At 44.1% G+C, this 59,368-nt stretch overlaps 3 protein-coding genes and 1 long non-coding RNA gene across 5 annotated transcripts; 1 reads left to right on the top strand and 3 right to left on the bottom strand.

Annotated features, from left to right (window-relative positions):
- Positions 1-14,763: 14,763 nt before the first annotated feature.
- On the top strand, positions 14,764-18,354 carry LOC115102776 (NEDD8-like). The gene is made up of 4 exons (XM_029623058.2): positions 14,764-14,918; positions 15,219-15,266; positions 15,417-15,499; positions 18,091-18,354. Exons 1-4 carry the CDS (start codon positions 14,901-14,903, stop codon positions 18,206-18,208), a joined length of 267 nt encoding a protein of 88 aa, XP_029478918.2. The 5' UTR covers positions 14,764-14,900; the 3' UTR covers positions 18,209-18,354.
- A 123-nt stretch (positions 18,355-18,477) lies between these two features.
- LOC115102775 (AP-1 complex subunit gamma-1-like) lies at positions 18,478-30,246 on the bottom strand. Its single transcript, XM_029623057.2, has 22 exons — positions 30,042-30,246; positions 29,324-29,529; positions 29,107-29,231; positions 26,934-27,075; positions 26,586-26,682; positions 26,287-26,363; positions 25,968-26,063; positions 24,597-24,677; positions 23,666-23,764; positions 23,452-23,507; positions 22,554-22,667; positions 22,301-22,441; positions 21,964-22,018; positions 21,609-21,731; positions 21,377-21,466; positions 21,128-21,255; positions 20,832-20,936; positions 20,502-20,646; positions 20,211-20,355; positions 19,838-19,992; positions 19,563-19,661; positions 18,478-19,489 (listed from the first exon to the last, which is right to left on the bottom strand). The coding sequence occupies exons 2-22, from the start codon at positions 29,522-29,524 to the stop codon at positions 19,391-19,393; spliced, it is 2,373 nt and encodes a 790-aa protein (XP_029478917.2). The 5' UTR covers positions 29,525-29,529; positions 30,042-30,246; the 3' UTR covers positions 18,478-19,390.
- A 9,787-nt stretch (positions 30,247-40,033) lies between these two features.
- On the bottom strand, positions 40,034-45,191 carry LOC115102774 (uncharacterized). The gene is made up of 2 exons (XR_003859482.2): positions 44,734-45,191; positions 40,034-43,736 (listed from the first exon to the last, which is right to left on the bottom strand). It is a non-coding gene; the product is annotated as an uncharacterized LOC115102774 (long non-coding RNA).
- A 1,988-nt stretch (positions 45,192-47,179) lies between these two features.
- On the bottom strand, positions 47,180-58,246 carry prmt5 (protein arginine methyltransferase 5). Of its 2 annotated transcripts, none has more exons than XM_029623054.2 (16): positions 58,058-58,246; positions 52,495-52,613; positions 52,235-52,320; positions 51,835-51,969; positions 51,586-51,698; positions 51,454-51,503; positions 51,185-51,348; positions 50,920-51,081; positions 50,060-50,137; positions 49,882-49,940; positions 49,649-49,771; positions 49,223-49,398; positions 48,672-48,875; positions 48,416-48,526; positions 48,263-48,333; positions 47,180-48,166 (listed from the first exon to the last, which is right to left on the bottom strand). In XM_029623054.2, the coding sequence occupies exons 1-16, from the start codon at positions 58,153-58,155 to the stop codon at positions 48,014-48,016; spliced, it is 1,902 nt and encodes a 633-aa protein (XP_029478914.1). In that variant the 5' UTR covers positions 58,156-58,246; the 3' UTR covers positions 47,180-48,013. The 2 variants fall into 2 exon arrangements, with proteins under 2 accessions (XP_029478914.1, XP_029478915.1); XM_029623055.2 differs by having other exon boundaries at positions 48,263-48,327; positions 58,058-58,244.
- Between the last annotated feature and the right edge of the window lie 1,122 nt (positions 58,247-59,368).

Raw genomic sequence — 59,368 nt, 5'->3', positions numbered from 1 at the left:
TAGCCCCTTTTTTACATCAGCTGATATCTCAAAGTGCTGTACAGAAACCCAGCCTAAAACCCCAAACAGCAAGCAATGCAGGTGTAGAAGCACGGTGGCTCGGAAATACTCTCTAGAAAGGCCAAAACCTAGGAAGAAACCAAGACAGGAACCAGGCTATGAGGGGTGGCCAGTCCTCTTCTGGCTGTGCCGGGTGGAGATTATAACAGAACATGGCCAAGATGTTCAAATGTTCATAAATGACCAGCATGGTCAAATAATAATAATCACAATAGTTGTCGAGGATGCAGCAAGTCAGCACCTCAGGAGTAAATGTCAGTTGGCTTTTCATAGCCGATCATTCAGAGTATCTATACCGCTCCTGCTGTCTCTAAAGAGTTGAAAACAGCAGGTCTGGGACAGGTAGCACGTCCGGTGAACAGGTCAGGGTTCCATAGCCGCAGGCAGAACAGTTGAAACTGGAGCAGCAGCATGGCCAGGTGGACTGGGGACAGCAAGGAGTCATCATGCCAGGTAGGCCTGAGGCATAGTCCTAGGGCTCAAGTCCTCCGAGAGAGAGAAAGAAAGAGAGAAAGAGAGAATTAGAATTAGAGAATTCACACAGGACACCGGATAAGACAGGAGACATACTCCAGATATAACAAACTGACCCTAGCCCCCCGACACAGTGACTCAACCCACTCAAGTGACGCACCCCTCCTAGGGACGGCATGAAAGAGCACCAGTAAGCCAGTGACTCAGCCCCTGTAATAGGGTTAGAGGCAGAGAATCCCAGTGGAAAGAGGGGAACCGGCCAGGCAGAAACAGCAAGGGCGGTTTGTTGCTCCAGACCCTTTCTGTTCACATTCACACTCCTGGGCCAGACTACACTCAATCATATGACCCACTGAAGAAATTAGTCTTCAGTAAAGACAAAGGTTGAGACCGAGTCTGCGTCTCTCACATGGGTAGGCAGACCATTCCATAAAAATTGGGCTTTATAGGACAAAGCCCTGCCTCCAGCTGTTTGCTTAGAAATTCTAGGGACAATTAGGAGGCCTGCGTCTTGTGACCGTAGCGTACGTGTAGGTATGTACTGCAGGACCAAATCAGAAAGATAAGTAGGAGCAAGCCCATGTAATGCTTTGTAGGTTAGCAGTAAAACCTTGAAATCAGCCCTTGCCTTAACAGGAAGCCAGTGTAGGGAGGCTAGCACTGGAGTAATATGATCAAATGTTTTGGTTCTAGTCAGGATTCTAGCAGCCGTATTTAGCACTAACTGAAGTTTATTTAGTGCTTTATCCGGGTAGCCGGAGAGTAAAGCATTGCAGTAGTCTAACCTAGAAGTAACAAAAGCATGGATTAATTTTTCTGCATCGTTTTTGGTCAGAAAGTTTAAGATTTTTGCAATGTTACGTAGATGGAAAAAAGCTGTCCTTGAAAAAGTCTTGATATGTTTGTCAAAAGAGAGATTAGGGTCTTGAGGAGGATAAACGAGGTGTGTTATAGGTTACGGCTTCCTTCTTACTACCGTATTAACCCCTCGTTTCATGTGTCTCTCCTCAGGCCAGTGGTTGCTGGTCCCCTGCAGGAAGGTGAGGTGCCGGAGGTCCCTCCACCGCCTCGAGGGGTCCCCGACGTACACTGTACGTTCCATTCTGGACTCTAGACGCCGGGTGAGGGGCCTACAGTACCTCGTGGACTGGGAGGGGTACGGTCCGGAGGAGAGGTGCTGGGAACCGGTGGAGGACATCTTGGATCCATCACTACTGAGGGAGTTCCACCGCCTCCATCCGAATCGCCCTTCGCGCGTTGGGGGGGTACTGTCACAACTCCCACCGAAGGTGGCTCCCCTGCCTGTTCGGGTGGCACTCGGCGGTCGTCGTCGCCGGTCTACTAGCTGCCACCGATCCCCTTTTCCTTTTCTGTTTGTTATGTCTTATTGGTTGCACCTGTTTCGTGTTTGAGTTTTTGATTCAGGACTATTTAAGCCTGTTAGGCCCGCCTGCTTTTGTGTGGGCTTGTTTTCTTTTAGTCAAGGTTTGTTGCGTGTTGTGTTCCCTGTCTGTTTGTGCCCAGTTTTGGGTTGGACACTTTTAATCATTTGCCTGTTATTTTGGGACTTAATATTGGAGGCCAAAATCAAGTCCGGTTTCCCCATTATCCTCTGCTCTCTGTGCTTGACTCCGCACCCACCACTCCTGGCTGTGTGACAGTTGGATTACTTCACAGAGCCAAACATTAATTTAATTTAATAATGTAGCATTTATGTCAGGAACTGAGTAAGTGTATCGGCAAGTAAAAGTTGGTCAAATTGTTGTGCTATGCTTTACACCCCTCAAACTAAACGCTGGACCTCGAAGCCAGTTCCACTAAGTTTTTTATTGTTTAGAGACCTGGGACACCAGGTGGGTGCATTTAATTATCAGGTAGAACAAAAAACGAGCAGGTTTCAGACCTCAAATGGTAAGAGTTGAATAGCCATGCTTTACACTACCAAAGTAACGGCTATCAGCCAGCTGGAACAGTAGTAATGGTCTCACTAGCCCAGGGTTTCCCAACAGGCGGCCCGCAGTTGATTTTATGTTGCCCCCCAAGTTTTCTGTGCAAAATAAATAGATTTTTAAAAATTATTTTCTATTTTTGTTGGACATAAAATACATAAAAGTCTGTAAAAACACCTGAAAATCAGCTCCAAATGATTTTAATTTTGGAAATCTGTTACAAAGTATTCTCACACATAATAGAGAAATATACAGTATGTGAGTGTATACAAATGTAAGCAAGGTTTGGAATTATTCTGTTTTAGTTAAATATTTTATCTGTATGTGCTTCTTGCTGTCAATTTGCAGTTTGCAAATGATTTGTAATTATGTTAGAGTTTAGAGTGCAGTATGACTGCAATATGTTGCAAATTACCATCCACTCAAGAAAAATTGTCTTGAGGCTGAATCTAGTTAATGATCCCTGCACTAGACGATGTTTTGATCCCTGCACTAGACGATGTTTTGATCCCTGCACTAGACGATGTTTTGATCCCTGCACTAGACGATCCAGAAGGCGAAGTCAGTACAGGTGCATCAAAGCTAGGACTGAGAGACTGAAAAACAGCTTCTATCTCAATGCCATCAGACTGTTAAATAGCCATCACTAGCACATTAGAGGGTGCTGCCTATATACACAGACTTGAAATCATTGGCCACTTTAATAAATGGAACACTAGTCACTTTAATAATGTTCACACATCTTGCATTACTCATCTCATCTCATATGCATATACTGTATTGTTTTCCATTCTACTGTATGTGACCAATACAATTTGATTTGAGTTAATTAATCAATTAACATCTTATCATGCTTAGGGTCATGTATAAAAATGCTGAGCAGGCCATTATTTTGGCTCCTATGGCTATGCTCCCATAGGATGAAGATGCCCCCATTCACAGGGCACGCGTGGTCACTGAATGGTTTGATGAGCATGAAAACGATGTAAACCATAAGCAATGGCCATCTTAGTCACCAGCTCTCAACCCAATTGAACACTTGGTTTCTGGAGTGGCGCATGGGACTGTGTTTTCCGACACAGTCAATTAACATAAAATCATGGAATTTCTAGGATAGGGTCTGTTTGGCATAGCACCGAATTTACGACCAACCTTAACTTGGCGATACTATCTTTGTTCTCGATACAGCCAAACATGTATCTTCTAAAATGTCAGTGTCCAGTTGCAAGTGGTTTGTTTGAATTTTGAAAATGCTCCAGTATTAAAATACTGTAAATTATTGTTTTGTTCCATGAAGGAATCCAACAATGTGTATGCCTCCATTTCCGCCATTCAAATCTTCTGTCATTGATCGAGACAGGCGAGAGTCATCATGACATGAGGCACTTTGGGGTGGACTCACCTGTCTTAATTAATAAGACAAGATTTGAAAAAGACAAGATGGGGGCGTACACATTGTCTGATTACTTCATGGAGCAATGAAAAAATATAGATTTTCATAACATGCATCTTCTAAAATGTCCGTGTCCACATTTTAGAAGATGCATGTTTGGCCGAATCGAGAACGAAGATAGTATCGCTTAAATAATCTTGGTCAAAAATTCTCAGTGCTACGCCAAACAGTACCTATCCTGTAATTACTAATGGAGCATCAATCTGCTATCTAGATTTGAACCAGCTGTGAGCAGCATCTCCTTTTCTAGGGTATCTGAGTCACACTCACCATTAAGGATTGCAATGTGGACAACCAATCCTCCATGAGCCTCGGCACTACCAGATGCAGGGATAGGTAGCAAGAGCATCCACCCCTCTGGTCTACAAACAAGGGGGAATGTTTGGATGAATTATTTGAGTTGAAAAGGTGACAAATGCTAAACTGGATCAACACTGCACCCCATACATAGTTACCTTTTGTAAACACACAATTGGGTGATTCAATAGCAGCATGTTTAGGCCTTAAGTCAGGTCTGTTAGTCAGGTTGGTTGAATATATATGTTTATTTCCAGTCATCTGGGGAATAGGAGGAACAGTCTTTGAGGGATCCAAGATAGCATACATTGGGTCAATATACAATGCCCTTGACTTTTTCCACATGTTGTTAGGTTACAGCCTTTTTCTAAAACTGAGTAAATCGTTTTTTTCCCCTCATTAATTTACACACAATACCCCATATTGACAAAGTAAAAATGGGTTTAAAGACATTTTAAAAATGTACAGAAATGTACATAAGTATTCAGGCCCTCGAGTCTTCTTGGGTATGACTCTACAAGCTTGGCACACCTGTACTTGGGGAGTTTCTCCCATTCTTCTCTGCAGATCCTCTCAAGCTCTGTCAAGTTGGATGGGGAGCGTTGCTGCACAGCTATTTTCAGGTCACTCCAGAGATGTTCGATTGGGTTCAAGTCTGGGCTCTGGCTGGGCCACTCAAGGACATTTAGAGACTTGTCCCCAATCATAGACAGGTGTGTGCCTTTCCAAAATAATGTCCAATCAATTGAATTTACCACACATGGACTCAAATCAAGTTGTAGAAACATCTCAAGGATGATCAATGGAAACAGGATGCACCTGAGCTCAATTTCGAGTCTCACAGCAAAGGGTCTGAATACTTATGTAAATAAGGTATTTCTGTTTTTAATACATTTGCAAAAATGTCCAAAAATTCTGTTTTCGCTTTTTCAGTATGGGGTATTGTGTGTAGATTGCTGAGGAAATTGTTTTATTTAATATATGTTAGAATAAGGCTGTAATGTAACAAAATGTGGAAAAAGTCAGGGGGTCTGAATAGTTTCCAAAGGCACTGTAGAGTTGGGGACACAAACTTCCCGTTTCTGGATGGTGCGGTCATGGAGGTTGTAGTGTAATGTTGACTCCCCTTCGCTATTGGGCAGAACATTAAAGAGTAACTGAAGGCAAAAACAACTTATCTTGTAGATAACGGCCTATGTGGCATCGATATTAGTCAGAAACATTCTAGTGTCAAAATTGACTACAAAGTGTAAATAAGATTATTTTGGTGATAAAGTCAGTCTCGTCCAAAATGGAGATTTGAGAGATAATTAGGGGGGAAAATGGTATGTCATGGAATGAAGGGTACCGTAAAATGTTCATTTTAATCCTGCCCACATGCCCACAGCTGACAGCACCAAAGTAATCATCAATTTGGAGCGTCGCTGCACGCCACCCGATGGTAATGCCCATGGTAAATTTGGTTTGACATTCAATATCCCGAATGGGCTAGTTAGGGATCATTAGTAAATAACACAATGTACATGGGGCATTATTTTAAAATGTCTAAAGAAAAAATTTCTATGACTTAACATCAAATGATAAATTGTAGAAATTCATATACACATATTTAAAGCATTTAATGAGGCATCAAAAATATGTGCAACATGTAAATATAGTCAAATTTACATTCTATAATTTATTGACAGTCCCTAACTGGCATAGGCTATCCAGAGTCAAACCAATTTTGCCACCATTGCACACTGGACGGCTGAAGCTAATTGGTGAAAGAAGTTGGCTAACTTGCTAGCTAGTCTAGACTACTTCCAGACACAAGACCTAGTTAGATTGTTTCAAGTTATCTAGAAGGGTATGTGAATAATGTCCACACTGCCCTACCCTGTGCTCTGACCTCTTTCTCCCCTCTCTCTCCAGATGAAATCTCGCGTCTTGTGACGGCCGGCCGCCCTACAACCTGCCCGCTTGACCCTATCCCCTCCTCTCTTCTCCAGACCATTTCCGGAGACCTCCTCCCTTACCTCACCTCGCTCATCAACTCATCCCTGACCGCTGGCTACTTCCCTTCCGTCTTCAAGAGAGCGAGAGTTGCACCCCTTCTGAAAAACCTACACTCGATCCCTCCGATGTCAACAACTACAGACCAGTATCCCTTCTTTCTTTTCTCTCCAAAACTCTTGAACGTGCCGTCCTTGGCCAGCTCTCCCGCTATCTCTCCCAGAATGACCTTCTTGATCCAAATCAGTCAGGTTTCAAGACTAGTCATTCAACTGAGACTGCTCTTCTCTGTATCACGGAGGCGCTCCGCACTGCTAAAGCTAACTCTCTCTCCTCTGCTCTCATCCTTCTAGACCTATCGGCTGCCTTCGATACTGTGAACCATCAGATCCTCCTCTCCACCCTCTCCGAGTTGGGCATCTCCGGCGCGGCCCACGCTTGATTGCGTCCTACCTGACAGGTCGCTCCTACCAGGTGGCGTGGCGAGAATCCGTCTCCACACCACGTGCTCTCACCACTGGTGTCCCCCAGGGCTCTGTTCTAGGCCCTCTCCTATTCTCGCTATACACCAAGTCACTTGGCTCTGTCATAACCTCACATGGTCTCTCCTATCATTGCTATGCAGACGACACACAATTAATCTTCCTTTCCCCTTCTGATGACCAGGTGGCGAATCGCATCTCTGCATGTCTGGCAGACATATCAGTGTGGATGACGGATCACCACCTCAAGCTGAACTCGGCAAGACGGAACTGCTCTTCCTCCCGGGAAGGACTGCCCGTCCATGATCTCGCCATCACGGTTGACAACTCCATTGTGTCCTCCTCCCAGAGCGCTAAGAACCTTGGCGTGATCCTGACAACACCCTGTCGTTCTCAACTAACATCAAGGCGGTGGCCCGTTCCTGTAGGTTCATGCTCTACAACATCCGCAGAGTACGACCCTGCCTCACACAGGAAGCGGCGCAGGTCCTAATCCAGGCACTTGTCATCTCCCGTCTGGATTACTGCAACTCGCTGTTGGCTGGGCTCCCTGCCTGTGCCATTAAACCCCTACAACTCATCCAGAACGCCGCAGCCCGTCTGGTGTTCAACCTTCCCAAGTTCTCTCACGTCACCCCGCTCCTCCGCTCCCTCCACTGGCTTCCAGTTGAAGCTCGCATCCGCTACAAGACCATGGTGCTTGCCTACGGAGCTGTGAGGGGAACGGCACCTCAGTACCTCCAGGCTCTGATCAGGCCCTACACCCAAACAAGGGCACTGCGTTCATCCACCTCTGGCCTGCTCGCCTCCCTACCACTGAGGAAGTACAGTTCCCGCTCAGCCCAGTCAAAACTGTTCGCTGCTCTGGCCCCCCAATGGTGGAACAAACTCCCTCACGACGCCAGGACAGCGGAGTCAATCACCACCTTCCGGAGACACCTGAAACCCCACCTCTTTAAGGAATACCTAGGATAGGATAAAGTAATCCCTCTCACCCCCCCTCCCCCTGAAAAGATTTAGATGCACTACTGTTCCACTGGAGGTCATAAGGTGAATGCACCAATTTGTAAGTCGCTCTGGATAAGAGCGTCTGCTAAATGACTTAAATGTAAATGTAAATGTAATAACTGTGTACTGTTTTAGCAAAGTACAAACGCTTCCCACATTCAAACACACACACAAAAGACACTCACATCAAAGCACGTCTCCAAGACCCAAATCTTGTTCTCAGTCGCATTTCCTAATGAGGAGAATTGAAACCAAAGCTAAATCAGGAAGTTCAGCCTCCCTTTAAATGTGGATGGAACGCAGTTTCCAAGGAAGAGACGGCTGCGTTTTCAACCAACTCTGGACTGACCTTCCATGTCACTTTAATGGAGCATGTCTCACAATCTACATTCAAATCTGAAAATGAAATTTGACAACGTCATCATTCACATCTCAATAGCCAACATCAACCATTTTAGCTGTTAGCTGTTGACCGTAGTGGTTGGCTGACAGGCTAAAATAACTCATTTTAGCTGGCTGGCTTGCTGGCTAGGATAACTGCATATACCAGTAACATTATTTGATAACTGGTTAGATTGCGTATTTCCAAAACTTTAGTTTACATTAATGTAGCTGTAAGCTATTGTGTTGATAGCAACTGGCTAACTCACGCAGTGCTAACATAACATTATCGGGCTGGTAGGGCTAACTTCAGCAGGCTTGTAGGGCTAACACTAGCAGGCTAGTTGGCTAGCAACCTTGCAAGGAGATTTGTAATAATAAATTCATTAAGTATTTACTTGTATGTTGGCTGAAAATGTAATTGAAACAAGTAGTCACGAGTGCAAATGATTTGGTTTAATTTGAAGTTATTTCTGTTGGAGTTTACATTATAGGGAATAGGCTGGCTTGCCAGGTACTCCATATTACGTCACACCCCCCAAATGTTTTTTTTGGAATTCTGATCTGTTTTATGTAATAACTAAAAAAATATAGAAGTGAAGTGTAACTTTGCATTGGGACTTTTGATTTTCATGAAAATCCATATGTTGTTACATGTGGTTAAGTTTATTAAATATATTTTGTTTATCATCACTGTATGTCTAATGAATCAATGTGTGTGTTTATTTCATGAAAGTAATTCAAAATACATTTGTAATAATTCATTTCCCTGAGCCTCCTTTTGTCATTGAAATGCTCAGTCTGATCGTGTGGGCGTGTTGATAAAAATGTTTATATATTTACATAAATAGCCCTGATTGGCGGATAGGATCATCTAGACTCTAGCGAGCCTACCCCATTTCCCATTTAAAGTAGAAGAATACATATGCAAATAAAAATGACTGGTTCTTGGTCAGAATAATCAGATCAGATTGTGGGCCAAAAACTCCATCCCATCTGAAGAGGCTGAAATTCCAGGCACTTTTTTCCAAAAAGATCTGACACTGAAAGGCCATTTATCTTCATTCTCACAGTTTCACAGTGTTATTTTGATTTCATAGTATGGAAATATCTCTTTTCTTCTTTTTTTTTTTACAAGAAAATCACGTTTATGACTGCACTGCCCCTGTAACAAAAAGCACATCTCAATAGGTGGTCCAGGTCAGACATGACATGGCACAAGTGGTGGGGTGGGCCTTTCCTCTTTTGTTCTCCTCAAGGGCGAGGCTGATGATATCACATTCGACCATCAGATCAACTCCTTGAATGCCTACTTCTTGAAGTTTGGAGTTGTTTTAAAAAAACACTATTTGGCTCAAAACATTTGTGTGTGTGTGTGTGTGTGTACTTTACTGTATTTATGCCAGCATTGGGCTCAATTAGAATTAGGCAGTCAATTCAGGAAATAATCTAAAATTCGAATTAAATAATAAAAAAAGGACATTCATTTTCAATGACTTCTCAATAAACTGAAAAGTATAAGCTATTTATTTCAAAACAGGGCCGGCTCCAGGCATAAGCGACATAATCGGTCACTTGGGGCCCCATAAAAACCCCATAAATGGAACTCAGTCGGGGTCTCAATTTACTGTTGTGAGTTCAAATAGTAGAATACACAAGGTGCAAGTTCGAAATTTGGTTCTGCATCAGCAGTTTTTCGCTTGTTTTGTCCATCACTGACAGTCACTCAATTAGCCATGTTAGCTAACAATTTGTAGATTGATAAGTTAGTCTAGCTGGTTATCTAAACTTGGGGCAGGGGCCCTGATCTCCAGGGTGACCCTATTGATTTTGTTAGTCACTCTCACTCAGATATCCTTATCGTGGCATACTGTAAGTCATGGCAAAATTTGTAAAATTACAGAAAACTTTCTTTAAAACTGCACACATTTCTCTCTGCCCCATGGCAAAATGAGTAGAATTGCAGGCAATTTGCTTTAAATGACCAAGAACCCGATGGTCACTCTGACAGAGCTCCAGAGTTCCTCTGTGGAGATGGGAGAACCTTCAAGAAGGACAACCATCTCTGCAGCACTCCACCAATCAGCCCTTTAAAGTAGAGTGGCCAGACGGAAGCCACTCCTCAGTAAAAGGCACATGACAGCCCTCTTAAAGTTTGCAAAAAGGCACCGTAAGACTCTCAGACTATGAGAAACAAGATTCTCTGGTCTGTTGAAAGATTGAACTCTTTGGCCTGAATGCCAAGCATCACATCTGAAGGACATGGTGAAGCATGGTGGTAGCAGCATCATGCCGTGGGGATGTTTTTCAGTGGCAGGGACTGGGAGACTAGTCAGGATCGAGGGAAAGATGAACGGAGCAAAGTACAGAGAGATCCTTGATGACAACCTACTCCAGAGCACTCAGGACCTCAGACTGTGGCGAATGTTCACCTTCCAAAGGGACAACGACCCTAAGCACACAGCCAAAACAATGCAGGAGTGGCTTCAGGACAAGTCTTTGAATGTCCTTGAGTGGCCCAGCCAGAGCCCGGACTTGAACCCGATCGAACATCTGTAGAGAGACCTAAAAATAGCAGCGACGGTCCCCATCCAACCTGACAGAGCTTGAGAAGATTTGCAGAGAAAAATGGGAGAAACTCCCCAAATACAGGTGTGCCAAGCTTGTAGCATCATACCCAAGAAGACTCGAGTATGTAATCACTGCCAAAGGTGCTTCAACAAAGTACTGAGTAAAGGGTCTGAATACTTATGTATATGTGATATTTATATATATATATATATATATATACACTGCTCAAAAAAATAAAAGGAACACTTAAACAACATAATGTAACTCCAAGTCAATCACACTTCTGTGAAATCAAACTGTCCACTTAGGAAGCAACACTGATTGACAATAAATTTCACATGCTGTTGTGCAAATGGAATAGACAACAGTTGGAAATTATAGGCAATTAGCAAGACAACCCCAATAAAGGAGTGGTTCTGCAGGTGGTGACAACAGACCACTTCTCAGTTCCTATGCTTCCTGGCTGATGTTTTGGTCACTTTTGAATGCTGGCGGTGCTTTCACTCTAATGGTAGCATGAGACGGAGTCTACAACCCACACAAGTGGCTCAGGTAGTGCAGCTCATCCAGGATGGAACATCAATGCGAGCTGTGGCAAGAAGGTTTGCTGTGTCTGTCAGCGTAGTGTCCAGAGCATGGAGGTGCTACCAGGAGACAGGCCAGTACATCAGGAGATGTGGAGGAGGCCGTAGGAGGGCAACAACCCAGCAGCAGGACCGCTACCTCCGCCTTTGTGCAAGGAGGAGCAGGAGGAGCACTGCCAGAGCCCTGCAAAAGGACCTCCAGCAGGCCACAAATGTGCATGTGTCTACTCAAACGGTCAGAAACAGACTCCATGAGGGTGGTATGAGGGCCCGACGTCCACAGGTGGGGGTTGTGCTTACAGCCCAACACCGTGCAGGACGTTTGGCATTTTCCAGAGAACACCAACATTGGCAAATTCGCTACTGGCGCCCTGTGCTCTTCACAGATTAAAGCAGGTTCACACTGAGCACATGTGACAGACGTGACAGAGTCTGGAGATGCCGTGGAGAACGTTCTGCTGTCTGCAACATCCTCCAGCATGACCGGTTTGGCGGTGGCTCAGTCATGGTGTGGGGTGGCATTTCTTTGGCCGCAAAGCCCTCCATGTGCTCGCCAGAGGTAGCCTGACTGCCATTAGGTATCGAGATGAGATCCTCAGACCCCTTGTGAGACCATATGCTGGTGCGGTTGGCCCTGGGTTCCTCCTAAAGCAAGACAATGCTAGACCTCATGTGGCTGGAGTGTGTCAGCAGTTCCTGCAAGAGGAAGGCATTGATGCTATGGACTGGCCCGCCCGTTCCCCAGACCTGAATCCAATTGAGCACATCATGTCTCGCTCCATCCACCAACGCCACGTTGCACCACAGACTGTCCAGGAGTTGGCGGATGCTTTAGTCCAGGTCTGGGAGGAGATCCCTCAGGAGACCATCCGCCACCTCATCAGGAGCATGCCCAGGCATTGTAGGGAGGTCATACAGGCACGTGGAGGCCACACACACTACTGAGCCTCATTTTGACTTGTTTTAAGGACATTACATAAAAGTTGGATCAGCCTGTAGTGGGGTTTTCCACTTTAATTTTGAGTGTGACTCCAAATCCAGACCTCCATGGGTTGATAAATTTGATTTCCATTGATAATTTTTGTGTGATTTTGTTGTCAGCACATTCAACTATGTAAAGAAAAAAGTATTTAATAAGAATATTTCATTCATTCAGATCTAGGATGTGTTATTTTAGTGTACCCTTTATTTTTTTGAGCAGTGTATTTTTTTTACATTTGCAAAATTATTTTTGCTTTGTCATTATGACATATTGTGCGTAGATTGATGAGGAAAACATTTTTACATTTACTCCATTTTAGAATAAGGCTGTAAAGTAACAAAATGTTGAAAAGGTCAAGGGGTCTGAATACTTTCCGAATGCACTGTATGTAAAACGACAAAAGTTTTGAAGAAATAAATACAAAGTTAAAAAGTTCTAACCAATGAAGGTCTAGAAACTTGTTACAGGTTTTGAAAATCACTGTTTTTTATTTTAATCCAACCAAGTGATGTTACAAAGAAGCATTGTTTTAGGACCATACCTTTTTTAACCATAGATCATAGAAATGTCTCTGCCTGGCCGATTCCCCTCTCTCCACTGGGATTCTCTGCCTCTAACCCTATCACGGGGGTGAGTCACTGGCTTACTGGTGCTCTTCCATGCCGTCCCTAGGAGGGGTGCGTCACTTGAGTGGGTTGAGTCAATGACGTGATCTTCCTGTCTGGGTTGGCACCCCCCTTGGGTTGTGCCGAGGCAGAGATCTTTGTGGGCTATACTCGGCCTTGTCTCAGGACGGTAGGTTGGTGGTTGAAGATATCCCTCTAGTGGTGTGGGGGCTGTGCTTTGGCAAAGTGGGTGGGGTTATATTCTGCCTGTTGGGCCTGTCCGGGGGTATCGTCGGATGGGGCCACAGTGTCTCCCGACCCCTCCTGTCTCAGCCTCCAGTATTTATGCTGCAGTAGTTTATGTGTCGGGGGGCTAGTGTCAGTCTGTTATATCTGGAGTATTTCTCCTGTCTTATCCGGTGTCCTGTGTGCATTTAAGTATGCTCTCTCTAATTCTATCTCTTTCTCTCTCTCATTCTTTCTTTCTTTCTTTCTCTCGGAGGACCTGAACCCTAGGACCATGCCTCAGGACTACCTGGCCTGATGACTCCTTGCTGTCCCCAGTCCACCTGGCTGTGGTGCTGCTCCAGTTTCAACTGTTCTGCCTGCGGCTATGGAACCCTGACATGTTCACCGGACTTGCTATCTGTCCCAGACCTGCTGTTTTCAACTCTCTAGAGACAGCAGGAGTGGTAGAGATACTCTGAATGATCGTCTATGCAAAGCCAACTGACATTTACTCCTGAGGTGCTGATCTATTGCACCCTTGACAACCACTGTGATTATTATTATTTGACCCTTTTGGTCATCTATGAACATTTGAACATCTTGGCCATGTTCTGTTATAATCTCCAGCCGGCACAGCTAGAAGAGGACTGGCCACCCCTCATAGCCTGGTTCCTCTCTAGATTTCTTCCTAGGTTCTGGCCTTTCTAAGGAGTTTTTCCTAGCCACCGTACTTCTACACCTGCATTGCTTGCTGTTTGGGGTTATAGGCTGGGTTTCTGTACAGCACTTTGAGATATCAGCTGATGTAAGAAGGGTTTTATAAATACATTTGATTTGATTTGATAGAAATGCAATGTTTTTACGTATGTAGACGCTGGTTTGGTGCGGAAGATGATGAATATGAGGTTGAAAAGTGGTGGAATTGCCCTTTAAAACTGCAATAATTACTCTACACCCCATGGCAAAAAGTGTAGAACTGCATGAAAACATTTTTTAAAACTGCAAAAAATTCTCTCCACCCTATGGCAAAATTAGGAGAATTGCATGAAATGTGTTATAGAATTTCTAAATGTTCTCTCCGCCGCATGGCAAACTGTGTAGAACTGCAGAAATGTGCTTTAAAACTGAAAATGTTTCTCCCTGCCCCATGTCAAAATGAGTAGAATTGCTTGAAATTTGTTATAAAACTGCAAAATTATCTCTCCGCCCCATGGCAAAATTAGTAGAATTGCAAATTCCCTTTAAAACGTAAATATTTCTCTCCGACATCAAGATGGGGCCACAAAAAATGTTTGCCTGCTTGGTGGAGGGGGGGCCCCTGTCCTCGGTTGCAACACTCACTACCGAGTTCCAAACTGCCTCTGGAAGTAACGTCAGCACAAGAAAGGTTAGTCGGGAGCTCCATGAAATGGGTTTCCAAGGTCGAGCAGCCACACACAAGCCTAAGATCACCATGCGCAATGCCAGTGGTGTAAAGTTCACCGCAATTGGACTCTGGAGCAGTGGAAACGGGTTCTCTGGAGTGATGAATTGTGGCAATAGTTTGGGGAAGGCCCTTTCCTGTAACAACATGACAATGCCCCCATGCACAACGTTTTTTAAAGTTAACTTTGTAACAGTCACATACAGTATTTTCCCATAAAGTAATTATTTGCAAAGCGGAACCTATGTCTCACAAAATACGGTAGATGGACAACGGACAAAACAGTGACTCACACAGGAAGCAAAGTTTAATCCGAAGGTTTGCTCAGTTTGACAACAATACCACAACACTATACTTGTGGATTAGATATTTAATCTTAAATTGATTGATAACGTATTTAAAGTCAAAATGCTGATCAAGGTTAAGGTAAGACCAGCCATTTAATTTGTGGCCGTGCCCTCTAATTTACAGACTGTATGGTCGTATTTCACCATCGTCGAGCTAACGTTAGTTGGATTGTAATATTAGACGTAATTTACATGTTATTTATACATATATTTGAGAAATGTATTGATCTGAACAGCGCTAGTTATATAGTGGACATTACAGGTTTTGAACCGTCATCCACGTATAGCTACAATGTAACAACAGCCATGCTAGCTAGCTAACTAGCTAGCTACCTAACATAACGTTAGTTAACTAGTTAACGTACTTTTTCTGTTTCAGACTCTCACTGGCAAAGAAATAGAGATCGACATTGAGCCCACAGACAAGGTATGAAACATCATTACTCTGAAGGTTGATTTTAATCTAATGCATTTTATTTCTATGTGTAATATAAGGATCAAGTTGCTCATGTCAGTAATACATTGGAGAGTCATGTCCAGTAGTGATGTGCCTATATCCTCTCTTGTACGTATGAAGGTGGAGAGAATTAAAGAAAGGGTGGAGGAGAAAGAGGGGATTCCACCTCAACAACAAAGACTAATCTACAGTGGAAAACAGATGTAAGTGATAAACCCTCCCATCACAATCTTGTCATGAAACATCTGCTCCCTTTAACACCAGAAGCGCCTGGCCTTTCTGCCTATAAGTAGAGCAGTTGTTCCCAAACTTTTGATAGTCCCGTACCCCTTCAAACATTCAACCTCCAGCTGCGTACCCCCTCTAGCACCAGGGTCAGCGCACTCTCAAATGTTGTTTATTGCCAGCATTGTAAGCCTGACACACACACTATACGATACATTTATTAAACATAAGAATGAGTGTGAGTTTTTGTCACAATCTGGCTCGTGGGAAGTGACAAAGAGCATATAAAACCTTTTGTTCATAAAAAATTGTGAATAACTCACCACAGGTTATTAATGAGAAGGGTGTGCTTGAAAGGATGCACATAACTCTGCAATGTTGTATTGGAGAGAGTCTTAGTCTTAAATCATTTTCCACACACAGTCTGTGCCTGTATTTAGTTTTCATGCTAGTGAGGGTCGAGAATCCACTCTGACATAGGTACGTGGTTGCAAAGGGCATCGGTGTCTGAACAGGGTGATTGCCAAGGCAGGATACTCTGAGCGCAGCCCAATCCAGAAATCTTGGAGTGGCTTCTGATTATATTCAATTTCCACAGAACCGCTTGTTGCAATTTCGACGAGGCTCTCTTGTTCAGATGTCAGTAAGTGGACTGGAGGCAGGGCATGAAATGGATAACGAATCCAGTTGTTTGTGTCATCCGTTTTGGGAAAGTACCTGCGTAATTGCTCACACAACTCACTCAGGTGCTTCACTATATCACATTTGACATTGTCCGTAAGCATTTGCACACACAAAAATCTTAAAATGATGGAAAGACCTGTGTGTTGTCCTTTTTGATGCAGACAGAGAAGAGCTCCAACTTCTTAGTCAAAGCCTCAATATCCATGTGTAAATATAACATCAATAGTTATTTGTTAGTCATGGATATGTTTTAAATGATTCTACGACGTCCTCGTGAAAAACGTAGGCCTAAAGACAATTTGACACTTCCAGCCAATGAACCATCAGCATTATAACAGTCTAAGAAATACATTTAATATATGCAATCTGAAGAATAATCATTTGGTTGTGTTTATAAAGGTCTTAGCTAACATTAGAATACTAAACAATTATTTCAAAGAGCATAATAGCATTTTCATTAGTTTGTCAAAACTAAAAACACTAGTTCAAGTCCATCACAAATAAGTCCTTTTATAATTTAGTTTTGGCAGGTCTACAGAAACATTGTGGAAATAAGAAAAGGTATTTAAACTTAAACAGAATACCATATTTTAAGTTTATTATGTTACTAATCTTGTCTTAGTAGCCAGAGAAATGCTGCCTCCGAGTGGGCATGTGCTGAGTGCATGGACAACAGATATTCTTTTAAAAAGTGAAATTTGGAAATAGAGCTGCACCTCTTGAATTTGGAGTTATTTGACAAATGTAAGCGTCATAGAAACTGCACAATATGATCTTTCTGATACTATATAGAAATCAAATCGTTTTACCTGCATGTGATGATTTGATGAAGTAATGCTTCTTTCCTTGCATCTGTCAATTACAAAATCTCTTGTCTCTTCATGTGCAATTCGACAACTGATAATATTGTCACTCAGACTGTCAATTTAATCGTGTCTATAGGCTGTGTGAAATTAGTTTAGGTGTAGTTTCGATGGGCCGGCTGCGTAGGCTGACTGGCATCGTTTCTTTCCCCTCGCTCATCATCTTGGATAGAGTCAAGGATGTGTTTTGCATTATTCTAAAGGCCTAATGCAACACGTAGCATGTTTTAGTTGCCCTTACAATAAATATGATTTAATAATAGTTATAGTAAATAAAACAGTCCCGTATCAACCAGCAAAGCACGCGGTCAAATTATTAACATGAGAGCCAACGCTGATTAAATAGGCATAACACAAACTCATCATTACACTGTTGTTCTAAATTAAATCAACCTGTTCACCCTCCTTATCATTTAGTTAGGCCTATTTTAAATTAGATTGTGAAGGGACTGCAATTATCACCCATTCATTCAGGCTGGCATCGTTTGAGTCCCTTGGCTCAACAACTTGGATATTCAAGGATATGTTTGGCATTATTCTAAAGGCCCTCCTGCAACACGTAGCATGTTTTCCGTTCTAGTAAATAAATCAGTACTGTAACAGCTTCTTTTTTACAGTAAAATGTGAAAGAATGATATACCCGCAAGGAGCACAGTCAATTTAAATTCAGTTGTGAAGTGCACAGTTATTGTCCATTCATTGTTAATTTAGTCAGGAGAGTGACACGTTTCAGCACCTGGCTGGGTACCAATGTCTTACAGAGCATTGTCTTGGCAGGTTAAGTTGGGAATACGTGTGGAAAGAAATGGATGTTTGTGATAAAAACAGACATGAGTAATGTAAAATACAACAGGAAAATGTCAGGGAAGGAGCAGGACATAGCTAGGGGGGGGCTGATTTATTTTATTTACAATATCAAACACTGTTGGTTTAGGGTGGTTCTAGTGTTAATCAAGTGGCAGCATTACATCTTGGATGCAACACTTGTTTTATCTGCTCTGACTTAATCCCATCTCTCTCAGGAACGATGAGAAGACAGCTGCGGACTACAAGATCCAGGGAGGCTCAGTGCTGCATCTGGTCCTGGCGCTAAGAGGGGGGCTAGTCTGCCACTGGTCCAGCATACACCTCATCTCCTAGTGGGCAGTTTGTCATCGTCACACCATGTTGCAACACAGAGCAGCAATGTGGACGGCTGTAATTCCTCTGTTTTTGTAACCACTGTTGGAATTTAAGCAAGTGGGACACTGAGTTTTTTTTGGCTTGTGAATAAAAGGTGAAATGTACTGTTTTCCTTTCGAAGTACATGCATGGCTGCTATTGCACGAGTGTGTCATTTTAGCAGTGCCTTGTGTAAAAACAACTTTCCATATAGGCAGTTATGAAGTCTGAACATAATGCATTCACAATTCAATTTGATAACCTTTAATTACAAATGTCAAAGGCAATGCACACAAACTGAATTCTCTTTCCCGGTACTACACGTCGTTAACAGATAAAACAGCAACTCCCACCTCAAAATAAAGTCTATATACACATAGGTGATAATACCTCAGCTCCAAAAGGGGTTCTGAGTGACAGGCACAGGGGAAGAGAGGAGCAGTTGGTAAATAGAGGTAGGGAGGAGGAGAGTACACCAATGGAAGGCATGTACCTTTACGTATGGATAAGGCTTAGTGTTAGTGGATGCTAAATCACACGGCTCAGATTGACGAGAGGGAACTGTAACAGTGAGCCACAACAGTAGGTAAGTAAGTCCTGGAGTGAAAGAAAAGTTGTCGCGGTTGCACGGGTCAAGACTTCAAGGGACTCTCTTAAACGACTATCCCGACAAGACGCCTTTCAGGGGGACAGTCTCGGTTGCACAGTTCTCAGGATAGATTTATCTTCTGATTGGACAAGTCCCACGGGGCCAGGCAGACAGCTGCATATTACTATTGTTGGTTGATGTGACACCAAATACACACCAAAGATACTGTTGGTTATGCTATGGGAAATGTAATACCAGTAGTCCAATCAGAAGCTGAAAAGGTCACGGTGACGATGGCTTTTAGGGTGACAGTATCAAGAGTTTATCTACATAAATCCCTGCCAACTGTAGGGGGACATTTTACACAGTTCTTTATTTAGAAAAATAAAGAAGAGTCATTTGGAAAAACATCAGGTTGTACTGTAGAATGGTTGATTGACAGAGGATACCCTCTGTGTATGATTGACAGGCAGCTGTCAGGTAGAATGGATCCCCACTCCTGGGCCTGGTCGGTTGTCGATCCTTCCATGGTCTGATGTAAGTGTTGATGGACAGGTTGATTTCAGATGTCATTAACAGGCGGGGCTGGGAAATGAGTCGATCTGCACCGTGTCCTGGCAGACAAAGTCCTGGCTGGTGTAGCACACACGCACCCTCATTTTCAGACTCACCTGGTTGGGAAGGAAGTGAATGTTTAGCTCATTGTGAGTGTGGCAACCACGGACTGACTGAACGAAGACCCACCTTGTTGGGGTTGTTGAGGAGCACAGTCTGGGTCACCTGACCTAAGCCATGTGCGGGGATGACGTCACCACTCGGAGCCTTCATCTGTAACTGGACACTCTGAGGCGGATGGGAGTGAGAGACAAAGGTCATGAATAGCCTATAATTAGGGCCCAGGGTTTTTCCTGGTCTGGTCACATGGTCTAGAGGGGTCTACTCATAACGTACAAGTTTGGAATACCAAATAAGGTAAGTAAGGTAGCCTGACAGGCGGACCCAAAGACAGACGGACAGACCTTGGGTACTGCTGCTTGCAGGGTGAGGCTGGTGATCTCCCTGTCAGTAGAGTTGGTGGCAGTAAGGGTAATGGTCATGCCCGTGTCTGTCTGTCTGTCAGTCTGTAGTTTCAGTGTCACGCCGTTCTTCTCATACACTATAACACTAGGTGGCACTATGGAAACAAAGAAACATCGGTCACACCGGGGGCCCATGAAATTCAGCACCACAAAACAGACCATCAACTAAATACATTATGAAGATGTGGTGCATCTTTCGCATGTGTTCATTCAAGTACATCTTCATAATGTATTTCTGATGGCTTTGTCCATCTCTCTGAAAAGCCCCATCTCTGTTTCTCGTCCACTCTCACTCAGCAGCTCCGTGTCTCACCAGGTGTGACGTCCAGGCCTCCCAGCAGGTCCAGTAAGTCTCCCCCAGCCGTGCTGCTAACAGGGCCTAGCGCTGTGGTGGACAGGGCGGGGCTGGGCTGGGGAGGCTCCCCAGAACCACCTAGCAGGTCCAACAGATCACACACCTTGACAAGGGAAAATGAGGGAAATATTCAAAATTGAGTTACTTTTGAGAGGTTTCGCTTGAGAAAGGACACTATACGTCAAGTCTATACTTCATATCCAGATAGCTGAACTACCAAAGTTTATTGCAGTCATTTTCATCCCTTACCTGGTTAGCAGGTTCCTGGGGTAATACTACTTCCTGTGTCCGTTTGGTTGGCTCCATCTCTTTGATAGACCCCCCTGCTGATTCTCCATTGGTATGTCCTGGTGAGCTCTTGTCAATCACTGGCATTCTCTCCAAAACGGCAGCCCTGCGAACACAGCTCTCTTAGCAGTGTAATGGGCAAAGCAAAAGTGGCTACCATGACGAAGACCATAATTGAGTCACCGAGGGGCTGCCATTTCCCCTCAGCGTTGTATTCATAGATATAACAATATATGTATACATCATTGGCTATCACTGACAATACACTGTATGCATATGCATATGGACTACCTCATGTGGTCGTATTTCTTAAACAGAGCGTTGTATTCCACTGCCCTCTGCTGGAGTTCCACGTCGATGCAGCTGCCGTAGATGCTGACGATGCTCCTAATGCGACTGCCGGACAGGGCCGAGGAGAGGAAAAGCAGCAGCAAACAAGAGCTATTTTAGTATTCTCTACGTCAGCAATGAGAGTCACAAGTCCCAAGACCCCCACGCAGTGGGCAAAACTGACATATGCAGTTTTCAGTGGCTGCTGTCTAGCGGTTGAAGCTGTGTTCTGAGGGGTGCGAGATAATGATGCTTACTCCACGTTGTGTGTTATGCGTGTGCTGAGTTTCATTGTCGCTGTGAGAGCGAAGCCCCTGGTTGCCGGCGACGACATATGCGACTGTAGAACCGTTTCCAAGGCGTCCAGGACGTCATCCTCTGCCACCTAATGGCAGGACAGAGGACACAACAAGAACCGTCTCGGTTTTATGACAGTTAATATTGTATCGTCAATGGGTATTAACCATGCCGCTGTTAAAACGACCACAGCATCCTCCCTCATGTACCTGAACAGGTTCTGTCTCCTCACACTCGCCTCTCAGAAGCAGGTCTCCATACTCCCCAATACACCAGCATGCCACCTGTACCAGGGATTGCTGCACACACAAACCAACAATGTTGCACAGTTCCACAGCTGAGAATAGAGGTGAACCAGGGCATTGAGGTCTTCCGGACTGATAACACAAATCCCATTTCGACAGAGCGTGGCACACAAACACATTCACACTAAAGCCATACCACTGAGATGTCTGTAATCAGGGCTCTGTACAGCTTGTGGACCGTGTAGCAGTGGAGTTCTGTCGCTGTGGTGATGAGCTGGATCAGGTTGGGAACAGTCTCGTCCCTCACGTCGCCCCCTGCCTAAACGAGATGGTACTACTGTCAAACACAGGAAAGGTCTCGACTAGTCCAGACGGGGCAAAAAGTGGCAATGTGTGCGTGGCCACCCAGACAGCTTGACGTACAGCGGGGTGATATAAGTGGGATGCATCTTGGGGGTTATTTACAATAGCTGGTCATAGTTAGAACAAGTCGTACGCTTGTTCAAACCAGTCACCAGGTGATTGTGGTGCAGTAGAGTGTCAGTATTTACCGTGGTGAGGACATGCAGGATGGTGTCAATGTGCCAGCGCTGAGAGGGAGCATACCTGACAGAGACACGGAGACAAGAGACTCAGTGGTGTTGAGTGCTGCGGCTCAGACACAAACACAGACAGTGACACGCAGCGAGGGCAGGCTACTGGCTAGTGAGTAGAACAGCCCGATGGCAGTGAGATACATACAGACACAGAGAGCAAGACAGAAACACAGTACCACAACCTGACACAGGGACAGGGAAACATTCACATAGACAGAGATACAAAATGAGACATCCAGATACACAGAGACATTTAAAGCCCCCTAGACAGGTGACGGGGCCAGCCCAGTACCTCTCTGCAGCGTTGAAGATGCCCGAGGTGGTGTGTGCTCTGAGCTCTGGGGGACAGCTGGAGAGGAAGAGGAGCAGCTCTTTCATCAGAGAGCGGATGTTGACGGCTGACACCAGGGCCAGAGAAAGCTCCAGTGCCCGGCTGAGGGATAAACACAAAGAAGATGGTAACTAGATACTGTTACTCTCTACAGTCATATGCCACCGTCCATTGTGGCTAACTGGCAGTGCACGCTCAGAAATCAACACAGTACCGTTTGACAGAAGCATCCTGGTCTTTCAGGCAGTCCACTATGGTCCCTCTGTGACGCTGCACTGCATTGTGGTCCGTCTGAATAATCTTCTGTAGGGAAGTCATTGAGATGTACCTGTGCACGAACAAAAAGGTTTTACACATAGAAAGAGAAAAGACGCGTTACATTTGTGTGTGTTTCTGGACGCGTAGAAGGGCTGTGATATCAACACAACTGGTGCATTGGACACATTTCACGGAACAAACTTTCCTTCTGCAACTATCATTTCCAAGGTCTCCCTCAATCACGCATCTTCTGCAAAACATTTTAGCTGTGTGCTGCCTGACCGCTCTCCTCTTAAGTTTAAGGTCTTTGAAATGCATATCTGGTGTAGCGATCTGCGATCACTCTGCATGCGGAGAGAACGGTCACATCTGCGCTGATCCAGTCTAGCAGCGTTCCACCAGCCACAGGGAGGACGCGCTTTAAGCCTGGGACCAAGACCAGAATAACCTGCTGGGCCAGACAGGCCCCTACGGGAACAATCCCAACAGGAACAGACAGACAAAAAGGAAACTTATATGTGATCGTTAGCCCACACAGCGTACAGACAGGCCCCTACGGGAACAATCCCAACAGGAACCTTATATGTGATCGTTAGCCCACACAGCGTACAGACAGCCCCACAACCCTGTCTGTCACTGTCAGGCCTCTAGCTCAACAATCACAGGAATAGACATTACTGACTGTGTTTAGATGCATTAGAACGCACAGGTTTGTCTGCCTCGGGCAACAATGAGCTTCTAAGCAACAATAAGCTTCTAAGCAATGGGTTAGAAACCATGAAGAAGGACCAAATCAGGACCAGATGAGATAAAAGGGAGAGACAGAGGGAAGGAGGGGGGAGGGGGGCACTAACCGGATGTTCCTATCGTTGTTCAGAAGAAATCGCCCCAGGATGTTCACAGCTAGGACCTGTCGCACACACACAACAAAACTCAACCTAGACATACGGCCTCTGATGTACATCCATGTTAGCTGCATTGGCCTCTACCACCTGTAGCACATTCAAAACGATGTGAACACATACAAACAACAACTGACTTGATGATGGTGTCACACGCGGCACTTACCCTCAAGCCACTTTCCGATTTGATGTCCATGACCGTGAGAACGGTTTCATACAACACAGCACTGCCTGCGGTCTTACTGCTGTCTGTGTTCGTGGCCACCTGTATAAAGAAGCAGTATATATGGGTTCGCGCCCAGGCTCTGTCCTAACCGGCTGCGACCGGGAGTTCTGTGGGGCGACGCACATTTTGGCCTAGCGTCGTCCGGGTTAGAGGAGGGGTTGGCCGGTAGGGATATCCTTGTCTCATCGCGCACCAGCGACTCCTGTGGCGGGCCCGGGCGCAGTGCGCGCTAACCAAGGTTTCCAGGTACACGGTGTTTCCTCCGACACATTGGTGCGGCTGGCTTCCGGGTTGGATGCGCGCTGTGTTAAGAAGCAGTGTGGCTTGGTTGGGTTGTGTATCGGAGGACGCATGACTTTCAACCTTCGTCTCTCCCGAGCCCGTATGGGAGTTGTAGCGATGAGACAAGATAGTAGCTAACAATTGGATACCACAAAATTGGGGAGAAAAAGGGGTAAAATTCAACAACAAAAAAGAAAGGAAAAAAATAAATATTGAATCATAAACTGGGAGGATTGAGCCCTGAATGCTGATTGGCTGACAGACGGTGCTATATCAGATTGCATACCACGGGTATGAAAAAATAATTATATTTTTTACTGCTCTAATTACATTAGTTTATAATAGCAATAAGGCACCTCTGGGGTTTGTGGTATATGGCCAACATACCACGGCTGAGGGCTGTGTCTAGGCACTCCGCGTTGCGTCGTACATAAGAGCAGCCCTTAGCCGTGGTATATTGGCGATATACCACACCACCCCGGGCCTTTATTGCTTAAATAGAATAATTTCAACAACAACAACCCTGCAAGACTATTTACTGGTGAAAATCCTGCCGTGTGAATCCTTGTGTGTGGTTTCATTACTGTACCTGGGCCAGCAGGTCATTCACGGCATCACTAGCTGTTTCGTTATTACGACCCAGGATCCTCAGCAACCGAAGAATGCGCACCTAGAGATGGATAGGCAGAAAGAGAAATACACTATATATACGCAAAAGTATGTGGGTGCCACTTCAAATAGTGGATTCGGCCATTTCAGCGGTTGCTGACAGGTGAATAAAATCTAGCACACAGCCATGCAATCTCCAATAGACAAACATTGGCAGTAGAATGGCCTCGCTGAAGAGCTCAGTGACTTTCAACGTGGCAGCGTCATAGGATGCCACCTTTCCAACAAGTCAGTTCGTCAAATGTCTGCCCAGGTCAAGTGCTGTTATTGTGAAGTGGAAACATAGAGGAGCAACAACAGCTAAGCCGCAAAGTGGTAGGTCACACAAGCTCACAGAACATGACCGCCGAGTGCTGAAGCGCCTAGCGTGTAAAACCCATCTGTCCTCGGTTGCAACCCTCCCTACCGAGTCCCAAACTGCCTCTGGAAACTATGTCAGCACAATAACCGTTTGTCGGGAGCTTCATGAAATGGGTTTCCATGGCCGAGCAGCCACAAACAATCCTAAGAGCACCAATGCGCAGCAATGCCAAGTGTCGGCTGGAGTGGTGTAAAGCTCGCTGCCATTGGACTCTGGAAACGCATTCTCGGGAGTGATGAATCACACTTCACCATCTGGCAGTGCGATGGACGAATGTGGGTTTGGTGGATGCCAGGAGAAATCTACCTGCCCAAATACATGGTGCTAAAGTTTGGTGGAGGAGGAATAATGGTTTGGGGAAGTTTTTCATAGTTCAGACTCGGCCCCTTAGTTCCAGTGAAGGGAAATAATAACACTACAGCATACAATGACATTCTAGACGATTCTGTGCTTCCAAATTTGTGGCAACAGTTTGGGGAAGGCCTTTTCCTGTAACAACATGACAATGTCCTTGTGCACAAAGCAAGGTCCATCCAGAAATGGTTTGTCGAGATCGGCTGTGGAAGAACTTGACTGGCCTGCACAGAGCCCTGACCTCAACCCCATTGAACACCTTTGGGATGAATTGGAAAGCCGACTGCGAGCCAGGCCTAATCGACCAACATCAGTTACTGACCTCACTAATGCTCATGGCTGAATGGAAGCAAGTCCCAGCAGCAATGTTCCAACATCTAGTGGAAAGCCTTCCCAGAAGAGTGGAGGCTGTTATAGCAGCAAAGAGGGGACCAACTCCATATTAATCCCCATGATTTTGGAACGAGATGTTTGAAGAGCAGGTGTCCACATACATTTGGTCATGTAGTGTATGCATGTTCAGTCACAAAAGTGACTCCAATTCACCTGGTAAAATAAATGATTTAAAACACTGACCTGTAGGAAGGGGTCACTGATACCAGCCACGTTGTGTTCTGGAGAGTAACCAGACATCACCAGGCCTTTCATTATCTGGACCAGCTCCGGCACCGCCTAGACCAAACACACACACGGGGTCAAAATCACAGATCATCATCTAAGGATGTGGGAGAATGTGCAACCGTGTACCATTTTTCACAAGTATCGATTTGGCATTTGTTACAGCGTATAACCAAATCTATCATTTTCAAGGGGCTGAAATGTAATGTCTCAAGTTGAGTGGATGTACTGGAATGGGGTGAGATGAGCTGTGTGAGTGTGTGTATGTGCATTTTACCTTGCGAAACTGCTCTAGTGTTTCTGGGTTGCGCTCACACAGCTCAGTGATCAGAACCACAGCTCCATGTAACACCCCTGCAATCAGACCAAACCACGAGGGGAATAATTGCCACACGGACACTGTTTACTAAGCTAAAACATACATAGTAATGGCTAATCTGTCAAAATACAAGACTACATACTGTACTCAAACGTAACAGACTGTGAAACAGTTAGGCACAGGAAGATTGACAGAAAGGAGCAGACAGTGAACAGCCGGTAATATAAGAAGAGCAAAACAAATGACGACAGACTCACCGTGGTTCTTTTCAGAGAGCAGGGATCGAGATGCAGGGGTAAACAGCTCTCCTAGTTCTGGTACTTTCCTCACAATGTGCACCGCACAAAGAGCGGCCTGAAATGTCAGTGCCATCGCGATCAGCTTCATAACAAAGATAACCTTCAATGTCAGCGCATCACTTTACGTCTCACCCTCAGCTCAGTCTGCATGACGGTTTCCCTTAGTCTGTTGCAATGCAGTGTTTTACAGTAGTGCTCAAGATGGATTGGTTTGGGTTTCTGCATTACCAAGGTCAGCCATGAAGGCGTGATGAAAGGAGTGGCATTGTGTGTGTGTGTGTGTGTGTGTCTACAGAGACTGCTCACCTTCTTTTTGATGTAGGAGTTAGAGGCTCTGAGGAGGCGGTCGATCTCTGGGGCCAGGTCTCGACACATCTCAGCTGAGCCCATACAGCCCAGAGTACACAGAGCCAGAGACTGGACATACTGACTGCTGTGGGACAGGTCACTGAGATGGGGGTTTAATGAGAATTCATCAATTGCTTTGTGCTCAGGTAGAGGTTACTAGACCACTAGTTCAATGTTTATGTATGGCAACATTGATCGTACACAGACTAGACATGATCATGGAACTGTATGAGAATGCTGTCTGACTGTCTCAGCGTTTCGTCCGTCTGTCCGTCTGTGTCAGCATTCCGTCCGTCTGTCTGACTATGTTAGCGGTCCGGCCGACCGTCTCAGCGTTCCGTCCGACCGGCCGACCGTCTCAGCTTTCCGTCCGTCCGGCCGACCGTCTCAGCGTTCCGTCCGTCCGGCCGACCGTCTCAGCGTTCCGTCCGTCCGTCCGACCGTCTCAGCGTTCCGTCCGTCCGGCCGACCGTCTCAGCGTTCCGTCCGTCCGGCCGACCGTCTCAGCGTTCCGTCCGTCCGTCTCAGCGTTCCGTCCGTCCGGCCGACCGTCTCAGCGTTCCGTCCGTCCGGCCGACCGTCTCAGCGTTCCGTCCATCCGTCTCAGCGTTCCGTCCGTCCGGCCGACCGTCTCAGCGTTCCGTCCGTCCGGCCGACCGTCTCAGCGTTCCGCCCGTCCGACTCAGCGTTCCGTCCCCGGCCGTCTCAGCGTTCCGTCCGACCGTCTCAGCGTTCCGTCCGTCCGACTCAGCGTTCCGTCCGTCCGACTCAGCGTTCCGTCCGTCCGACTCAGCGTTCCGTCCGTCCGACTCAGCGTTCCGTCCGACCGTCTCAGCGTTCCGTCCGACCGTTCCGTCCGTCCGACCGTCTCAGCGTTCCGTCCGTCCGGCCGACCGTCTCAGCGTTCCGTCAGTCTATCCGTCTCAGCGTTCCGTCAGTCTATCCGTCTCAGCGTTCCGTCAGTCTATCCGTCTCAGCGTTCCGTCAGTCTATCCGTCTCAGCGTTCCGTCAGTCTATCCGTCTCAGCGTTCCGTCAGTCTATCCGTCTCAGCGTTCAGTCCTTCCGACCGTCTCAGCGTTCCGTCCTTCCGACCGTCTCAGCGTTCCGTCCTTCCGACCGTCTCAGCGTTCCGTCCTTCCGACCGTCTCAGCGTTCCGTCCTTCCGACCGTCTCAGCGCTCCGTCCGTCTGTCCGACCGTGTCAGCGCTCCGTCCGTCTGTCCGACCGTGTCAGCGTTCCGTCCGTGTCAGCGTTCCGTCCGTCTATCCGTCTCAGCGTTCCGTCCTTCCGACCGTCTCAGCGTTCCGTCCTTCCGACCGTCTCAGCGTTCCGTCCTTCCGACCGTCTCAGCGTTCCGTCCTTCCGACCGTCTCAGCGTTCCGTCCTTCCGACCGTCTCAGCGCTCCGTCCTTCCGACCGTCTCAGCGCTCCGTCCGTCTGTCTGACTATGTTAGCGTTCCGTCCGTCTGTCTCAGCGTTCCGTCCGTTTGTCTCAGCGTTCCGTCCTTCTATCCGTGTCAGCATTCCGTCCGTCTGTCTGACTATGTTAGCGTCCCGTCCGCCCGACTCAGCGTCCCGCCCGCCCGACCGCCCGACCGACTCAGCGTCCCGCCCGACCGACTCAGCGTCCCGCCCGCCCGCCCGTCCCCAGCGCCCGCCCGTCCCAGCGTCCCAGCGTCCGCCCCCGCCCGTCCCAGCGTCCGTTCCGTCCGCCCGTCCCAGCGTCCGTTCCGTCCGCCCGTCCCAGCGTCCGTTCCGTCCGCCCGTCCCAGCGTCCGTTCCGTCCGCCCGTCCCAGCGTCCGTTCCGTCCGCCCGTCCCAGCGTCCGTTCCGTCCGCCCGTCTCAGCGTTCGTTCCGTCCGCCCGTCTCAGCGTTCGTTCCGTCCGCCCGTCTCAGCGTTCGTTCCGTCTGCCCGTCTCAGCGTTCGTTCCGTCTGACTTTTTCAGTCATGTCTCTCTGATTGTCATAGTTACGTCTGTCTGTCTTATACAAGTTTCAAGATTTGTTTTCACGTTCACAAGTACAGTGAAATGCCTTTCTTGCTAGCTCTTTCCCAACAATGCAGTAATCACTTCAAATTTTCATACTTCCAATTTCATGGTAAAATTGCTGATAAAACTGTCCTTACTTCTTGATGGAGTTAGTGATGAGAAGGCTAGCATCCTGCTTCTCGTCTAGAAGCATCATGGCACCCAGGTACCCAACACGCTTCTCATTGTACCGAGGGCTGGCAATCAGACGCACACACTCCATCTGAGATCAGAGAGGGAGTTGGGGAGTTGTTGGGATACAAATATAGTAAATATACCAACACTACAGACATCTTAAGAGACACTTTTCATTACCTGACCGAAGTGGGCGGGGTAACCCAGCATGTGCACATACAGCAGCTTTGCCAGATTGTGAGAGCGCGTCCCATTGTCAGCCTGTCTGAACTGCGCCCGGATTGCAGCACACTCCCTCTGGATCACACCACGCTCCTCTCCCTGTGTACGGGCTCCTCTGATCACCCTGATCATCTCCTGCAGGCGCACAGACGGAGACATGGCTCCTGTGTGTATGTGTTTGTGTGGGACAGAAAGAGGGAGGTTGCAGAATTAGAGATGTTCAACAGACATACTAACCTGAATAAGAAAATGCATTGACTATCGGTGCACGTAGGACAACAAAGCAGGTAAAACAACTAATAAGTTATTCATGAGCACCTGTAAAATCATTAACATTTACTGTACAGTCATTTGAATAGAGAGATAATACTCCTGAAGTGCAGGGGTTGTTAATAAATTACAATGAAATGTGAAACACGAAACAACCATAAACCTTACAAGATACAGGCAGCCGTGACGTCAATATTATCTTGATACAATGTATCGAATGAATTCACCTAGCATTGCTAGCCACAACACACCGCAGCAATTGCCTTGAAATGCAGTTCATTAGGCGATCTACTTTTACAACATGTTTAGGGTAAACCCTACCAAAGCGATGTCAACTATGCATTTATTTAGCCAATTAATGCTCGATAACCTCGGATTACATGGGAGCTCGATGCTATTCGCTTACCTTCAGAAAGTGAAAACGCCCCTAGAAAAAAACCAAGCCGTTTCTGTGCTCAATTAACAGCGATGTTGTCAACATTAATTAAACTCTTCCCTCAGAAATGAATGGGCAACTAAAACTACTCGGCGGCTATCTTGGATGGACGCCTAACTGTACGGTCCCCGAGCTTCATGTGAAACCATAATGGCAGCATCACTTCCGCCATCTGATCTCTGACTAGGCTTGAACTCCGCCCCTTAGGAAAACTGTAGGCGATCTACGTGGAGGTCGGTGTCCTTGACAACAGGTGGAAGATGGATGAGGTGGGGGTGCAGTTACTGATGGTGCATGGTCAGATAGAGAAGTGAAGGTAAATGGTCAGTCTCCTTTACAATTATTTTCATACAGAAAATGTGTGTGCCGTGTGTATATATATTTCAGCGTGTGCAAGAGCAGTGAGATGATTTTGTGATTTTTAAAAAAAGTTTAAAAGCATGCAAGCACGGACTTTTCCCGTCTGCTTCCCTGCCACTGCAGACATGTCAGAATATTCAATAAACACATTTATGTGGTGTGGGCCAAGAGCTCGATGACATCATGTTGTTTCAAAACAGTGGTGACACATCATATATTGCATAGTGTGATAACATGAAAGTGGTGCTGATTATCTAGGGCCTGTCCTGACTGTTCTGCAGCCCTAGGCAAGACAGAAGAAATGCCTTCTATGATTGGTTCGGACGGGACAACAACAAACAAACATCTGTGGATGTGGAAATCAAGGCAAGTCTGGACAGGACCAAATAAAGACGTCGGCGTCGGGCCATGCTTACTGAGGTGTAGTCTACAGTGTCGCCTGAAAAACAAGCGGTTGGCTCTATTAGTCCTGATTCCTGTGACTATTCAATTTGGCTATTTAAGCTCTGCATATCAGCTACCCAACTTTATCAGGAGTTATCCTGAACCTATTTGCAATGTGTACACAGTGGGAAATCAGAAGATTTTTCCTTTTTGACCATGATCAGCTCATAAAAAAATGGACAGATACAAACTTGAACCCACTGATCATGACAATTTACCCCACAGGGTGAAACTCCTGGACAGCAGTTGGGAGCAGCCTCTTTAGGATACGTTGTTTGCTAACATGTCAGCACATTTTTTTATTTGATTGGGCGCCATTTAAGTTCGGCTATTTGATCTGAGAAACATGCACGATGTAAAAAGTGTCATTATTGTCATACATTTTATCTCCAGCCTGTAGGCTACAAAAAGGCCACATACTCTTTCTACCATATGGTACACCCAGTGGGGAATGTAGAATTAATTTCTTCCCAGTACGGAACCAAGCGCATGCACCAACATTTACATACACAATCCCTATTAATTCAATAGGATCCATGTGGGCCTAGTCGTACATCCATCCACTTGCAACATATGAGGTGAATGGAAAAAGACATCTGTTACACAAAATGCCAAATTTGGCTGATGTTTCAGGTCAGAATTTATGCAATCCACTGGCGCATTTCAGTGTCGGCCATTCATCTCTGCCTTTTGCAAAATTGGACTGTTCTCGTAGAACCACATCGCATTGGAGAGTAGTCTATACCACCCATTTTCAAGTCCATTCGCTCATTTTTCATGACTCTGACATGCAGTAATGATAAAAGGTGATGTAATGGCCTGAAGTTCTTGACATTTTGCTATAACTATTGTGAATGTTTTACCCTGGCTATATCTGCGACATGCTTTTTGATAGATTATTTTTGGGACTCTCCAACATCACCCTGGAGAGGAGCACTGGGAATGGACAAGCACAATATTTTGCTCATCTGCCTTTGACCAAGTGGGCACTGCTTATTACAGGGTGGCATCAGTGCTCACCTAAAAAGCCCATATGCCACTGGTTGAGAGAAATTGTAATTGTTTTGGGGCACAATTATGAGAGGTTTTATGTGTTGTTGGGAGGTGCATCTTGGTCAGTTTAGCTCAGAAAATGCTGCCCTCGTTAATCATCTTGGTCAGTTTAGCAACAGGCGGGAACCTACTCCTGCCTAATGAGCAGGCCGGCCCTGTGAATATCATATGGAAAGTTAAGAAATGTCCTCTGGAGCATATATGTGACCACATAAATGGAGCAGAGGTCATTGTGTTTGTGGGAGGATTCTAATGTGAACTAAACTATCAGTATGGGGTTTCCCAGCATCACAAGGAGGCTGTGTGATTGGGCATGTTCATTTTCACATCGAGAGGTAATATTGTCATGGAGCGAGCTGCCTGTTTGTTGTTGCATTGCAAACTGGGTAACAAAGCATGTGAGTTTCAGTGGCAGTTCACAGTGAGGGATTACTTCTATTTTAAATGACTGTGTGTTTCAGTGCAGGTTTGTATTGATATTGTAGAATACAAGAGGGTAATGAAATTCGAAAGTAAGTGTCAGGAAATAGCTAGAGCTCAGCACCACTGTAATACCAAAAATGCCAATCAATGCTAAATGTGTACAACCAAACAAAAATACATGATTATTAATCAATTATTTTCATTATTACATTCAGTGCATGGGTCATGCTCGCTCTCGAAAACTAGGCAGCATTCTGACTTCTCACTACAGTTCTCAGACATTAACGTCATCCGCGACTGCCTTATGTGAACTATAATTCCGACGCGGAGTTATAACGTCAAGGTCAAATAATCATCTCTTGCGCTACAGCTTTTGAAACATGGCATTATCGTTCATCAGCGAGATGCAGTTTTGCACAGATCCATACATCAATGGGTGCTTCCATCCAACGAAACTTCTGCTACACTTCCCGAGTTAAGTTTACACACAGGTGTTCTGAGCATGCTGAATAGCTACTAGACGAGGTCGACCTCGTCTTCCATTTTCCGTAAACAAGCGCTGTAACATGGATATAGGGCCGTGTGGGAACCCTAACAAGGTGTATCAATTTAACCCTTTTTGTATGATTATTTCTCGCTGATATGAAAGAGATACATCCTTGTGCTTCCAAAACCATACCGCAAGTGATGCATATTAATGTTCAGACTGAGCGTCGGGGATCTTAACAAAACTCCCCCTCCAGAAGAATCCTTCGTCCAATGACTCTTATGTGTAATGTAATGGAACTGAGCGTCATGATCAAGGGCTAGTGGGTCATGCTAGTTCTTTTGCAAGAGTGAAAAATAAATTATTGAACATCAATGCATAATGACAAGTTGTGGGAGAGAGAACTTTAAAGTGGCTTTATCATCACATAAAACAATGTGATCATTCAGGAGTTTTCCCATACACCTGCCCTCTACAATACAGTATGTTGAAGAAGACTCCATAAAATATATTACACTCATGTATAACCATAACATAAGCCAATGAAAAGGGGTGATAACAAAATAAATACAGTAAAACCAAAACATTTAGGGAATTACAATGTCTTTGGTGTCTTGTGGTAGACATTTTAATACCACTCTTAAACGTAAGAACAACTTTGCCACAACTAACAACAGATACCAAAATAAAAAATAAGACAAAACAAAATTTACCCCCAAAAAATAATCGATTGGGACCACAAGGGGAGCATGTTTTGATTTCTGCCCTACACAGCTGATTCAAATTATCAAAAAAAACTTGGTGATAAGTTTATTATTTGAATCAGCTGTGTAGTGCTAGGGCAAAAAACAAAATGTGCACACCTTGGGTTCTTGAGGACTGAGTTAGGGAAACCTGTCCTACGGGAAGTGATCGTTACATCTGAATATCTAAAAAAAAAAAAAAATGTATCTGTCCAATATTGACATTTGCACCTCAGATTCCTGGGAATGGGAGGTAGAGTTGCACTGAGGCAGATGTGTAAAGTCTTAACGCCAGTCAACATTTAAGAGAGAGCCCAGTGCTATAGCATATAGTGTATCTGTCCATCTTTTGAAATCTCCCCCTCTCTCTCGGTACCCCATTACTAAATGTCTGTGTTTCGGTCTGTGCCATTGTTCATTCAGATGGGGTCCAATGCCTTCCCCAGTAGTAGTAGTACTTCTTCCCCCTGTTCCGATCCCTCATTCTGTACGTTTCTGCTTTCACCCATGTCTGGGTGCACCACCACACAGAACTTTTGGCACACGTGGGTTATCTTTCTTGGGTGGGATAAGGAAGTGAGGAGATACAAAGAGAGCGAAAGAGCAGTGGTGTGTATTCATGGATGCCAAGGGAAGCCAGGCTTCCTCCAAAAATTTACAACAAAAAAAATGAATAAAATACTTCCAATAATATTTTCTTTCATCTCTGTGTTTCATAATTGTCCTTCAATTCGCAAGAGGCTGAATGTATCTCACCGGAGAAAGCATCTGAACGAACAAACTCTGTCTCTGTATGTGTAGGCCATTTATCGGATGCTGTCTGGTCCAAAAGAGTATGACATTGTTGCTGCCCATAGCATTGAATGCAAAGGAAGCCAGCGAGCATTTGGCCTCCCTTGATAGAAAAAAAGTATAAAATAATTAAGTGAGCTCAACTGTGAATGGTCCTGGTGCACCAAAAAAAAAAAAAGTTTCAAGGGAAGCCCGTTTGGATTTGGCGTCACTCCTATCAAATCGCAATCGAGAGCATACGTCATTGACAGAAACAACTTGAATTATTGCATCTCATTGTGTTGTTGTCCTCAAGGGGCTAGCTAGCTAGCTAGCAAAAATTTGCCCTCTCCTAAATTAGCCATGGATGGAGATAGGGATTTGGACTCATGGTTTTACTTAATTCTCTGTACTGGCCAATGATTATAATGGCAATTCTTATCCAACCATTGCATCCCTGGCCCGAGAGGATGGATGTTCAATATGTAGCTAGATGTAGAAGGTTAATGTTAACTAGCTAACGTTGCCCATGAACGGAAGTTAGGATACCTGGCTAAAATGCTTGCTCGCTAGCCTAAGACAACAAAAAATAAAATTGTGTACTGTATGACAGAGTGATAAAACGCTTCGTCAACATGAAAGAGAGGAGGATGGCATTGGCATTTCTCTACAAGTCAGGCAAGTCAGAAACATGGACAGTCACATCATATTTAGCGTACATAGATTGGACTAAATCGTTTTTTTGGTGTCTTTTAGTTGTCACTGTATTAGATTAAGCATTGGTGATTTGATGATGTGGAGATGTTGAAGTTGAAATGGTGCTGGAATAGTGGAGGCAGCTCCTGTTTGCTTTGTGACTTGCGGTAACTCTCTGTGGTTCTAAATCAACAGCTCTTCAGTAGTCCGAAAATGTCGTAAACATTAACTTGCTTGACCATGCTGTAACCACTAGGCTACCTGCCGCCCCAACGTTACCTTGCTTGACCATGCTGTAGGTCATGTAACTGTTTGTTACATGCAAAATGCTTTGTGTACTTCACCGGTTTTGCACTCCGGTTTTGTGATGAAATAAAAGGTGTGGTTTAATTTAGTCTGCCACTGTGTCTTCTTATTGTCTCGGCCTTCAGGCCTATATATCACGGTCGCAAGGCATATGAACTAACAGGTTATAGAACAAACAACACAATTATCACAACACATAGGTTGTAATATGGCCTTTTTTAAACTTTTTTTTTTACTTCCCCATTGATTTTACACACACTGCTAGTGGGAAAGAGCGAAAAATAAGAGATTTAATATCAATTAAACTGTTATGAGCTACTTCACTAGGTCCTCAAGTTTTTCCTGACCACATGACCTGACCAGGGAGAACTCGGGGGTCCTAGTAATGAGCCTCATCAGTACTGAATATGGTTGTCATACCCATGAAGGTGTTGAAGCATTGGGGCTTGTTGTCCCAGTAGACACCCAGGAAGTAGACAGGGACTCCAGATGATGTCCAGGCCGATACCACACACCACCGGCTCAGAGTACAGCGAGAAGACAAGCAGGAAGGCCCAGAACAGCAGGTAGATGACTGGCCACACCAGGCTCACCCGATGACAGGACAGCCAACAATCTATACACAAACTATACACCGGGGTAGGCAAATAGATTCAGCTGCAGGCCGATTTTTGTCAGAGCGGATGGTTGGGGTCCGGAACATAATGATAATAATTTGTACATGGAAAGTTATCTCCCACAGGGAGCCTGTTGCAGACCCCTGCTATACGCAATATTGTACGTCAATTAATTAATTAAGCTATACATCTAACACACAACATTCAATTAATTGTAATACAGACAAAGTACAGAGTACAATTGAACAATGCACAGAGAACACAACACGTGCTTTGAACATGATGGCATCGTGCATGTGTCAGCGTGTACTTGTTATAAAACAAGAGTAGACCCATTACTCAATACTGTCCTGACCGCAGTCAGGATGAGGAAACCAAGATTGAACTCTTTGGCCTAAATGCAAAGGGGATGTTTTTCAGTGACAGGGACTGGGAGACAAGTCAGGATCGAGGCAAAGATGAACAGAGCAAAGTACAGAGAGATCCTTGATGAAAACCTCATCCAGAGCACACAGGACCTCAGACTGGGGCGAATGTTCACCTTCCAACAGGACAACGACCCTAAGCACACAGCCAAGACAACGCAGGAGTGGCTTTGGGATAAGTCTCAATGTCCTTGAGTGGCCCAGCCAGAGCCCGGACTTGAACCCGATCTAACATCTCTGGAGAAACTTGAAAATAGTTGTGCAGCAACGCTCCCCATCCAACCTGAGAGAGTTTGAGAGGATCTGCAGAGAAGAATGGGAGAAACTCCTCAAATACAGGTGTGCCAAGCTTGTAGCGTCATACCCAAGAAGACTCGAGCTGTAATCGCTGCCAAATATGCTTCAACAAAGTACTGAGGAAAAGGTCTGAATTCTTATGTAAATGTGATATTTCCATAAAAATAAAAAATAACTTTTTGCTTTGTCATTATGGGGTATTTTGTGTTGATTAATGAGGAAAACATTTTTCTCATCAATTTTAGAATAAGGCTGTAACGTAACAAAATGTGGAAAAAGTCAAGGGGTCTGAATACATTCCGAAGGCACTGTACATATCACTGGTACATAGCATCAGTATGGTTGACATACACTGAAAATAAGATAGTGGAACAAAAAAGATCCATTCATTTCCCAGTCTAATTAGGCATTAAAAGTCTACCCTTGAGAGATCAGAGTACATAGAAAGAGTAGCACAGAGTGAACTGGTATCATATGTTTGATGATGTGTGTGAGAGACTGAGGAAGAGCGATGCGTTATTGTCAGGTAGAGTAAGTAGGACTGAACAGCAGGGCTGGGATCAGGGTGCAGCGTTTCAAATAAATAATGGCCAGGAGTCGAGGGAGATGGCCTTCCCTCGCTCCAGCGCAAGAGAGAGAGAGAGAGAAACAACAACATTAACAAAGTCAGCACTGAGAAACTGGAAAAACAGTTGTTTCTTTTGGGCACACAAAGAATGAAGTAACAGTGCATTGATAAAATATACAGGTGACGACAAATTATATATTAAAGTTTAGAATATTTGCATGAAAATCTGTTGCCAATTAAATGGTTTCCATTTAATTGGCAACAGATTTTCATGCAAATATTCTAAAATCTGCATAAAAACAATAAGCACATTTTCCCACCAGAGAGATGTTTCCATCAAACTGACTTGTCGCAGATAAAAGTCTGTGCGTGATGACATAGTGCACATCAAATTAACTTTTGCAGTTAAATTCCCATGTACATAATAAAAATACAAGATAAATTGGTTTCCACCACATTTTAAACTCTGCTGATTTGTCACCATAAATGTTTGCATTATATTGCGAATGTGCCCACTCTGGTCTTGGTACGTGTGCTCTAGCCAACAACTTGCAGATACAGTGCAGGTAGGTTACCTACAAAATGTGATTATTTTGAACAAAAGAGCGAGATTATTTGTATTTGTCAAACGGCATGTCAGATTCATGTCACCAGCATATGACTCTCGATATCTACTGGAAAGGAGCAGCAAGATCACTGTGCACTTTCACCACCCTGTGAAGTTCATTATAACTTATTTCATCTGTAGCCTTATAAACTGCATGCTTTCCCGAGTCGTAGTGGAAGGACCACACAACAGTATCATGGTTATTATATCAATATTTTAGCATAAAGTCATTTCCACAGCCATGTCACATAATACATTTTACAGACACAAAAACATCACCTTGTCTAGTGTAAATTTGTTTAGTCAACATTTGGAAAGTACACAGACAAATGTTCCGTTTTCATCAGGCCTGTCGTGACATTTTTTTTTATCCGACATGTACTTTACTTGCATAAAAAGGTTGGATGGAAACCTGGTTATTAATGGATATAGTGGCACGGAGAGATGAAATACAAGGGACAGAAATCGAGAAAAGATTGCACAGGAAGAACAAGGAACTGAAATGTGACCATAGGGTCATGTATTTGTCACATTTTAATTTTAATTTGATTTAACCAGGCAAGTCAGTTAAGAACACATTCTTATTTTCAATGACGGCCTAGGAACAGTGGGTTAACTGCCTGTTCAGGGGCAGAACGACAGATTTGTACCTTGTCAGCTTGTCGCAACCTTCCGGTTACTAGTCCAACGCCCTAACCACTAGGCTACCCTGCCACTCCGATTTGGGTCAAATTGGGGTTCTAGCACACCTGTAGGGGTCGACAAGCTCCTCTGTGACATAGTTGAGGAAGTTCCATCCCCCACAAGCAAAGGAGCCCTGCAGGAAGAAAAGGGCTATCTGGCTAATGTCGTAGGGCTGGAAAGTCTCGAACGCATGCGCCGACTCCAGACAGTAATACTTTCCTGGGTACACACACAACACAGAGTGGGTGGGTGGTGGAATCAGTGTGTGTGTATTAAATTTGGCCGGATGTATGGAGCGTGGTCAGGGATTATGAGTGGGAAGAAGAGGTATGTGGATTTTAATCCCCTCTTTCACATCACGATAATGCAATCCCCCAGAAAGCACGAGTTAACAGTATTGTGGTGTTTTTGGCAATACTTTAAGGTTCTTTAGCTATTTTTCCCCCCCTCACATCTTGTGATTACTACTGAGCGTTTCATATTTTCTGGGTGAATTACAGAGCCGACGAGCTGCTCAGTCTTAGTAGTGGCCTCAGACACTTTGTCCAGCAGGGGGAGACAAAGATTAAGGCTGTAAAGTGTGTAAGTGGGCCCAGAGTCGATTTACAGAGTATGTAAATGTGAAGTGAGTGATAAAACAAAGACAGTTACAGATACGTAAAGTGAATGAGTGAGACAGAGACAGGGAGAGCCTACCTTTGTTGATCTGCACAAAGCCCATAGTGATGATAAGCCCCCAGGCCAGTAGCTTCCGATTATGGCAGCCCCCCCCCACCTCTCTGATTCAGGTTGGGTTAAATGTGGAAGACACGTTTCAGTTGTATGCATTCAGTTGTACAACTGACTAGGTATACCCCCTTTCCCAGTAGTGAGAACATCCTGAACACGCGTGGCCCAGCGCACACTGGAGCAGTTCACCCATGTCAGGAAAAAAATGTGAGGAAGGGAGGAAGAGAGTCACATCTCACCAAAATAGCATTCAGCAACACATCACACGTTGCCTACAGTAACATTATACTAGATTGGGTAATATGGGAGTAATTCTGAGAAAGAGAGAACAAAACTGATATTTAAAAAAATATATCCTCATATCTTTATTGTCCATGTTACAGACAACAACGGTCTTCTGCTCGTTCTCAGAGCGCACTTGTTTACCTGAACTGTTTTTGTTTCTGACTGTTGGGTGATCTTCTGGTAGATAATTGCAATAATGACCTCTGATGCTGTAGTTCTCTGAGCGACTCACGTAGACAGAGGGGGGGGGCTCCCTGGGGGGGGGGGGGGGGCAGCAAGGCAAGTGTGGCTGCAGGACGTAGGTGGAGAAGGTGATTACAGTCTGGTTGGTGGGGTAGATCACAGTGGGTGGGCAGACTAGAATTGTTTAAGGTCATTCTATTTTCCCAAGTTAAATGCTCACTAACAGGGATGTAAATACATTTGTGCACAGAATTGAAGTGAAATAAGCTTTTTGTGCACGTGGAAAATGTCTCTGATCTTTTATTTCAGCTCATGAAACCAACACTTTACATGTTGCGTTTATATTTTTGTTCAGTATACTTCACAAGAATGAGTAAATAGCATTATAAATGACAATATGTTCAGAATTTAATGTATTGATCAGACAGTTATTCACTAATTTACAATAGGCCAACATTGCCAAAATATTGATCAACTTGAACACCCATGAGAAATTATGGTAAGACATCATTTGAACGAGAAACAAATATATTAGAGGCATAGAGCCTAATATAGGCACTTGGCAACCCTACAGTGCGCAGGATCTCATTCATTTGTACAATTTGTAACACTCATCTCCCATTCAAATGCTTGAAAAAAAAATTATAAAAAGTAACAAAAGGTGATATCTTATGACGTAAAAGTTCATTGCTTTAGCAAATGCAACCAACTACAGAGATTGATGGGAGGGGAGCGGGAGAGGAGGGGGACCCATGTACCTTGCTTCAATTATGCAGGCTTCAGTTACGCACTTGGCTTCAGTCATTCCCAAGATTGAAGCGGGAGACAAATCTAGCTAGGGCTTCCTCATTGTCAGGCCTCTGTCATGGAGGCCTCTCACACTGGGCACAGGGGTTCTGCGATGGACAGCTTGCACAGCATCCCCACATACAGCGCTGGATCAAGGGTGACCTAGTTGAAGAGGAGATCCAGGAGCCTGTTCTGCACAGCTTCCCAGGCAACCATCACAGCAGGAATGCTGTCATACAAAAGCTTTCCCAAGGTAAAGAAGGGGGATATGCTGTGAAGCCTGTGAAGACAGACCCAACATGCTGTCAGTCATAGTTTCAAATCAATTGAGCATTTCCAGGCACGCATATTCCAAATACAAACACTGCAATGTTTCACCCAAAAAATGCATGTCCAAATATTTTCTCAAAAATACCAGAAACACATTGTAGAATGAGTAGAGCACTACATAAACAACTTGATAGCATTATATCTCAGAGCAGTAAATTAAAGGAGATTAAATTCACTAGCCATTTTAACAAACATTTCCCCTTTCAAAAACATTACAGGCTGTGCACACACGTCACATGATTGTAATTTTCGGTGCAGCCCGTCCACCCATTATGAAAAGCAGCCACTAAACAGTTCGCTTTTTACGGCATGCTGGTAAGTAACGCGCTAGCTAAAAGTCACTACACAGATGAGAAGAGGTTAGTTACCAGTATCGTTCTGCTTGCGCTATTTTACGGTTTGTAAAAAAAAGCCGTATGACGCACACATGCGATGAGTGTTTTAAGGTGTTAACAATACATATTTAAATTAATTCAGATTATAAAATGCTACCATTGGTGTATAAAATTACACGGGGGATGGGGGGACTACTTGCTTTATGATAAACTGTGTAAATGTACCAGCTACAGTCATTTTTCATACTTTGGTCACCCAACTATAAACTGGATTCATCAAAATATCATTCAATGTGATGAAAAACATGATTTTCACTATTTGGGACCTTTAAGTTGGACATGTGCTCTTCATGACAGAATTGTAAAATAAAAAAAGTTCTCCCACCAAGTTACACTATCCAAAAATGGATTCATTTTGTGGAATGACCCACATGCATTCTCTCATCAACGTATGAGTAGTCTCCTCCAGACTTGGGGATAGTGGCGCCCAGTTCAGCAAAGCAGTGCACCAATGGCTGTGATCACTCCGGTGACAATCCACACTACGAGAGCCAGCCCCACAGAGCTGGCATTCTCCATAACGCCCTTTGGGCTCACAATGATCCCTGACCCGATTATGTTACCTGAGACAAAGACAAAGAGACAGGGAGGATTAGGAAGGTGGAAATGCTGCATCAATCTTTCAAAAGTGGCGAGTAAAATACTCACTTTCCTCTTCCTCATTTATATCAGTATCAACACACACCAACTACATCTTCAGACTACTGGTTGTGATTCAGAAACATAAGATCAGGATTATCCGAAAGTTTTTGGAGATCTCATTATCTGGGTTAATACGGTAGCTCAAAACAGGGCAGCGGCGTAAGACAACCAACTGCTGACCGTGATCAGGCTCACGATCAGTCTGGGAAGCCACATTTTCTCCCAGGTTTATCTGACCGGCCCTTTGGCCACAAAGTCCCCCAGGAGGCAAGCTCTCAGACTCAGACTGCAAAAGTCATTCTAAAAGATTAGCTCTACGTGCAGAGAGAATGGTTGTAGTTGTGAAGTTTCTGATTCTACAGCTATCCAGTAAAGAGCTTGGTCCCCCAACCCCCCCCACACCTCTCTGATTCAGAGTGGTTGGGTTAAATGCAGTAAAACATATTTCAGTTGGACAATTGACTAGGTGCCCCCCTTTCCCTGAAGAACTACTGCTCTGTAGGTTTTCGCTCCAACCTTAATCTAGTGCACCTGATTCTAATAATTAGCTTGTTGCTAAACGGAATCAGGTTAGTTACAACTGGGGAGAGGGAAAACCTACTCTCTAGGAACAGGGTGAGCGAGCCCTGGTGTAGCCTATTTTATAGAACTGAGTGAGGTTATTATCTTGTCTCAGTGCAGGAGATTTGCAGCATGCTTCTTGTGAATGGTGCGGCCTTGGCCACTATGCTGATGATGTAAAGTGCAGCCGCTACACGGGCCAAGCATTAGTGAGATGACTTTTTATCTACTTTCTCTGCATGTGGGTGGGATGGCTGCTGCTCTATGACAGCCATTTAGAACAAATCCACATATTGGTGAAATAGACACGACTCACACAAGCACATAATGCGTTATGTTGGGCCCTGTGCATTTTCTTGCTATGACAAAAAAAAACTGTCCGAAGGATGTAGTCTGGCCAGTAAAGAACAGACTGGAAAAAAGCGAGGTTTTGAAGATCCTGTTCAGATCAGCTGTGAAATGAGCACTGTTAACTGTGCAATCTGTGAAAGGTTCTTCCCTCTGCTAGGTTCTGCAACAACAAAAAATCCATGTCAGGTTGGATCTCAGGTGGTCACAAGAAGATTGAGGAAGTCATTATAGATGGGATAAAAGATGAGCATAATGATTTACCCACAATAATTCCACATGCGCTGACAAGGCCAATCTCTTTCTTCAGGGCCACTCTTCCCAACCTCTCTTCACTGGATTAGGAGGTAGGGGTATCCCCGTCCGCAGATGTGTTGCCCCGCTGCCTTGGACCATCGGTCATCCAAGATTTCTGTTGTTGGATGAAATGCGCAGCTGCAGTACGACCTAGGTCAGTTTCGTGTTACCTGCACTAATGGAGAATTTTCTTTTGTTTATGTGGGTCTATAGCAAAACAATAAAAGTCTTAGCTCCTAGACTACTAAAAACACATTTCCAAATGGCAAGAGTCAGATTATTCTCTATATTCAACTAATAGAAGGCGTTCAGAGGTGCCTTAATGCCTGCCCAGTAGCGTTTTCCTGTCAGTCAGATTGTGTGTGGATTACACTGAATTACTGCTATTATTAGAAACTACATCACTTCATAAATAAGGACTGCAACCAGCCAGCCCAGCTCCAACTAGCAGAAATAGGCTGATGATGTGTTAGTGTGTGTGAGAGACTGAGGAAGAGCGATGCGTTGTTGTCAGGTAGAGTAAGTAGGACTGAACAGCAGGGCTGGGATCAGGGTGCAGCGTTTCAAATAAATCATGGCCAGGAGTCGAGGGAGATGGCCTTCCCTCGCTCCAGCAAAAAACAGCCTGAATAAGAGAGAGCGAGAGAGAAGAACAACATTAACACAAAGTCAGCACTGAGAAACTGGAAAAACAGTTGTTGCTTTTGGGCACACAAAGAATGAAGAATCAGTCCATTGATAAAATATACAGGTGATGACAAATTGGATATTAAAGGCAGTAATATTCAATTGGCAACAGATTTTCATGCAAATATTCTAAAATCTGCATAAAAACAATAAGCACATTTTCCCACCAGAGAGATGTTTCCATCAAACTGACTTGTCGCAGATAAAAGTCTGTGCGTGATGACATAGTGCACATCAAATTAACTTTTGCAGTTAAATTCCCATGTACCGAATAAAAATACAAGATAAATTGGTTTCCACCGCATTTTAAACTCTGCTGATTTGTCACCATAAATGTTTGCATTATATTGCGAATGTGCCCACTCTGGTCTTGGTACGTGTGCTCTAGCCAACAACTTGCAGATACAGTGCAGGTAGGTTACCTACAAACTACTTATTCAGACTGTCAGATTATTCTCTATATTCAACTAATAGAAGGCGTTCAGAGGTGCCTTAATGCCTGCCCAGTAGCGTTTTCCTGTCAGTCAGAGTGTGTGGATTACACTGAATTACTGCTATTATTATAAACTACATCACTTCATAAATAAGGACTGCAACCAGCCAGCCCAGCTCCAACTAGCAGAAATAGGCCGCTGAAGACAATATTGTAAGCCTACTGTACTCACCGGGAGGTGCACATAAAAATAACAATGGTAGGCTGGCAATGGCAAGCAATTTACACTATCAGTAAACTACTTATTTCCAAGAACGCATGTTGTGCCAGATCAATATAACTTGCCAATGATGAAGTTTATTTTCATTTGTCCCAAAGTGATTTGTTTAAAAAATATATGCATTATATAGCTTAGTTATGAGTGCGATTCAGATTGGATGTTAACAATATAGCCTATGCCATTGCAATCTTTGACAGCCTCAAATCAAAGGGATTGACCCACCTCATTCTCAGAGTTGCCGTGATTTTAAAAATGAAGAATCTCCAGCATCCTGTTGTCAGCACACTCGACAGCTGTTTTTTCTGGCTAAATGAAAAAATGTAACACCATTTGCTTGAAATGCTAATTTCGAACCAATCAACATGGCCGGGGCGTCAATGTATTATTTTACTGTACGAATGCTTCGGTATTAACTCATTTTTGTTTCTATTAGTTTGGGAAAATTCAAGCGGAGGTAGAATGATAAAGTATTTTAATAAATTCAATAGGAGGGGATTAAAGTAGCCATCACATTATAGCACTAACACTGAATAATGCCAGCGTTATCTGTGAGTTGTCTGGAAACTTCCTCTAAAACAGACAACATGGAGTCAACCATGTCTTCTGGCTGGAGGCTACATATTACTCAACTAGAACACCACAGCTGGCGGTTTGTTTTTCTCATAACAGGAGCCACTCAGTCATTACAAAACTCTTGCAAAAAAAAACTTATTAAGGTCAACAACAAAAAAACATGCATCTTATACATGTCATTCTGACTGACTGCCATAATGACACTGATCATGCATGCACATTTTGCTTACACGCACCAAGTGACTACAGTCATTTTCAATCTCTCCCTATCCCAGTCTGCTGTCCTCACTTGCTTTAAGATGTCAAGGGGACAGATAGACATTTCACCTTGTCGAAATATATAAACTCAGCAACAAAAGAAAAGTCCCTTTTTCAGGACCCCATCTTTCAAAGATAATTTGTAAAAATCAAAGTAACCATAGATCTTCATTGTAAAGGATTTAAACACAGTTTCCAATGCTTGTCAATGAACCATAAACAATTAATGAACATGCACCTGTGAAACAGTCGTTAAGACACTAACAGCTTACAGACGGTAGGAAATTAAGGTCACAGTTATGAAAACTTAGGACACTAAAGAGGCCTTTCTACTGACTCTGAAAAATACCAAAAGAAAGATGCACCGAGTTTCCTGCTCATCTGTGTGAACGTGCCTTAGGCATGCTGCAAGGAGGCATGAGGACTGCAGATGTGGCCAGGTCCGTGCTGAGACGCCTAAGACAGCTCTACAGGGAGACAGGACGGACACCTGATTGTCCTCGCAGTGGCAGACTGTAACAACTGCACAGGATCGGTACATCTGAACATCACACCTGCGGGACAGGTACAGGATGGAAGCAACAACTGCCCGAGTTACACCAGGAACGCAAAATCCCTCCATCAGTGTTCAGACTGTCCACAATAGGCTGAACTGGGGGCTTGTAGGCCTGTTGTAAGGCAGGTCCTCACCAGACATCACCGGCAACAACGTCACCTATGGGCACAAACCTACCATCGCTGGACCAGACAGGACTGGCAGAAAGTGCTCTTCACTGACGAGTCGCGGTATTGTCTCACCAGGGGTGATGGTCGGATTCGCGTTTATCGTCGAAGTAATGAGCGTTACACCGAGGCCTGTACTCTGGAGCAATTTGGAGGTGGAGGGTCTGTCATGTTCTGGGGCGGTGTGTCACAGCATCATCGGACTGAGCTTGCAATCTCAATGCTGTGCGTTACAGGGAAGACATCCTCCTCCCTCATATGGTACCCTTCCTGCAGGCTCACCCTGACATGACCCTCCAGCCATATGGCTCATGATTTCCTGCAAGGCAGGAATGTCAGTGTTCTGCAATAGCTAGCGTAGAGCCCGGATCTCAATCCTATTGAGCACGTCTGGGACCTGTTGGATCGGAGGGTGAGGGCTAGGGCCATTCCCCCCAGAAATGTCCGGGAACTTGCAGGTTCCTTGGAAGAGTGGGGTAACATCTCATAGCAAGAACTGGCAAATCTGGTGCAGTCCATGAGGTGGAAATGCACTGCAGTACTTAATGCAGCTGGTGGCCACACCAGATACTGATTGTTTCTTTTGATTTTGACCCCCCTTTTGGACATATTATTCAATGTCTCTGGAACTTGTTCAGTTTGTTATTGAATCTTATGTTCATACAAATATGTACACGTTAAGTTTGCTGAAAATAAACGCAGTTGACAGTAAGAGGAGGTTTCTTTTGCAGAGTTTATATTAGCGGCCTTTCAGTTACTGGCACAACTCTCTAACCGTTAGGCTACTTACTGCCCTTTTGATAGGTTTACCTCAATGCACATTACATTCAATGCCAATATGGCATCCTGCCCTCTCCTACTGGACACTAAACAAATCAGTAGATCATTCAATGGTGTAGTCTGTTAAGACACTTTAGGATGAGGATATATTTTATAGACATACATTTGTGTACAAGCGTGCATTCAAGTTTGAAATTCCAAATGGCTTTTGATATATGCGTGGCAATGGAATAGGGACCTTGTCACAGCCTGCCATTTTACTCATGGAGGGGACATGCTAAATAAGTAAGTCAATGGAAGAAGCACATACAAACAGTGCAGAGACCAGCAAATATCTAGTAGTATTGTCTTTATTGACAACATGGCTCAGACAAAAACAAAAACGAACACCCGAAAAACATACATCCTGACAAGCCCGTCTCCTACACCCTGCAGTATCGGAGTTGTAACCAGGTAAGTGTTGAGTGACAACACTCAAGAGCCATCTCATCCGAGTTGTAGCTTGGAATGTGTGCTCAGCGGACCTAGACCAAATAAATACTTGTTATTTTTCAGTTACTTGAGGTATGCTTGATTTAGCTTGCTCAGCATGCCAGAGTTCATGTTTTTGGGACTATTCCATTGGCACCTAAAGTACTAACCCTAACAAAAACAAGTACATGTTTGACCCAGGTGTGGTTGTCAGTAAGGCTGAGGTCCTGTTGGCAAGTCTGTGTGACTGCGATGCCAGGTGACTGACTGAAACAATATATATAAAAAGTAAGATTCTCTTCAGAGGGAGGAACGGATGACGACCCACGTAGACAGAAAAGGCTGACAGTCTATGAGATCCACTCTCCTAAAGAGATATTGACTGCCTGCTATACAAGTAACTTCATCTCAGTAAACATTGTATTTGAATGATGGTCCATGCCTGAAACTGACTCCTCTTAACAATACTGTAAAATAGACTCAAAATCAGTACCATCTAAACCATTGATTGGATTCTTATTCGCAGATCTAAAGCGTCACCATGATCCTGGTTCGTATGTTTCATGGTATGAGCAGGCTCATTGTTACAGGCCAATTGGTGAAATGCTGGACATTGTGAGAAACTACCTGCACTTCATTAGCAACAAAGTGCCTGTTTAATTGTGTGTGTGTGTGTGTGTGTGAGAGAGAGAGATCTTCACAGGCCGATGGTGTAGGATCTTCCTGCTGGGTTGTGGATAGCGGAGCATGAGGGCTCTGTCACGGCCCACTCGTACCACACCTTCTTCCCATTGTTACACCTCCAGAACCTCACCACGACATCATCATCCCGCGTCACAGGGATCGGTTGCTGCAGGTGGAAGAAACGGGTCAATACACTACATTCTTTTGGGTAATAAAAATGTGCTAAATGTAAAGTATACATTTTACATGACAGTCAACTGACTTTGAGAGGGAACAGGATGGGGAACCAGGAGAACATTCCGGGAGAGTGGGTCTCTGGCTTGATACCTTGACCAAACAGACACACACATTGATGTTAACGATATCCATCCATCTTATACTTCAAAACATCACCATTCCCACTCTTGGTACTTACTGAGTGTGACGTCTCCGTAGAGAGTGGTCTCGAAGTATCCAGCAAAGCCATGCAGCACTGTGTTACATCCCACAGAGAATCTAAGGCACTGGTACCTATTGTTGTTCATATCTAAAAAAGGAAAGTGCATTTATTACATATCTTGTGTGATCGTTACCCGGTGTTAGCTAGGATGTGTGTATTACCTATGGCGGGATGTGTGAGGGTTGGTGTGCAAGCGTTAGCCATACAAGGGGGTTTGAAGCATGTATGTTACCTGTGGTGGGGTGTACAAAGGTGAAGCAGGCTTTGGGCTCAGCCAGCTGGTGGAAGTTGTGGAGTCTAACGACGTAGGGGGTCTCAAAGTGGCACTCGGGGTCCTTGTCTCGCTCCCTGCACCCCCTAACCTCATTATACAGCTTGGAGGAGGAGAGGGGGGCAAGGAAAGAGGTGTAGGAACAGGGGATGCTAACCCCACCATCTGAGGAACGAGATAATCGGGTTTGGATGAGAGAGGGTATAGGCAAAAAAAGTGCATTGAATGACATATATCGTCACTGTCTGGTGAAAACCTCATCTCCAAAACAGAAACTTTTCAGTAAAATGGAGAGAAAAAAAAATCCATATTTTCCCCATTAACGAATATACAATGACATTTCAGAAGCAAGTTATCAACTTTTTTGGTCCTAGTCATGAAATGTTCAGAGTACAATGAGTGGAGTTACTGCTTACGAGGTTGTCATCCGACAGCGAAGAGATGGCCCTTTCAGTAGTGTGACATTTCAATATCAACGAGGTGCACTGCAGAATTGCAATATTTACACCTACCTTTGAGAAAGTGCTGTGCTCCATCTAGACACTCCGGGGAGAGCTCGTTGTCCCCGAAGGACCCGAGCAGCTCGCTGACGATGATGTCCGCCTTCTCAGGTGCCGCCCACTCCCTCATGTCACACGACACCACGGTGACCTGATCACCCCACTCCTCAAACTTCCAGTTCTCAAGCCTGGGAGAGAGTGGCAGGATCAGTCTCACAGACAGAGGGTGGAGCTCAATGGAGATTAACGTTGCCAACCGTCCCATTATATAGTCCTGTCATTTACCTGCCAGAGAGTATTAAACCTAACCAGGCGATTACTCGTAATACATTAATTAAATGATTACATTAATGAAACTATGTTGAAGGAGTTCTATAGTCTCCTTGAATGAGGTTGGTGAACAACGGAAACCCCATTAGAGGGTCAGAGTTCACTCACGTGACAACAGCGTTGGGGTTCTTTTCAACAGCGTAGATACGGAGCTTCCTGTCAGCCTGCTTGGCAGCACGCAGGGAGGCATTGACCAGAGGACCTCTCCCAGCCCCCAGCACCATCAAAACTCTAAGGTCACAGAGCAAACATACTGTTACGCACCAGATACAGAGGGGGGGTCATTGTCAGGAGAATAGATACTAAGAGAGATGACAGAGGCAGGTGTTGGAGCTACTCACTGTGTATTGGTCGCCTTCTGCTCCTCCGGGACTCTGTCGAGCAGACACTTGTACACAGCCTGCAGAAATATCAGGAGAACCCAATCAGTACTTCATTATATTACCCTACCAGCCACAGCACCATTGCTAGCTGTTAGTGTATTAGAATGGGAAGAGATCTGTGTCAACGGCTCCTTACCTGCTGGTACTGGGAGTATTTGATGGGATCCTTCTCAAACACTTCATAGGTCTGAGACTCCAGATTGTCCATGAGCGGCTAATGGGAAGAGAACAATTAGAGACAAAGATTCCAATGCATACACACAAAATATAATAGGGGTGGGAATCGCGATACTGATACGAATTGCGATTCTATAAGTATTGTGATGCGATACTGCGATTTGATGTTACAAACATATTGCACGTCTGTATGTCTGCTACTGAAATGAGAAAATTAGTTTTGATCAGTCAGGGAAATAAGTGCTGAAAAGTTGGCTCACTAGTTAAAAAGAAGACAGAGCAAGCTATAGGATGAAAAATACCGGCGTTTTGGCGCAGGTACAGCCAACTAACGCTCGCTACCTAGCTAAAAATAATACAAAAATAAAATGTATTTTTTACTTGGCGTCAAAGTAACAATATAATATTGTCCAAAATTGGCAAACTATTAATTCCCCGCCCATCACTACAATATACAGTACCGGTCAAAAGTATGGACAGCTACTCATTCCAGGGTCTTTATTTTTACTATTTTCTACATGGTAGAATAATAGTGAAGACATCAAAACTATGAAATAACACATATGGAATCATGTAGTAACCAAAAAAGTGTTAAATCAAAATACATTTAATATGAGGTTCTACAAAGTAGACAGACACCCTTTATCTAGATGACATCTTTGCACACACGTGGCATTATTTATTTCATAGTTTTGATGTCTTCACTATTATTCTACAATGTAGAAAAGAGTAAAAAAAATAAAGGAAACCACTTGAATGAGTAGGTGTGTCCAAACTGGTACTGTAGGTATGACTATTTACAAGCCTCAACAAGCATACCTGGAGAGGAGACTGTAGGTAATCCTCATAACCCTTGGCAAACAGTTCATAGGCATTGGGGGCAGGGCGGTTCTGGTTGAGGTATTCAAGGTACTGCAGGTAGGAGCGGAAGTCCTTCTCACTGTGACGACTGGTGCCAGTGAAGATGAACTGGGCCTCAAGCTGGGAGAAGAGAAAAAGTTTTGTCAAATACATAATCAGGGACAGAGTGAAGAAAATCATTTTATTTGCTATACCAATTGCTGTAGCCTAGAATTTACAGTACCTTGAAGAGACGGAAGATGATTTTCTGGTGGGATTTTGAAAGGACTGGGAACCCTTTCTTATTGGTCAAAAAGATGCTGGTGGGAAGGACGGCTGCTTTGATTGGCTCCCCAAGCCACTTGTCAATCACAGCGTCGGAGGGCATGTTTTCTCCAACCTCAATGGCTTCAGCAAAAGGAAGGGAAGACAAATCAGGAACAATTGTGACCAAAACAATGACTTATCCGTTTGTCAACACCACCAACATGTTTCCCCGTCCTGCTCCCTTACCTAAACAGATTCTCTTGTTGTAGTCACACAGAGTTCTGAATGAATGCCACCTGAAAAAGGAAAAAACAAAAAGGTACATTTAAAACTAAAACTAAAAAAATCTGCAGGCCCTGGTCACAGCACAAAACTTACCAGGCCCAGGTCTTCTCGTCATCACTTCCATCATCTGTGTGTTTCGTCGGCTCGTTCTCGATGATGTCATCACGCATGTCGTCAGCAGAAATCAGGGGGACCCGGATCCAAAACTGATATGAAACAATCCAGTTGCTTAGTTTTAAGTTAACCGATTTACCTTAACATTGCCTGTCACAATACAAGGATTAAGAATTAGTTCTAATTTGTATATGCTATAGATAGAGAATGTTTGAGTGCTGTAGTCACCATGCAGGAGTGGTGTCCTGTCTGGATGTGGTTGAGCAGCACACGGGCCAGGTTGGCACAGTGAGGGCCCTTCAGAGGGACCATGAAGGCTGGCAGACCCAGATATGCTGAGAAGTTCAGCTCCTGTACCAGGGCCTTAGACAGGACAGAGGGAGGCAGGACAGAGCAACAATTAAACTTGTCGCTAAGATGTTTAAAACTTTCTGCTTGAACTTGTCTTAGTTCACGAACAAGGCCGGGGGTTTATTCACTAAACCAAACGGAAGAAAACGGGGAGGGATCCAAGACAACTTTTCCCAAAAGACACAGTCGTTCTCATTGCAAAAAGTTATTTTGGGAAAAGTTTTGCAACTGTTTACTACGTTGGAAGTTAATGAACACACCCAGTCTGTCAACTCACCGCTTCTGAATTCCTGCGTTCTGTCTCCACCTCTGAGTCGGTCTCGATCCATGGAGAAAGCTTTCCAACAACCAGAGTGTTCCAGTCTGGGTAAGGAAGAAGTGAAATTCAATATCCTGATACTTAATTAAATATACATAGTATAGAGCCATTCGATGGGCATCTACTTACAGGGCCCTGTGCTCAGTGGAACTGGGGCATGTGCATGAGAATGAACCGTCTACCATTGAGGTCAGTATGAATACAGGTAGCCTCCTCACCTCTCCCACAGAGCAGAAGGTCAGAGCGTGTATGTGCTCCTGATCGGACTTTGGCGGGGTCCAACTCAAACTCCCTCCTGAACCTCGGGTGGAAGAGGGGCATGCACAGGAAGTCAAACCTGAAAGAGACAAATGGGACATTAGTTGACACTTGATCTAACGTTAGTTCCGTTTATGATGATCCCCATTAGTTACTGCACATGCAGCAGCTACTTTTCCTGGGGTTCACATAAAATATACAAATACATGACAAAGTACAGGACAGTTATAGACAAGAACATAAGATATTACATTAAAAAAATAAAACACTTGTTGAAAAGACACAAATTACAGTTGAAGTCGGAAGTTTACATACACTTAGGTTGGAGTCATTAATACTCGTTTTTCAACCACTCCAAAATGTCTTGTTAACTTCTTATGGCTGGGGGGCAGTATTGAGTAGCTTGGATGAATAAGTTGCCCAAAGTAAATGGCCTGCTCCTCAGTCGCTAATATATAAATATTATTAGTATTGGATAGAAAACACTAAAGTTTCTAAAACTGTTTGAATGATGTCTGAGTATAACAGAACTCATATGGCAGGCAAAATCCTGAGGAGAAATGAACAGGAAGTGAGAAAACTGAGCGTTGTATGTATTCACCCCCAATGAAATCCCCTTGAGATATTAATGATGTTGCACTGCCGCACTGCCTTGGGGTTCCACTAGATGTCAACCATCAATAGAAATGGTAATGAGACTTCTATGGTGTTGTGGGAGTGAATGATAGAATCTATCAGGTGACTGGCAGTCAGCCATTTTCTGATCACGCTTATTCCTCATGGAACCCACTTGCGTTCCATTGCTCATGAAGACAAGAAGGAATACTCCGGTTGGAACTTTATTGAAGCTATATGTTAAAAACATCCTAATGATTGATTCTGTACTTAGTTTGAAATGTTTCGTCGACCTGTAATATAACTTTTTGAAGTTTTTGTCCGATGTAACGCTGACCAGAATGAGTGTTTGGATATGTATACCAAACGCGCTAACAAAAGAAGGTATTTGGACATAAATAACAGACATTTTCGAACAAAACAAACAGTTAATGTGGACCTGGGATTCCTGGAGTGCTTTCTGATGTAGATTATCAAAGGTAAGGGAATGTTTATCATGTAATTTCTTGTTTATGTTGACATGGCGGCTATTGTGACATTTTTCTGAGCGCCGTCTCAGATTATTGCATGGCTGGCTTATTCCGTAAAGTTTTTTTGAAATCAGACACAGCGGTTGCATTTATGGAGAGGTATATCTATAATTCCATGTGTATAACTTGTATTATCATCTACATTTATGAGTATTTCTGTTGACTGACGTGGCTATGCAAAATCACTGGATGTTTTTGGAACTAGTGAATAACGTGCCAATGTAAACTCATATTTTGATAAATATGAACTTTAACAAACAAAACATACATGTATTGTGTAACATGAAGTCCTATTAGTGTCTTCTGATGATCATCAAAGGTTAGTGATTAATTTTCTCTCCATTTGTGCTTTTTGAAACCCCTCTCTTCAGCTGGGGAAAAAAATGGCCTTGTTTTTCTGTGGCAATGTGGTGACCTAACAATCGTTTGTGGTGCTTTTGCTGTAAAGCATATTTGAAATCGGACACTGTGGTGGAATGAACGAGAATAGCTTTAAAATGGTATGAGATTCATGCATGTTGGAGGAATGTTAATTATGAGATTTTATGTTTTGAAAATGGCGCCCTACACTTTGACTGGCTGTTGTCATATCGCTCCCGTTAACGGGATTGCAGCCATAAGAAGTTAAACTATAGTGTTGGCAAATTTTTCCAACAATTGTTTACAGACAGATTATTTCACTTATAATGCACTGTATCACAATTCCAGTGGGTCAGAAGTTCACATACACTAAGTTGACTGTGCCTTTAAACAGCTTGGAAAATTCCAGAAAATGATGTCATGGCTGTAGAAGCTTCCGATAGGCTAATTGACATAATTTCAGTCAATTGGAGGTGTACCAGTGGATGCATTTCAAGGCCTACCTTCAAACTCAGTGCCTTTGCTTGACTTCATGGGAAAACCAAAATAAATCAGTCAATACCTCAAAACATTGTAGACCTCCACAAGTCTGGTTCATCCTTGGGAGCAATTTCCAAATGCCTGGAAGAAGACACGTTCTGTCTCTTAGAGACGAACGTACTTTGGTGCGAAAAGTGCAAATCAATCCCAGAACAACAGCAAAGGACCTTTTGAAGATGCTGGAGGAAACCGGTACAAAAGTATCTATATCCACAGTAAAACAAACCCTATATTGACATAACCTGAAAGGCCGCTCAGCAAGGAAGAAGCCACTGCTCCAAAACCGCCATAAAAAAGCCAGACTACAATTTGCAACTGTACATTGGGACAAAGACAGTACTTTTTGGAGAAATGTCCTCTGGTCTGATAAAACAAAAATGGAATTGTTTGGCCATAATGACCATTGTTATGTTTGGAGGGAAAAGGGAGGCTGCAAGCCAAAAAACACCATCCCAACAGTGAAGCACAGAGGTGGCAGCATCATGTTGTGGGGTTGCTTTGCTGCAGGAGGGACTGGTGCACTTCACAAAATAGATGGCATCATGAGGAGGACAATTATGTGGATATATTAAAGCAACATCATGACATCAGTCAGGAAGTTAAAGCTTGGTCGCAAATGGGTCTTCCAAATGGACAATGACCCCCAAGCATACTTCCAAAGTTGTGGCAAAATGGCTTAGGGAAGTTGAGAATTCAAGCAGCTTTTCGCAGCTTTTTGTTAAAAATCGCTCAACATTTCAGCGCCCTGCTATTCATGCCAGGAATATAGTATATGCATATGATTAGTATGTGTGGATAGAAAACACTCAGACGTTTCTAAAACTGTTTAAATCACGGCTGTGACTATAACAGAACGTGCGTTTCATCGAAAAGTGCAGGGAAATCTGATCACTGAAAATGGAAAAATATATCCGTCCGCGACTTCAAGGAATTGTTCAAAGTGAACCGAATTAAATAGGGCCGAGGTTACAGTGCCTACAGCTTCCACACGATGTCTAGAGTCTTGTCATTTGATTCAGCTTTGATTCTTGGTCGAACCGAATCAAGGGAACTCATTCCCTCCGGTCTCTGACCGGATGTTTTGGTCGAGCTCTCTTCGGACATGTTTTAGACACGGACAGCTAAAGAATTTACATCGCCTCCTGATGAATTTTATCGCTTATTAACGTGTACTAATACCTAAAGTTGCATTACAAAAGTATTTCGAAGTGTTTTGTGAAAGTTTATCGTCGACTTTTTGAATTTAAAAAAATGACGTTACGTTATGAAACGCTATTTTTTTCCGTTTATCACACAGTATTCTTAGATCGATATCTAGGCTATATATGGACCGATTTAATCGAAAAAAGACCCTAAATTATGTTTATGGGACATCTAGGAGTGCCAAGAAAGAAGCTCGTCAAAGGTAATGAATGTTTTATATTTTATTTCAGCGTTTTTGGTTTGCGCCGGCTAACGCAAAATCTGTCGTTAGGTGACGTTGCAGTATTTTGAGGGTGCATGGTATCAGATAATAGCTTCTCATGCTTTCGCCGAAAAGCATTTTACAAATCTGACTTGGTGGATAGATTCACAACGAGTGTAGCTTTAATTCAGTATATTGTATGTCAATTTTAATGAAAGTTTGAGGTTTATCAACCTCTATAGGTGGCGCTCTTTAACATTTCCGCTGATTGTGGTTCCCACCTCGGTACCACGTCCTTAAGAAGTTAAGGACAACAAAGTCAAGGTATTGGAGTGGCCATCACAAAGCCCTGACCTCAATCCCATAGAAAATTTGTGGGCAGAACTGAAAAAGCGTGTGCGAGCAAGGAGGCCTACAAACCTGACTCAGTTACACCAGCTCTGTCAGGAGGAATGGGCCAAAATTCACCCAACTTATTGTGGGAAGGCTACCTGAAACGTTTGACCCAAGTTAAACAATTTAAAGGCAATGCTACCAAATACTAATTGAGTGTATGGAAACTTCTGACCCACTGGGAATGTGATGAAAGAAAAAAAAGCAGAAATAAATCTATTATTCTGACATTTCACATTCTTACAATAAAGTGGTGACCCTAACTGACCTAAGACAGGGAATTTTTTACTAGGATTAAATGTTAGGAATTGTGAAAAACTAAGTTTAAATGTAGTTGGCTAAGGTGTATGTAAACTTCTGACTTCAACTGTATATCTACACAATTAATATACAGTACCAGTCAAAAGTTGGACACACTTACTCACTCAAGGGTTTCTCAAAGAGTGTGTAAAGTTGTCATCAAGGCAAAGGGTGGCTAGTTTGGAGAATCTCAAATATATTTTGATTTGAACACTTTTTTGGTTACTACATGATTCCATGTGTCATTTCATAGCACATATACAGTACAGTTAAAACATATATTTAGAAAGAGGATTGACACAGATACAAGATGTTTTAAAGCTAAACGTGCCTTTTTAATTTGACCTTTATTTAACTAGGCAAGTCAGTTAAGAACAAATTCTTATTTTCAATGACGGCCTAGGAACAGTGGGTTAACTGCCTGTTCAGGGGCAGAACGACAGATTTGTACCTTGTCAGCTCGGGGATTTGAACTTGCAACCTTCCGGTTACTAGTCCAACGCTCTAACCACTAGGCTACCCTGCCGCCCCAGAGTAACCTCTGGTGGAAGAGCATTCCATGACGATATGGCTCCATACATAACTGAACGAAATATTAAATCGGCTTTTGGTTTTGGGACAGTGAAGAAACCCATAGCGGCGGGGCCTGTTTGAAGTGTACGCAAATATATTACTCAAGTTAGGCATTTTCAACACAGATGTTTATTAAAAAGACTCGGAGAAGTAGTCCATTTCAGCTCAACCATAAATGACTATCATGTGTGTTGTTGATGTTAGTTTTTTTTGTGCAGTTAATATGGGCAAGGCATGCGTCTTTGTTTTCGGCCAGCTGCAGCTTTACACGGGCTTTCTTTGCTGCACCTGACCATTACTGGACAGTAAATCAAGATGATACAAAATTAGAGCCTGAACAACTAGCAGAGTTGATCTGTGTCAAATATTTGTATAAAACATACATACCTCGCCCCATCTTTACAACAACTTAGTCAATGACTTGATAACGATTACTGGCCATTGAAATAACTTGACGCTTTTGCATAAAATTGACTGTAGCTAGGCATATTGCTGTAACTACAAACGTTTAGGGTTATTTACTTGGATGATACATTAAAGTAACGTCATGGCTCCACTGTCAAATGTATTCTCATCAAATCATATTGGGGTCGTGGTAAGTAGGATCATCTCGTTGTTAGCCATTGTGATGGTGCACGTGGTAATTCACCGTCACCGGCAAATTCACCTAGCTAGCGAGCTACGAGTAAAATAGCTAGCAACATCACATGCAGAAATGAAGCCGAATGGTATTAACTAGTCTTGTCGGCTCCTGTCTTGACCTCCACCTTCCTCCAAATAATTGCTGGAGCGAAACAGTTTACTTACCCAAGTTTAGCCACCGCAGCAAGTGTGTCAGCAACCTCGGGCACACAACTCAAATCTCTCCCGCAGGACACCCTGCCTCCTGTGTTGTGGGACGCCATCGTGAGCCGAGTGAATGGGAAAGAAGAGAGTTGCAGTTTAGTAAAAGGGAAACTGACGCCATTTTGGCTCGGGTCATGTATTTGCTATCATTGGAGCTGAGAGTCAAAATGACTTCCTTTGGAATGCAGTTTCATACGTTTCGAGAACTGTCGCGATACTTGCACGTCCAGTGAGATTATGGTAGTTTGAGGCTGTTGTTCGAAAAACACTTGGGATCATCTTGATTACGTACGCTGCGTTCAAAATAATTGGGAACTCGGCAAACTCCAACTTCAGTGCGTTCAACACAACTGGGAATTCGGAAAAAAAGCTAGCTCCGACTGGAAAAATCTTTTGACTGGTCATCCAATTCGGGAATGTTTTTATTTAACCTTTCTTTAACAAGGCAAGTCAGTTCCCCCTTTGCCCCCCCCTTATTATTTACAATGACGGCATACCACAGCCAAACGCTAACCCAGACGACGCTGGTTCAATTGTGTGCCGCCCTATGGGACTCCCAATCACGGGCCAGTTGTGATACAGCCTGGAATCGAACCAGGGTCTGTAGTGACGCCTCTTACACTATGATACAGTACCTTAGACTCCTGTGCCACTCTGGCCTCTTTCTAGAGAGCAGACCAATGACTGTATATATGAGTTCCCATGCCGTGTTCAAAACAACTGGGAGCTCTGAAAAATACAAGGTCAGATCATGATGTCAGTGATCTTCAGGTTGGTAAATTGGAGATCTAGAATCAGGCCAGAGTTCCTGAGTTGGAATTCTGAGTTGGATGATCGTTTTAAATGATTTTTCCCGGTTTGAGTTGTTCCCAGTTGTTTTGAACGCACTGAAGACGGAAGTCAGAGATTTCCCAGTTCCGAGTTCCCAGTTGTTTTGAACGTGGCACCAGTTGTCTTGAAAGCACCAATAGAGGGATTGGCTGACAATGTCGCGAAAATGATAGGAGGCTTCAATAGGGCTAAGTGGCTGTGTTCGAGAGGATCAAAACTGCAATGTGTCATGGGTAAATTGTGACTGACTGACTGATCTACAAATAATAATGAGTCCTTATTTGTGATGCAAGGTGATTTGTAGATCAGTCAGCATGCAGTCGTTTTGATGCTTTCAAACATGGCCGGTGTGTTGTTGTGATTCTGGATGGAAATGTAGCCAGCAACAATGACAATAATTAGTTGGTGTTGCTGTACGTGATCCAACACGTTCATAAAAGC

Source organism: Oncorhynchus nerka, linkage group LG20 (assembly GCF_034236695.1).
Source record: "Oncorhynchus nerka isolate Pitt River linkage group LG20, Oner_Uvic_2.0, whole genome shotgun sequence".
In the NCBI taxonomy this organism is placed as follows: domain Eukaryota; kingdom Metazoa; phylum Chordata; class Actinopteri; order Salmoniformes; family Salmonidae; genus Oncorhynchus; species Oncorhynchus nerka.
Note: the sequence above shows the minus strand (reverse complement) of the source record. Positions and strands in the feature narration are given on the sequence as shown.

Bases quoted from the DNA above. Each gene is read 5' to 3' on its own strand.
- LOC115102776 (XM_029623058.2), top strand. The intron at 15,267-15,416 runs GTATGAAACATC...GTACGTATGAAG, and splicing joins ACATTGAGCCCACAGACAAG to GTGGAGAGAATTAAAGAAAG. The intron at 15,500-18,090 runs GTAAGTGATAAA...CATCTCTCTCAG, and splicing joins ATCTACAGTGGAAAACAGAT to GAACGATGAGAAGACAGCTG.
- LOC115102775 (XM_029623057.2), bottom strand. From the start codon at position 29,524: ATGTCTCCGTCTGTGCGCCTGCAGGAGATGATCAGGGTGATCAGAGGA. The intron at 20,356-20,501 runs GTAAGGGATGAA...TCCCTTGTCAAG, and splicing joins CCCAGGAACCTGCTAACCAG to GTGTGTGATCTGTTGGACCT. The intron at 19,662-19,837 runs GTCTGTCCGTCT...CATCCGCCTCAG, and splicing joins TGCAAGCAGCAGTACCCAAG to AGTGTCCAGTTACAGATGAA.
- prmt5 (XM_029623054.2), bottom strand. From the start codon at position 58,155: ATGGCGTCCCACAACACAGGAGGCAGGGTGTCCTGCGGGAGAGATTTG. The intron at 51,970-52,234 runs GTGAGTTGACAG...GTCCTGTCTAAG, and splicing joins AACGCAGGAATTCAGAAGCG to GCCCTGGTACAGGAGCTGAA. The intron at 49,941-50,059 runs GTAAGGAGCCGT...ATATTTCTGCAG, and splicing joins AATACTCCCAGTACCAGCAG to GCTGTGTACAAGTGTCTGCT.